Source organism: Sceloporus occidentalis, unplaced genomic scaffold (genome assembly GCF_023333645.1).
Source record: "Sceloporus occidentalis isolate IW3139 unplaced genomic scaffold, rSceOcc1.0.p SCAF_5, whole genome shotgun sequence".
In the NCBI taxonomy this organism is placed as follows: Eukaryota; Metazoa; Chordata; class Lepidosauria; order Squamata; family Phrynosomatidae; genus Sceloporus; species Sceloporus occidentalis.
The window spans coordinates 118,494,635-118,545,190 of NW_028316985.1; the positions used below are offsets into that span (position 1 = coordinate 118,494,635).

The following is a 50,556-nucleotide window of genomic DNA, read 5'->3' on the forward strand; positions in this document are numbered from 1 at the left end:
AGGATTCCTGAAGAGCAGGTTTGGAAATTGCTGAGCCATGAAAAACCACTGCATGACCTTGGGCAAGTCACACACTCTCGGCCTCAGGGGAAGTCAATAGCAAATCCTTTAGGAGCTAGTCTTGCCAAGAAAACACGTGATAAGTCAGAAACAAATTATTATTATTATACTTTATTTATATAGTGCTGTAGATTTACACAGCGCTGTACATACAAACAATAAAATTGATAAAAATTAAACCTGCCAATGGTGTACATTCTACAAAATACATATAAAACAATAGATAATAATACAAGATAGAATTAGATAACTCGAAGGCATACAGCAATGACAAATAGCTACAACTGGTGAATGAAAAAACGAAAGCAAACAGCTTCATTTGTATACCGCTTCATACTGAACTAGCAGTGTCTAAGTGGTTTACAACTGTAAGCTAAGACATTTTCTGGTCAACAGAAAATGATTCTGCTCAGGATCTTGACAATACAGGGCTGTATCTTCCTTGACACTGAGTCAATCCACCTGTAAAGCGGTCTTCTTTTTTTACTGCCTCCAACTTTACCAAGCATTCTGATTTACATATCCACCCAAAACTGACTTAATTGCCTAAAAATGGAATGGTACAGTCTTGTGCAAAGGAAAAATTAGCCCCTGACATTTTCTTTCCCCACCCCTGCTATACAGCATCCCTGCTAAGGCTTGTTCTTAATTAGATTGCTGCTGAAACTGGAATAGCAATAGCAAGTACATTTCTATACCAGTGCACTTAAGCACTCCAAAAGGATGCAAGCCTGAGTTGAGCTTGAGCCCTTGGCTGGCATTGAACTCGCAACTTTGCGGTTTGTGGGTGAGTGGCTGCAGTACAGGCATTTAACCACTGAGCCTCCAGGGTTCCTTATGTAGGTAAAGATGACCAAGACACTGAAGGGTTAAACCACTGCCTACAAAAAAGATTCCCCTAATTGGAAGAGGGGAGCCAGTGTGGTGTAATGGCTATGACTCTGGAGATCAGGGTTTCATTCCCAGGTTGGCTCAGCCACTGGGTAAGCTTGGGCAAGTCAGACTCTCTCAGCTTCACAGGGTGGCAATGGAAAACCTCTGAACAAATCTTGCCAAGAAAATCCCATCATAGGTTCACCTTAAGGTTGCCATAAGTCAGAAACAACTTGAAGGCACACAACAATTGGGTGGACAATGAAACTAGTTACAGACATCTTCATGAACTAATAATTCATTTGATATTAATGAACAGCTTTTAGACAATGGAGGAACTCTACAGCCTACACTTGCAAAAATTGCCTAGCTTCTGAAACCTGAATTTACCTAAATATTAACAAGGTTGTGTCCTCAAAGCATTGAACACCTTGACTGGTATGCTTAGGCAGAAAATCTGCTTTTATATCCTAACAGCACCACACATACAAAGGAACCCAATGCAATCCAGTTCTTAGTTGGAAAAGAAATGTATCCAGCAATCTTTAAGGAGGCTTACTCTTTAGATCTTCGCCAGCTGGGAATGGGGCAGGAAGAGCATTTTATTTTTGCATGCCTTTATGGATGAAGTCTTGCTGACTACAGTGATCTAAGTCTTGATTATGAAGATGGTGTCCTGTGAAATCTTGATGGGAAAGCAGCTTTAAAACCAATGCAGAAATAAAGCCCAAGTGTCAGGTGCATGCTTTGGTGCAAATGTTGCTGCCCTGCCATATTCTAGAGTTGCCGTTTGTTCAAGATTACTCCACAATTGCCTTTGGGAAAGTTGATGGATGAATTGCTTTTTTCAGTCCTTTGACTATGCACATGATCTATTCTTTTAGATGTGAAGTCAAAGGCTTTCATGGCCGGCATCCATAGTTTTTGTGGGTATTTTGGGCTATGTGGCCATGTTCTAGCAGAGTTTCTTCCTGACGTTTCGCCAGCATCTCTGGCTGGCATCTTCAGAAAATATTCTTTTAGACTCAGCAATTTCTTGATAGATGTGACCCATAATCTTCAGACTATATTTGTAATGTTCACCTTGTACTAGTAATCCTATGGACATAAGGAGCTCCACTGCATGGGATCTTTGGAAATCAAAAATGAATGCTTCTTTGGATATCAGTTTCATCTATCTCTGATCTTCCCCGAAACACTATATGATTCATTCGTCCATTGATATGAACTGAAGGAAACACGATCCATGATTTTCTCCCCAAAGTTTTAATAATTCTGAGTATTTATTTTAAGTCACTTTGGAAAGACATTTGTTCAGCAGTTGCATATGCCAGAACAGGACGTATGTATGTCAGTATGTGGTTTGGAAGGTCATTCCATTTATCTTGGGGCGACATCCTGCAATGTCTGTTACCAATGTCCTTTTCATTTCTTTTTTCCCTTTTTTGTTAGCTTATTCTGTTTCTTAGGGTCATGATCCAGAGGACCTTGTTAGTTTGCTGCCTTCTTTTCAGTACTCCAGCTACAAGTACATCACTTCCCAACTAATAGATAATCTTTCTCACACCACCTCAACTTTGTTGTGACTTAGGAAAAGACCTTTACTATCTCCATCCTGCATTGTTCCCCATTCTCCTAATCACTGATTTCTTAGCTCCAAACAGTGCCATCTCTTGCAATTTGACTCCAACCCTCTATAGGATCCCTCTTGAGCTAATGGCCTGGACCTTAATACCCTTTCAGTCTTGCAGATTTGCTTCCCTTGGGCTGTATACACATGCCCAAAGGTCCTTGTTCCCCTGGACTTGTGTCATCCTGTTTGGATGACGCAGGCCAAAACCCTGGGGGCAAGGGTTGGGCCAGATCCTGGCAGACCAGATGCAGTGGATCCAGCTCGATCCCAGGGTAAGCAGGGCTTAACTTAGGTCAAAATAGCCCACAACTTGCTGTGAAGTATCCTGGAAACTCTGTGGCAAACTGCAGCTGATTAGATGGCCCATGCATGCTCCTTAGCTTACACGCCTATTGCTGTTATAGAAAAGACCCCCATTGCCATAACTGGCATGGAAATGCACACCTACATCAGATGCACTGATAGGGATCTTTTCAGTAGCCTCAACACGAGAGTAAGGTAAGGAGCACGCTTCAGTACCAGGTCCATGGGACAGGGATCAGCAGTGTATAAACACCTGCCTATCACCACACCAACCTAGGGACTGATCCAGATTTACTAATTTTTGGAGGGGAACAGCAAAGGTGGTGTTAAATTACTATTTCAACAAATTGCACAACTTCATTTCAGTTGAGAGTGAATGAGTGCTTCATTGGGGTTTGATCCTGTTGTCCCTTGTCCTGGAGGTATCTTGCAGAGTCAGGGCTATGGGTGGGCAAAATGAGAATATTACCCCCAAATAAGAATTCTGTGTCCCATGAAATATTCCTTCAGTCTCCAAATTTATAGCATTGTAGTAACTTAAAATTTCAGTTGATCATTTAGAAATACAGTTTAGGCTTTCAAAGAAAAGGGACAGGGAAAGTTAGGGGCTGTACAAATAGCCTTTAATGGGCAGCAGGACACGGCTTCTTTCCTTGCCGGATTGGGGTCATGGCAACTGCACACTGTAGTCCCGATCTGGCCTTTCTGCAGCACAAAAAGGAGCCGCAAAAAGCAGCTCCTTTTTGCACCACAGAAAGGTTGCCATAGCTACCAGCACCATGACTTTTCTGCACTCCTTTGGTGTACATGCTTCCCCAAGGGAGTGCCGTGATGCCACCCACCATGCAGTGAAGGGGCACATCACCACGGTGGCATGGGGCAGAGTCTGTGTGCATGGCATGCAGTCGCCATGCCCCCACTCTGCCCCGATGTCGGCATTTATCGCTGGTCTGTTCAGGGCCTTACTACAGGAATATGAATACAGCAAATATAAGAGTTGTAGCAGTGACGGATTTTCAGTGTCCCATTATCTACAATGCTGAAAGCTTGTATTGTATTGCTGTGTGTTGTACAGTCTAATGTCAGCAGGGTGACCAGATGTCCTTCTTTTCCAACATATATCCTGTATTTCAATGTTCTTTCCAGGAGTAATCCCAAAACGTCCTTCATTTTTGAGCATTACTAAGAAGCACATTGAGTGGCACCACCTTTGCTGTTCCCCTTCAAAAAATTGTCAAATTGTCTGCCTGTCCTTACTGCAAATTGGATGATAGGATGGATCATTCTAAAATTATTTTTTCCCAGGAGCAGCAATAAGAAAAGACTTACCCCCAGAGCTCAGGATGGGTTTGTTTCCTAGATGTTTATCACACTAGTGAGTTTCCGCGAGCAAACGGGAGTTAAACTACATTAGAATTTAAAGAAGACTTGTAAATTCAGATAGTTTTTCACATCGAAATAATGCAGTGTTCAATAACGTGGAATTAATCTGCAGCTAAAGTGGAGGAAACCAGCAGCTTTTCAAATTCGGAACTCAATCAAATTTAAAAAGCTGCTGGTTTCTTCCACTTTAACTGCGGATTAACTTCACGTTATTTCCTTTAACTGCGATGTCGTGTGAAAAACTGCTATGTATGCTCTGCCTATTTTCCTGGAAGGAAGGCCAATACAAAGGTCGTGTTGTTATTAATGGGGACTTCCATCCTGAAGCAAAATTAAGGATGGGTGGGGTGGTAAATGTTGGCACCAGAGGAAGGAAAGGGAAAGTCATCTCTCCTTCGCTAATGCTGCCAGTCTCGATCTCATGCACATCAGCAACTGTTGGTTAGAACTCTCTATGTACAGTATTTTTTAAAACCTAATTAAGAATTCGATCGACCCCATTTTATGTAAGGTCTAGTCTGACTATTATGAGTAGTGATCCTGTCCTTCCCATTCGATTTCAAGCAAGGATAATATTGCAAAACATGCCTACGAAAGTACTATGAAATCCATAAGGCAGCCACAAGTCAACAGGCAACTTGAAGGCATATTCACAGAACACAAAATTGCCCTGAAGATTACTTTCAAGAAAAAAAGTAAGACTTCTGGATTCAACAGAAAGGCTTCCCTTGATTTCTGTGATCTAGTTTTCCCAGAGCAAGAAACTCGCTTTTGTGGACTATAAGCTACTAGTAGCTGGGAGATTCCTTTCATTTTACATCAAAATGGTAACTTTTGCAAGTTCTTGGATTTTCTGACTAGCTTTCCATTTATGGTTTTGCTTGGAAGAATCATGAGATTAATAGTACTAAAAAATTACATTATTTACTTAGATTTTTTTAAAGCAAGCAAATAGCTCTCTTTCCAAACCATAATTATAAAAGCATTATGAAGAATCAGGGCTTGTAGCTTAATGACTGCTTAAACCGTGGATGGATGCAGCTGGATGCTGCTCTGAAGGACCACATGATACAACTCATTATTGAGGGTAGAATCCCTTAATCCAGAAAGAATTTGTAACATGCCAGACTTAAAGAACTACTTGTGTTCCGCATTACACTCTGCCAAGAAAAACTCTTGGATGTTGTTGGACATTCCACTAATTCCCTTCCCCTCGCACCTCTCCCAATCCTTCCTACTATTCATTTTTGAAAGGATGTGTGTGGTCATTTTTTAAAATGCTTTTACATATGCTTTCTTCTCCAGGTGTTTTTATTCAAATGTTTGGATAAAAAGGAAGTACTGTACAAGACACTTTTCTCAAATTTCAGGTCAGTCTGAGGAAGACCAAATTTTGGAGAAATTACTTTTTGTCAACTACAGTTTACAGAGCATGTCCTCCCTTCCTACCTCTGCCAGTCTGCATGGCTGTGGTGACTGGGGGAGCAATTCTGGGATGGAAAAGTAACTTTTCTAAGCCCAGGTAAGAATCATAGGTCAATAATACACATGCTTGGTATGCAGACTGTTAAGTTTCTGTTCATATCTGCAGGTAGGCCGGAGCAAGAGTTCTATCTTGAATCCCGGAGAGCCACTTTATGAGAAACAAGAATGGGGAAACTCTATTTCTATAGGAGTAGCCTATAGTGCCTATAAGTCAAATTCACCATGGCATGGATAAATGACTGTTGGAATTATAGACAAAAACATCCTGGGGACCAATGCTTCTGCACCACTGGTGTAGATCAGTATCACTATTATTCAAAGTTATGCTCCCTGTTTCGTGAGCCAAGTGTCCTTTGAGTCTCTGGAATAGATTTGGAAATGGCATGGAAGTGCTGCAGGCAGGTGTGTGTGTGTAGATGGATGCAAAATATGCAGTTGGAAAATGGGAGGGACACAGGATACAAGAAATGTTTATAACAATGTTTATTAAGCAAGCTTGGTAAAAACAGGAGGAGCCCAGTTTTGCAGAGGTACCAATTTGGGCAGTACAAAGTTGATGAAGCAGCAGGAGTGGCCTTTTAAGTGTGACTTCAATGCACCAGCCATTGGCTCATCCTTTTATTTATTAAGATAAGGCAGATTTATAAATGAATTGCTCCTGTATAGTAGATTAGAGCTATTGATTCCTATTCAGAAACTATCATTGATATGGGCTGTAAGCAAGGAGCAAAGCATATTTTATGTTCACCTGGCTTTAATAAATATATTATCATTGAGGGGAATTTAGCTTTTTTAAAAAAACCTGGGAGATGAAATTGACAAAAACAAAAAAGCAACCCACCTCTTTCTCCATTCAGAATGATAGAAGACTGTGGTACTGATTTCTTAGTCTGTCAAAGAAATTAACATAGAATTGCACTAACATACTTCTTTGATGTGTTTTGTGCATTTTGGTTGGCCTGTAAAGGTATCACTCTTTTTGTGGATTTGGTTTTATAGAATTACACTGTTATTCTGGTGTTCCCCACTGAACAAGAAAAAAGCCCCCAGATTTCTCTGCCCCACCTTTTTTTAAAATCTCAAAAACCTTGTGAAAGTATACCACAGACCACAGGTGGTCCCCACTTAACAATTTAAGAATCATTTGTCAAGTATTTAGTTGTTCTTGGGGTTTTTTTTAAGTCTGTGAGTATATTTGGCCTCTTCAATTGAAAAGCCAGATTTGTGCATTTCCCCCCAGAGTTTGCCTGTCAAATCACCATGATAAATTACATCATAATATCTTTTTCATTAATTATTGTGACAAATTTTGATCTAGAGAAACCAACAAAAGGCAGCTAGTTTCAAAACTGTCACATCCATTATTTTTCATATGGTTTCTTAAATTGTTTATGAGCACTTGAGGATACAAATTTCATATACACAGATAACCTTTCTTTCCATAACCACTAGAACCATCCTGAATTTCTAAAACATGCAGAAGGGAAAGAATGTTGCCAAAAATGCAAATTTTCTACCCTGGAAATTCTTTTGGTTCTAATTTCAGAATACAAGAATTCTGTGGTTATTAGATTCAAGGGAAGGACATTGTGCACATGCTGAAAGTAATTTTTAATTCTTGTCTTCCAGAATATTTGGAAGAGTTCTCAGCCACACAGAGCAGTAGGGAGAGAAAAGGGGACATCTGAAGCAGTTAAAGTGGGGAGGGGGATATGTGGCATGTTTGGAGGGAGGAAAGAGTTGTTGCACATATATTTGAGCAGTTGAATGCAAATGTTTTGAGAAATATGTAGAGGCATATGGATAACAATGGGTCAAGGTGGTTGGAACACTGGAACAGTTCCAAAATCAGGTACTTCTTTGTCTTTCTGCATGTTCTTCAGCCTCGGGAAGACAAGGTTTGTGCTGTGGCAAATTAGGCTTGGCAACCCTGTTGGGCCTAGAAGACCTTTCTCTTCTTGCAGTATGAGGCACCCCCCCTAGTGACACCACTGGGCACCACCTTAAGCAAGGCTGAAGGAGAGGGTGGACTTGTTTGATCTGGCAGAACTTACCTTTGGCTGTTGGTTTTCTTCAGAAATGCAGAAAAGGGGAATATATGTCAGTGCTCTTTCTTGCAAGATTCTTCGTCCCCATGCCTTTCTGCATAGCTACAGCTATGTGCCATTCACACCCCTTATGTCTGGTGCTATGTGTGTCATCACATACCTCATTTTCTCATGCTGGCACTTTTATATTGTATCAAATTTTATCTCGATTGATACATGTATCATGGGCTATTCAGACCATTAAACAACTACTTCTTGTGATGATTTGCTGGCTGCAGACACCTCGCAGTTGTTCTCCTGGGGATAATTATGTCTTCCACAGGGCACTTTGTCCCTATGAATTTTGCTTGAAGGCTGCAGCTAGCTAAACTACATGAATGCTGTGACAAGTACATGGAAGAATGAAGGGTATTTTTTTTAAAAGGCAGGAACGCTCCAACTTCAAAGGCTGAGTATTGCCATACGTATTTATGGAGACTAATAGTTTTGTGAAACTAGTTGCTACCAGATAGTCTGCATATACTGACACTTTAAACCAAATCTTCAATGGACCTCACCAAGCAACTTCACTGGGATGTTAAAGAGCATAAAGGACAAGATGGAGCCTTGTGGGACCCCATGATCCAAGTATTAAGAGACTGTACAAAAGTCCCCTAATACCACTATCAGGAAATCACTGCAAACAGAATGAAATAATCTTTCTTTCAATCCAGAAGCAGTAACATAGTGATGCACTTCCTCTTTCCTTCCCACTTCATCCAAAATACATTGTGGGCAATTTGCATGAAAATGTTATAAATCATATACATCCTGAAGCAAAAAGATGAAAATATTCAGAAGGATAAGTGTAGTGGTTAGGGAGTTACACTGCCTAAAATCCAGTTTAAGGCTTTCTAAATTGTAGCTTGTGCTGTTAGGCAGCACTGTCGTCATACTATTGAATGAAATGCACACATATATACTTAAATTCAAATAAACATAATTACTTTTTCACAGGTAAAAAAATTGAAGCTAAATCCCTGTAACGGTAAAAGTATGATAAATTAACAAAGACTTTTTTCAAGTCAGAAAGGACAACAAAAAACAGAGAAAGAATGGACCAGCAATTGTATCCATGTCATGCTTGTTGGAAAGTTTCCTAGGGTGTTAGTTCTTGTTTGGGGAAAAACATGAAAGGTAAAACTATTACAAATTAGCTTTCTTTAGCAGAGTAGCAAATAAGAGTGCTCCGGTCTTACACTTCCCTGAAAACTGAAACCAATTCAAAAACAAACAAGGCAAGCAATTTCAGGCTACAAAGGCAGGGTGCATCTACACTGTAGAAATAATGAAGTTTGATAACCACTTTAACTGCCATGGCTCCATTATACAGAACCCTGGGAGTAATAGTTTTTTGAAACCCCAGAGAAGGCTAAGGGCCTTGTAAAACCACATATCCCAGGATTGCATAGGCTGGAGCTTGTTGTTCTTGTTATTAACCACCCTCGAGTCGATCTTGACTCATGGCAACCCTGTGGATGAGGCACCTCCAAGACCCCTGTCTTTCACTACTCTTCCCAGTTTCGGCAGATTTATACCCGTGACCTCCTCAATTGAGTTCATCCATCTAACATGTGGTCTTCCTCTCTTCCTAATTCCTTCCACTTTTCCCAGCATTATTGTTTTTTCTAATGAGTTGTGTCTTCTCACGATGTGACCAAAGTACGACAGCCTCAGTTTAGTCATCTTTGCTTCCAGGGAAATTTCAGGCTTGATCTGCTCTAGGACCCACCTATTTGTTCTTTTTGCTGCCCATGGTATCCTCAGTACTCTTCTCCAGCACCACGTCTTAAATGATTTTTTTTTTTTTTTGTCTTAATTGGTCAGCTCTCACATCCATACTGACTTTCATGCTTAGGCTGGAGCTACAGCACTTAAAGTGGCTCCAAACTGCATTATTTCTACAGTGTAAATGCATGCTTAGAAAAAGTTTACTAATGGATTTTACATTTGGATAGCCATGTGGAGAGCCTACATCCTAACTAGCCAATGAAAAGATTAGGTAAAAGGAAGAACTATAGTCTTTAACTCACTGTCTTTTGATGGAAATATGAAATATGGATGAACATGAGGAGAGGAAGATATCCAAAAGAGGAGGAAAAGGAGGACTGACCAGGGAGTTTTTATATGACTGATACAAACTAGGATACCCCTAAGTTCCCTCAGGGCAAGAGGCAACAGCAAAATAGAATACAGAGAAATAGATTGGTTCCCAATCAGAAATGGGGTCAAGCAAGCCTGCAGTCTATCACCTTATCTGTTCAACTTGTATGCAGAAAACATAGCAAGAGCAAGATTAAACTCAGAAGAAAGAAGAGTCAAGATTGGAGGAAAGAACAGCAATAAGATACTCATATGAGATATGACACCATACTACTAGCAGAAAAGACTAGGGCAATTGATAAGGAAAGTCTAAGAAGAAACTGCTAAGGCAGGCTTACTAATGAACATTAAGAAAACACATGATCATGGAGGACTTACATAAATTCAATGTAGGCAATGAAGGCATTGAAATAGTTAAAGGTTTTCCATAGCTTGGATCAATTGTTAATCAGAATGGAGGGTGCCACCAAGAAATCAGAAGAAAATGAGGAGTAGAAAGGGCAGCTATGAAAGAACTGGGCAAAGATCTTGAAGTGCAGATACACAACGAAACACTAAAGTAAGTTTTTTGGTGGGTTTTTTCCAGCCATGAGGCCATGTTCTAGAAGAGTTTATTCCTGATGTTTCACCTGCATCTGTGGCTGGTATCTTCAGAGAATGCTGGCATGGAAGAGAGTGGGGTATATATACTGTTGGTTGAGAGGAGATGATTTGCATGTTAATCTGTGTATTGTTCTGTTGTTGAATGGCAAGACTTACAGGGTGTCCATTTACTTAATGGTTCATTGTTTGCTGGAAAAAAACCTGACTCTGGGAGGTTTTCATTTGCATTTGCTGGGTCTTGATTTTGGTGTTTTTCAGGACTGGTAGCCAAACTTTATTTAAAGGGTTTCTTCTTTCCTGTTGGCATTGTCCAGGTGTTTATGGATTTCAGTGGCTTCCCAGTGCATTCTGACCTGATAGTTGTTAGCATGGTCCAGAATTTCAGTGTTGTCAAACAACATTACTAAAGTAAGGATTGTCCATACCATCCTATTTCCAATAATAATAATAATAATAACAATAATAATAAAAACTTTATTTATATACCGCCTTTCCAGGGTGATCAAAGCGGTTCACAACATGAAATATTCATTACAATACAGAGTAAAATACAGTACCAGTAAAATAGCATCTTAAAAACATCATATCTAATCCTGATCCAGCATCTAGAAGTAACTTTTATAAGGAGGTAGTTTTCTCAGGAACAGTCAGGAGGGTATGCTAAACGGAAGAGATGTGTTTTCAAAGATTTTTTGAAGACGTCCAGGGTGGAACTAAGGCGAATCTCTTCCAGAAGTTTATTCCAGTGGTTTGCAGCAACCGCTGTGAAAGATCTTTGGTGAGTTGATTTAAGTCTCACCTTAGGGTACTCCAATATATACTTCCCCGAAGTTCTGAGGGTGCGAGGTGGATTGTGTAGGGAGAGGCGTTCCCTCAAGTAACTCGGGCCCAAGCCATTTAGGGCTTTATAGGTAATGACCAACACTTTGTATTGAACCCGGAAGCTAATTGACATAATACATTATGTATATGTATGACAGCTGGCTGGTAAAGAAAGGCAGTAGAAAGAAAATCAACCCGTTTGAGATGTGGTGCTGGAGAAGAGTACTCAGGGTACAGTGGATGGCCAAGAAGACAAACAAATGGGGTCTAGAACAGATAAAGCCCAAACTCTCCCTGGAACCCAGGATGCCTAAATTGAAGCTGTCGTACTTTGGCCACATACTTTGGCATGAATCATTAGAAAAGATTATGCTTGGAAAGGGAGAAGACAGTAGAAAAAGAAGAAGACTTACCAGATGGATATACAACAATCGAGGAGGACATGATACTGAGTATGAAAGACCTGAGCACAACTGTTGAGGATAGGAAGTCTTGGAGGTGTCTCATTTACAGGGTCACCATAAATCAGGACCAATTTGTGGACAGCTAACAACAACAACAACCCTAGGAACTTCCCAGGGCCACATAGTTCAGTTACATGGATAACATGTATTTATGGCCATGCATTTCAAAGGATAAGAAGAGCAAATGAAGAGAAGAAGGGGGGATTTTTACATGCAGGAAATTCTGCCCTATCTAAATCCCAGTTACTCTAACAGAGAGAGAATGCTGGAATTTTCCAACATCATGAAAACACTTCTTGATGCTACAGACAAGGTAGAAAACTGAGCTAATAAAAAAATCACTTGGCACTTTAACTATGTCACATATAGAATAGCTTAGAAAATGTGCCCTAGTTTGAAGATGAACTTGTGAGTCTCTCAACTTCACCTTCTGTCTCCCCCACACACTTTCCCCTGACAGTCTCTAACCCCCACCCCACAACTTTATCTGCAGGAATAGTGTTATTTTTAGCAACAGGATGCCAGGCTTTCCAAAAAAAAGTTCCTTTGAGGTTTCAGCAGTTCTGTTTGCTTTGAACACAGACGGCTTCACTTTGGGAACACACCAACTGGCCTGAAGGTGCCTGCTTCTGTTCAGACTTTAGCTAAATCTGATGAACATCCCTAGTACTAATTGTTGGCTGGCTCAAGATTTCTTGCTACCATAGACAGAATGGGTTGTAAGTATCCCTGTATGACAAAGGTGTCTCACAGAGAATTTTGTGTGCCACCTTCCATCTCAGTGCAGGAGTCTTCTCTTGTGCAGATAACTTCAGGTTTCATATCTTTAAACACTGATGTAGCGTTCACCTTCCACATGTTATGTACCTTTCAAGCGGACTCAGATTTAGGGTTTTTCTTGACAAGATTTCTTCCGAGGAGTGCCTTCCTCCAAGGCTGAGAAAGTGTAACTTGTCCAAGGTGACCCACAAGGTTTCAAGGCTGGAATGTGTCCCAAGAAGGACAGCCAAAATGATCAAAGGTGTGGAAACCAAGGTTTGTGGGGCATGACTTAGGGAGATGGATATGTTTAGTTTGGAGAAGAGAAGTCCCATTCCAGACTGTTCCTTTGAGTAACAGTCAGAATGTGTCTATGGTCCCAGGATTGAGTAAATCTGAGTACCAGCAACTAGAAAGAGGTCTCTGGTGATGCAGTAACCCCACCAACACCTCTGTTGATCTATGTTAGTAAATCTTCAAAACACGGTAGTGGAACCTGACAGTTTTCCTGTGAGTGAATTGTGAATCTCTTCTGAATTTTAGGTTGAGCCTCTTTGGAAGATAGGGTTCAGCACCTTTGATTGCTGTTCTAAATAAGACCCAGAGCAGAGTCACTGCTCCAATGACATAGAAGACACTAGTAGTCAGTGATAAAATGATGATGGCTCAGTGATGGTGGTTAGTCAGGTTCCCTAAAAGATATCTTCTCCTTAAAAGAGAGTCCTGGTGGCGCAGTGGTTAAATTCTGGTACTTCAGCCACAAGGTTGTGAGTTTGATCCCAGGCAGGGCTCCAAGTCCACTGAGCCTTTCATAGGTCGGTAAAATGATTACCCAGCTGTTGGAGGCAATTGACTTACACATTGTAAACCACTTAGGTAGTGTTAGTTCACTGGTAAGCGGTATAGAAACATACTTGCTATTGCTAAGAAAACATTAGCTATTGTTCTCTCCTAGTTCACACTCACTTTTCCAGACAAGCAATGCAGTATCCAATGAACTCAGTACGGACCCTGTATCTTTCAGAGCCATGCAGTTGCTTCTGATCCTTGCACTGGTAACAATATTGGCAAAGAAACTCAGATTTGTTTTGCCGTCTAGAGTTTTCCAGAAGTCTTGCCCACATGCTCATTGCACCACTATGGTGATCTCCCAGCTTGTATGTAATCATGTGTTTGCCCATTCTTGAGGTTAAAATGTGTCTCTTGGGATGCATGCACACTGCTCCATTATAGCACTTTGATACCACTTCAACTGCAGTGGTTTCATCCTAGAGAATTAAAGGGTTCATAATTTTCTGAGGTGTCTTCTAGAGGAGGAGTCTGGCAAAACAACCTGTGAGTATTCCTTATCTAAGAAAGCCCTATGGAATTCATGGGGTCACCATAGAATGTCTTGAAGCTGCACTGGACAGCTTAAGTGCAGTAGTTCAGGGGATTCTATGTCCCCAGAATTCCAGAGGATGGAACATGCTCTCAGCCTCAGGGGAAGGCAATGGCAAACCTCCTCTGAGCAAATCTTGCCAAGAAAACCCCATGATAGGGTCTCATTTCTTCTTGTTGTGTGCCTTCAAGTCCTTCCCACTTATGGCCATCTATCATAGGGTTTTCGTGGCAACATTTGTTCAGAGGAGGTTTGCCATTGCCTTTCCCAGAGGCTGAGAACATGTGACTTGGGGAATCGAACCCTGGTCTCCAAAGTCATACTGTAGTCCAGGGTCATCCTGAGTCCCAAGCAACTTGAAGGTACACAACAACAACAACAACAACAACGAGGCGGCTAGTCCCACCCTTCACTGGTAATGCCCAATCCTCTGAATGTATCCAAAACTGAACATTTCATGGGGCTCATCAATGGATCAAAGCGAGGACTCTTAGCCAAAATTTTCAGGATGGACCAGCACCTGCCTTATTGATAAAGTAACTGGAGAGCCAGCATGCAGTAATGGTTTGAGTATTGGACTACAACTCTGGAGACCAGGGTTTGATTCCCAGCTCAGCCATGAAACCCACTGGGTGACCTTAGACAAGTCACACTGTCTCATCCTCGAGGGAAGGCTAAGGCAAACCTCCTCTGAACAAATCTTGCCAAGAAAGCCCCTTAATAGATTCATCTTATGGTCATTATAACTCAGAAATGACCTGAAGGCCCACAACAACAAAAACAATCTGGAAACCACTGGTAGTCTTTCTGTGTGTAAGTAAGGAACAGCATCCTCCCTCACTGTCACTCTAAACCCTGGCTGCATTGGAACTGAAGAGGTGAATGAATTCACCGCAGACCAAAGGAGCCAAAGTGGTACAGTGGTTTCAGCATTGGATGATTGACCCTGGGTTCGAGTCCCAGCATGGCCATGGGTGACCTTGAGCAAGTCACACTCTCTCGGCCTCAGAGGACGGCAAAGGCAAACCTCCTCTGAAGAAATCTTGCTAAGAAAACCCTATGGGGTAAGTCAGAAACTATTTGAAGGCACCCAACACCAACCAGCCTCCCAGATTCCTATTCACAATTGACCAAAACTCCCACCTTCTTGAAGCCAGGCTAGGATTTCTGCATGTGTGCCTGAACCATGCAAAGTGTAGGGAAGACAGCCTTTGTCCCAAAGGGGAATAAAAATAAAGATTTTTTTTCTTAAAGAGAGAAGAAGGGGGGTTCTCTTCCTTCTCCCTCCCCCTTCCCAAAAAAAATCTCATATACTTTGACAAGCTTAAACTAACTTCTTTTACTGAGAGCTTTTTTTCAGCCCAGGGGATGGAGGAAAGTTGTTACTTTTTCTAGGAAATCGAAATTTATGATTATTCAAATGTTCCGCAAAGGGAAAGGCTCAGGGAAGGGGGGAAAAAGACTTTGAAAAGAGAGGAAGAAAGCGAGAAAATTAATATTGCAGCTGTTCTTCTGATTAATGAGAGATAATTGCTCTTGAAAAGTCACCCCTGTGGCATTTTGTTGTCTCCTGGATCTTTGTTCTTTCCCCCCCCCACTATTATGGGGGACTCTCTCTCTCTCTCTCTCTCTCTCTCTCTCTTTCTGGAAGACTAAGCGGTTCTTTTCAATTTTGGGTATTCAGACAGGGTTGCCTGGTTACAGAGAGAGGGGGAGATCGGGCAGGAGAGGGGGGCAAGATTGGCTTAAGAGGTGCCACAGGCAGCCCCCATCACAATGCCACGCTCGGAGGAAAAAGGATGGCTACAAGTTAACGATGCGCTTTCAATAAAACATTCATGGCCTTGTTCACGCTTTTTCCAATGGCCTCATTAAGGGGAGCTGGGGCAAGGGAGGCCTCCCCCTTTGGGACACACACACACCAACACACACACACACACACACACACACACACACACACACGAGAGGACTTTGGGAAGAAAACTCCCAAGAGCTGCCAAAAGAAAGAGCTGGATTCCTGCCATGCCAAGTTCGGAAAAGTCTTGACAATTTTGCAGCTCAGCTCCCAGAATCCCCCAAACAGCCTGGCTTGGAAAAAGTCTTTATTCTATTCTATTTCATTTGTATGTCGCCTTTCTCCCAGTAGGGACCCAAGGCGGCTCGCCGACAAAAACGTTTCTCAAAGCGCAGTAAAACGCAAAACAATTTAAAAGCATATCGGAAACAAGCTTATGGCTTGAAGTTCATAATAACCATCCTGAAGTTGTATTGTATTGTAAATGTCTGTTGCTGTAAAGAAAGGTTGAATGAATGAATGAAAATGAAATCTCACCAAATATATATATATATACAAAAGTTAAAAAATCACTAAAATTCACCTGTATTTTTTTATTATTATTCTAGACGACGTCTTCCAGGTTTCACCGGCCAACCTACTTTGGGAAACTTCCTTTTTCAAGACCAGTAGTCCCCAAACTGTGTTCTTTAAGGGATTTTGGACTTCAGCTCACAGAATTCCAGAGCATTGGCCAAAATGGCTGAAGCTTCTGGGAGCTGAAGTCCAACATCTCTGAAAGGGCACCGTTTGAAGGCCACTGTTCAGACTGTTGTTATGTGCCGACCCTACTCTATGCTTTTCTGGGCAAGGTTTGCTCAGAGAGGGATTGGCTTTTCCTTCTTCTGAGGCTGAGAGAGTGTGACTGGCCCAAAGTCACTTAGTGGGTCTCCATGACTGAACAGGGATTCAAAGCCTGGTTTCACAGACTCAAAATCCAGCACTCAAACCACTACACCATTCTGTCCCTCACACCATGCTGGCTGATGCACGACGTCCAGAAATGCCTTTTTGGGCCACAAAAGAAGAACTCTGGGAGTTCCAGTCCAAAAGGAGTTCCCAGAACTCTCCAGCCAGCAAGTTTGGAAAAGCTCCACAACTCTCAGAATCCTGCAACCAGCATTTCTGAGGTTGTAATCCTGAACTTTACAGCTCTCTGTTCCATTGGCACCCAGACCTCTTCTGGCCAACGTTTTGCTTCGATTCATCTGAATGATTTAGCTGTGTTTTGAAATTTCGCGCTAATAAGAAACTGGGACTAAGGGCTGAAACAGACTGCAGAAATAATCCAGTTTGAAACCACTTTAACTGCCCTGGCTCAATGCTAGGGAATTTTGGAAACTGTAGTTTGTTGTGGCACCAACAGACAGAGAAGGCTAAAAGTCTTACAAAATGACAGTTCCCACAATTCCCTAGCATTGAACCAGGGCAGTTAAAGCAGTTTCCAGTTGGATTATTTCTGCAGTCTGTTTCAACCCTTAGTTACCAACTTCAGCCTCCTTCCAGTCATCAAGTGGATTAGAGCTCAGAACAGGTTTTAGGTCTCTCCTTTCCCCTGCCCCCCCCCCCCCCCGATGTTTATACCGGTTTGGAAAGTGTTCAAGTACAGTGTAAACCGATCTGAACTTGGATCAAGTAAGAAATTACCCTCCCAGCGCGCCACAGCCAAAATATGCCTCAGCTCCTGAGGATCGGAAGAGCAGAGCATTTTCCAAAGCTATTTTGGTACTGTAAAAAACGATCAAGTTGTTGTTGTTGTTTTCTCTGCTGACCTAGACGTGCCTACATCCATTATCCTTTGGTTATCCCCAAAGAGATAGACTCATTGAATCCACGGTTGAATGGAGAGTAAGCACTTTTGTCAATCCCATTGATTTCACGGGACTTTTCTGACTGCGGCTTCCAGTTGGAGTTATGCCTTTCAAAGCCAAGTCTTCAGGCCCTTTTAACTCTCAGAGCTCTCATTTCGGTGGGTGTTGCTCCAAGACTACAAGGGGACGTTGGTAGTCAGAGGTTCTTTGTCACTGTGTGCCTTTAAGTTGTTTCCGACTTATGTCGGCCCTATCATGGGGTTTTCTTGGGAGGTTTCTTCAGATATTTTTCATTGTCTCTGAGGCTGAGAGAGTGTAACTTGCCCAAAGTCACCCAGTGGGTTTCCATGGCCAAGCCATCATTCGAAGCCTCTCTAAAATTATGGCTTGGAAGCCAAGCAGAGGACAGTCTGACCTGAAGATTTTTCCCCATCACATTCAGACCCTCATGCAAGGAAACGACCCTAAGCTGGGATTCACGGATGAGTTTTGGACTCCTTTGAGCCATGGTGCTGGAGAAGAGTGCTGAAGATCTCATGGAAACAAATGGGTCCTTGAGCAGATCAAGCCTGAAATCACCTTGGCCAAACTGAGGCTGTCGTACTTTGGCCACACCATGAGAAGGAAGGACTCAGTGGAAAAGACAACAATAATAGGAAAGGTAGAAGGTAACAGAAATAGAGGAAGAATCATATCATAGAGTTGGAAGAGACCGCAGGGTCATCCAGTCCAACCCCATTCTGCCATGCAGGAACTCACAATCAAAGCATCCCGACAGATGGCCATCCAGCCTCTGCTTAAAGACCTCCAAGGAAGGAGACTCCGCTACACTCCAAGTTAGGGAGGTCATGGGCCTGAATTTGCAAGATCCAAGCAGAGCAAGTGGAGGACAGAGGGTCTTGGAGATGCCTCACCATGAGTTGGGTCCACAACTAATGCTTGGGAAGGAGTCCCCTTGAACACACAGTGGGCTTTAACCTCCGCGTAAACCTGAGGACCCAACTTGTTGGACTCTGGAGACCGTGGTTCGAATCCGAGCTCAGCCATGGAAGCCCACTGGGTGACCTTGGGCAAGTTACACTCTCTCACTGGGGCTGCTTCAGGCAGCAGATTTTCGGAGGTCGTGACATAACAGTGAGTGGTCAGTTAGAGCTTCCCTGATGGTGGCCATCTTTCCGCTGGGGATGGGAGAGGGAGGCACTGAATTTTTCCGCCTCGTTTTAGCTGTCTCTGCATTTTGACTTCACTAGAGGCGTCGTTTCCTTTTTGCCTCAGGCAGCAAAATATCTTGGGTCAGCCTTCCCCGATTCTTTTAAATTCCTATCGACCAACTTCCTGGCAAACCTCTCCGATGGGTGTATGTGTGCTGCTTATCCCTGTAAAAGCCTTTTTAAAAAATCTGGAGTTTGGGGGGGGGGGGTTGTCCTTTTTTGGATTACAACTCCCAATATCTTCCGTCAGCTGTGGAACAAAACCAAAGTACGTACTGTGATGCACAGATGTAGTTCCAACAGACAGGAAACATATACATCCTTCGCTATTGATTTAGAATCAATATTTCCCCTTTATTCACCCCAGTGTAATACAGTCGGTCCTCCTTATCCACGATTTTTTTAACGACGGATTCAAGCATTCACGGCTTGAACATGTTTTTGAAAAGGTATAAATTCGAAATAGCAAACGTTGATTTTCCATTTTATATATGGGACACCATTTTACTACTCTATTGTATTTAATGGGACTTGAGTATCCACTGATTTTGTTATCCACGGGGGTCCTGGAACCAAACTCCAGTGGGCCAGGTATAAATATAAGCTCTATATTGATTTCAGTGAGACTTGGGGTGCAACTACACTGTGCACATAATGCACTTGAACACCACTTTGAGTGTTGTAGCTCCATCCTATGGGATGGGCTTTACAGTTTTACCAGGCCTATAGCCTTCTCTGTCAAAGACTGCTGCTGCCTATAAATCCCATATATATATACTGTATTCCCCAATAGCGAAGGATGTGTATGTTTCCTGTGTGTTGGAACTACAGTAGTGCAAAACTTGGAAAAGCCCAGAAAAAATTACTTTGTTTTTAAAGAGAGGCTGGATCCTGCGTGGCAGAATGGGGTTGGACTGGATGGCCCTTGGGGGTCTCTTCCAACTCTCTCTCTATATATATATAATCGGAAATCTGGAGATCCCAGAAATTGCAAAGGGGGGAAGGCAGGCCATGCGGAAATTTCTAGTGCTCTTTTTGGAGAGGAAAAACAACAACCCAGCCTCTGGCTTCTGCCCACCCCCATAAAGAAAAGCGAGGGAAGGGGAGGCAATTTTGTCACAATCCCATTTGTTACACCGCCTTGAACTGAAAGCAGACAAAGCTATACTCTGTCACCCTGAGCAGAATGAAGGGAATCAAAGGATTTCTTTTTTTCCCTTCCCCTTTCCCCCCTTCTTTCTTTCTCTCCCCCCCCCCTTCCTCCTCCTCCTCCTCCTCCTCCTTAAAAGGACCTAATTTTCTCCTTGAATTATGAAAGTAATGGCAAGGTAACAGCCCGCGCTCTGTACCCAGCCGCTTAATGCCTCCTAAATCCTTCCACGTGGCTCGACTAGTCGGGGCAATTAGAGCTCATTATAGGCTCATAAGAGCGCTCATTTCGGGGATTACTTAATGGACAATGAAATTTTATCGGACGGAATTATGGAGAAAAAGATAAAATAAAATTGTAACCAGGTCGGGTGGGATCTGGGCGCACGCCCTGCATCATTCCGCCTGGCCTGGGCTGGCAGATCTAGCTTTCTTTCTTTCTTTCTTTCTTTCTTTCTTTCTTGCCTTGGCAAACCATGATTCGATTTATGTGTATTTACACGCCCCCCCTTTTTTCCCCTCTCCCTTGGTTTGTTAGAACAATTATGGGTTCAAATGCTGATGGGGCGGGGAGGGAAAAACCGCCTTGTCTTTGAGCTCCTTTCCAAAAAGGAGCCAAGATTTCGCAGCTGCTCGACCTCCCAGCCCCGATCCGGTTTCAGCTCCTTTGATTCGGATGGCATCCCCCCACTCCACCCCCCCCCCCCCAATATGGTCGATCGCTTTTGTGTTCAAGAAAGTGGTATGAGAGCCAGGATTCGAACCCAGGTCTCTAAGGCTGAAAGTACCTTGGTGCCACTTAGTCTAGTCACACTCTCTCAGCCTGAGAGGGTGGCAATGGCAAACTCCCTCTGAAGAAACTTGGCCAAACAAACAAACCTAGGACAGAGTAGCCATAAGTCGGAAAGGGACTTGAAGGCACACAACAATAACAGCAGCAACAAACCAAAGGTAGTAGGCCAGTTTGGTGCCCTAGTTTTAAGTGTTGGATTAAGGATCTGGGTTCGAATCTTCCCTTGGCCATGGAAATCCACTTAGCCACTTTTGTGTGTGGGGGTTTTTCGGGCTATGTGGCCATGTTCTAGAAGAGTTTATTCCTGACATTTCGGCAGCATCTGTGGCTGGCATCTTTCTCTGAAGATGCCAGCCACAGATGCTGGCAAAACATCAGGCAGAAACTCTTCTAGAACATGGCCACATAGTCCGAAAAAACCACAAAAAGCTATGAATGCCGGCCCTGAAAGCCTTCGACTCCACTTCGCCAAGTCACGCTCTCTCAGCCGAAAGAGGCAGGCAAGATAACAAGCCTCTTCTGAGCCAACCTTGCCAAGAAAAGACGCATAATAATAATAATAATAATAAGAAGAAGAAGAAGAAGAAGAAGAAGAAGAAGAAGCAGCCACGAGCAGTTCCCTTCATAAATCAGAAACGGTCTGAAGGCACACGACAACGACAAGAGACTTTCAGTACAATCGGGTCACTACCTGGATGGGAGACCGCCAACTAAAACCATGCTGTATTTCAGAGGAAGGAACTGGCATAACCACCTCTGCGTATTCCGTACCCAAGAAAAAGCCCTACTCAATGCAAGGGGTTTGCGATAAGTCGACAGGCGACTTGAAGTTAGATCACACAACCCGATGGGGCACACATGGATCACCTGGGTGACTTGCTTAAGGTGGGTTTCCTTGGGAAAGCCACACAGGTGATGCTTCTGTCCTAGTCCAACACTCAAACCAATAGGCCCTTTACTTATCAATAATGAAATCCCGTCTGAAGGGAAAATGTAAAACAGTATTAGCTTCTGCATCTCAAAATGTTTGAGGGCCCACAAAAGTTGTTGGCCATCCCTAGCACACTCCTAGCCCTATGTGTGGACCAGATCTTCAGAGCAGACAGGATGGGTTTTCCACCTCCGGTCTTTCCCAAAATCCCTCGGATCTTTTATTTCTTTATGCTGCCAAGGCTGGGACTGGAGGTATCCCTGGCCACTAGACCTCATTTCCCAATTTCTCCTGTATAATATAAATATAAGCTCTACCTTGATTTCAGAACGACTGGGGGTGCATCTACACTGCACAAATAATGCACTTGAACACCACTTTGAATGTTGTAGCTCCATCCTATGGAATGGGATTTGTAGTTTTACAAGGCCTCCAGCCTTCTCTGTCAAGGAGTGCTTGTGCCTACAAATCCCAGGATTCCGTAGGATGGAACCATGGCAGTTAAAGTGGTGTCCAACTGCATTATTTCTACAATGCAGATGCACCCTTGGGGACCTCTAACTGTGCGCCAACTTGTAGGGCGCCCTACATTCTCCAGCTTGGAGCCGAGGCCCTCCAGGATGCTTTTCAAGTTCCTGCTTCCAACATTTGTTGGAGAACTTCACTCTTCAGCTACTTCCGAAAGAATGGGCTTGAGACCCAGGGCTCCTCAATCCAGAGGCTCAGCAACACTCATGCAGTACTCCCGAAGGGGATGGGCTGTTAGTCTGTAAAACCAGTAGGTAAAGAAATCTTGTCGCACCTTTGAGACTAACTAAAAGAAAGAAGTTGGCAGCATGAGCTTTGGTAGACTTGAGCATGAGCCTTGGTAGACTTGAGAAGAATCTAAGGAAGCATGAGCATAAGCTTTGGTAGATATAAGATCTTTTTACCTATCAAGCGTGACCATGAGCTTTTGTAGACTTGAGCCTACATTCTCAGAGATATCTGAGGAAGCATTAGCAATGAGCTTTGGTAGACTTGAGTTGACAAGATCTCTTTACGTACCAAGCATGAGCATGAGCTTTGGTAGACTTGAGTCTACTTCATCAGATGCACCTGAGGAATCATGAGCATGATTTCTGGTAGATTTGAGTCTACAAGATCTTTTTACCTATCAAGCTTGAGCATGAACTTTTGTAGACGAGTGTACGTCCTCAGATGCATTTGAGGAAGAATGAGCATGACCTTCGGTAGATTTGAGTCTACTTAGTGATATTCCAGCACTACTTCGTCAGATGCATCTGAGGAAGTAGGCTCAAGTCGAGGAAAGCTCATGCTGCCAACTTCTTTCTTTCAGTTAGTCTCAAAGGTGCGACAAGATCCCTTTACATACCAAGTAAAGAAAGGTAGGATCGGCTTGCCTTTTTGGATCGGTCTCTGTCTCTCTTTCTATTTTCTTTTCCGGGGGCTTTTTTCAGACTACTGAGGAGGGCAGGGGAGGAGAGAGAGAGCCCTTTGGCTCCCGGCAGCAAAGGCAGGAGGCTGGCCCGCGGGCAGGCCGACCTCCTCCTCCTCCTCCTCCTCCGGTTGCCTAATTGTTGTCACAAGACCCGGGATTAGCACATTGCTGAAATAGCTGCCTGTTTACCCTCCAGAGACCCCGCCGTCCAGTAAACACTTTCTAATTGAATCCTAATCGCCGTCGAATAGCTCCATCGCCGCTCTCAGCTGCAATTCATAAAGCTTTAATTGCCACCCATAAATCCTCCCACCGGCTAGGAGCCCTCCGACGGCGGACCCGCTTCCCCGACCCCTGGAGCCCAGCCTCGGAAAACAGGCACCGTCTGCCAGGCTGCAGCCTGAGGCCAAGGGGACGGCGGGGGGCCTTTCACCGACCCCTGTCCTAGCAGTTCAACAACAAATAAACCTATGTATTACAGGCGTGGCAAGGATGCGACTTGCAAGCACAACAAACCTTGGGTTGGCCAGTCAAACCCAGAGCAACTCCCGAAGTATCGGACTACAGCTCCCATCATTCTCACCCCATCGATTGAATCCATCCACCTGTAATGCGGCCTTCCTCTTTTCCTACTAGTAGACCACAAGTTGAACATGAGTCAACAGTGTGATGAGGCAGCTAAAAAGGCCAATGCGATTTTAGGCTGCATCAATAGAAGTATAATGTCTAGATCAAGGGATGTAATAGTGCCACTCTATTCTGCTTTGGTCAGGCCCCACCTGGAATACTGTGTCCAGTTCGGGGCACCACAATTCAAAAAGGACATTGAGAAACTGGAGTGTGTCCAAAGGAGGGTGAGTAAAATTGTGAAGGGTCTGGAAACCTAGTCCTATGAGGAACGACTTAGGAAGCTGGGGATGTTTAGCCTGGAGAAGAGAAGGTTAAGAGGTGATATGATAGTCCTGTTTAAATATTTGAAGGGATGTCATATTGAGGAAGGAGCAAGCTTCTTCTCTGCTGCTACAAAGACAAGGACCCACAACAATGGATGCAAGCTACAGGAAAAGAGATTCCACCTCAACATTAGGAGGAACTTCCTGACAGTAAGGGCTGTTCGACAGTGGAACAAACCCCCTCAGAGTGTAGTGGAGTGTCCTTCCTTAGAGGTCTTTAAACAGAGGCTGGATGGCCATCTGTTGGGGATGCTTTGATTGAGAGTTCCTGCACGGCAGAATGGGGCTGGGCTGGATGGCCCTTGTGGTCTCTTCCAACTCTACGATTCTATGCTTCAATTCCCTTCTACTTTGCCAAGCATTACTAGTGAGCCATGTCTTCCCATGACAAGGCCAAAGTACAACAGTCTCAGACATCTTGGTTTCTAGGCAGAGCTCAGGCTTCATTTGCTCTGGGACCCATTTATTTGTCTTTGTAGCAGTCCCTGTTGGAATATGCCTTACTTGAGATTGTTTAAATCTCACCAGCAGAGCAAACACAGTGGAATATAGGTGAGCAGATAGATAGATAGATTTTATTACAATCAACTGATCAAACATCAGATCAAGGTTGTGGCTTCCTTGATTGAATCTGTCGATCTGGAAAGCGGTCTTCCTTTTTTCCTACTGCCATGTGCTTTGCTCAGCATTATTATCTTTTCTAGTGAGTCTTCTCATTGTTGTGGATTTCTTTTCCTTAGAGCAGTGATGTCCAAACTCTGGCCCTCCAGGTGTTTTGGACTTCAGCTCCGAGAATCCCAGACTATTGGCCAAGGTGACTGGGGCTTCTGGGAGATGAAGTCCAAAAACCTGGAGGACCAGAGTTTGGACATCGTTGCCTTAGAGAGACCTAGATTAATTCATGATTGAAAAAGAAACATAGTTTATTTAGCTGCAGCATTGTTCCCAGCAGAAATTCATATTCCAAATTCTGGACCAAGTTTTTTAATAGTATTCTGAACAAAGGAAACTACAAATCACATTTTCATTGGTTACATCAAATTAAACATTTACACCCCTGTATGTTCATTGGATGTCCTAACATACATGTCTATCCCACTGTGGGTTAGCCATCAACCTTTCATCTGTATGTTTTGTTTCACTCTCCCTAAACTGTCTCTTGCAGTACTTCCTTTATTTGGGTTATAATTGTAAGTTAGGAGAGATCCATTTCTAAATCGTTTACTGTCCAAAGCACAGAATTTGACATGACCTGAATAACAATCTTTGCTCTCAATATTTCAGTTCTATAATTTCCCAACTCCTGGGCATAGCAAAATTCCAATTTAAATCTACCCACCACATCATGAAATGACCAAAGTACAACAGTCGCAGTTGTCTTTTAGCAATTCACTGTATCTGTAGAACTCTTCTCCAGCACCATATTTCAAATGAGTTGATTTTCTTCCTATCTGGTTTCTTCACTGTTCACCTTTTACAAACATGCACTACGTTTAGCACTGAGTCTCTCTGCAGGAGACCCAGGTTTACCTCTCCACTGCACTTGCCCTACCTCACAGGGTCGTTGTGAACTCTTTGGTCGGCCTTGAACCCAAAAGTTTGAATCCTCTCTGCATAATCCAACATTTAAAGGAGCTGTCTCAGGTGATAAATTTAGGTTGAGGGTAGGGTTCAGCACCTCGGACAGCTCTTTTCCAGTCTAGTCGGGAGGCTGGTTGAAGGATAACCAGGTTACCCGCAAGGCAGGTAACCTATGCTGCAGGACTGCCATTCCTAGTAGTTACAGGCAGCATCGCCAGTGATGAAGGATGATGGGAGGTGCACTGAAAAGACCACAAGGGACTTAACCCCTGGCTTAAAGAGCCTTGCGGTTCTCAGCTAAATGATAAGGAGACCATCCCTTGTTTTTCTCTTCACTCCTTCCTCCCTGCTTCTGTGTGGTCCAGTGTTTCCCAAACTTTGCTCCTTCAAATGTTTTGGACTTGGTCAAGCACTTCAACTCCAAATAAAGCAAATATCCTTCTGTTTACGGCAACCGTGGCAAGGATGCGACTTTCAGTCACAACTTTCAGGAACCTTGGGATAGCCAGTCAAACTGTGGCTGGGGCTTCTTGGAACCGAGGTTCAAAACATCTGGAGGGCCAAAGGATGGCGGGAACTACAGGGCTGCATCCACACTGGAGAGATAACCCAGTTTGGCACTGCTTTAACTCTATCTGGCTCAAGGCTATGGCATTCTAGGAGTTGGAATTTGTTGTGGGGCTACCTGGATAGGAGCTAAAGCGATGACAAATCGGGTTGTTTCTCCAGTGTGGATGCGTCCCTGGTAGCCTATGAGGGAGCTTACTCCGGAGTAACTGTGCCGGGATGGCCGCCTTCTTGTGATTCCCTCTCGCTCGGTTTGAGCTTCATTCATGGTTCTCTGAACTCCAAGGCCCAAATCAGGTGGAAACTAGATGGAGAGAGTAAAGAGCCCCATCTTTCTGCCTGCCACGATCCTCGCCTCCATTAAATGCTTCCCTTAAGCCGCTGCTTAAACTCCCATAAAGCAGGTCATTGGGAAATCGGGTAATATGCCGCGAAGTGCCTCTCCTAATGCGATCTGAAATGCTCAGGCATGGCCGCCCTGCGCCTTTTGCGCCATTGAGCCGATTTCCCTTCGGCCTCTTCGCCTCGGCGGACTTGGGGGGAGATCAAAGCCCCCTTCCGACTTGCGTTTTCTCTTCGCATTAAGGTTTCGGAGGCTGCCTCCACACTGCAGAATTAATCCGGCTTGACACCGCTCGGACTGTCAGGGCTCCATGCAATGGGATCCTGGGGTCTGGAGTTGCGGAGCATTTTGAAATGGAGGACATTTGGAAATTCCTCCTGGACAGAAGGTTGAAATGGAGGACATGTCTAGGCCCAGGTTCACTTTAACAACCAATGCCCTGTATATATAAAAGTGACTGTCTTCTTTATATTTTCCACGACTTGTAAAAATCTAGAGTTCTATCATCCTCCATATTACCTCCTTCTTTATGTACAGTATGAAATGGTCTAGAGACTTATTCAATAAAGATGTATACTATCTACTTCCTTCTTTATGTGAGACTTGAGCTGCATCCAGACTGCTGAAATAATCCACTTTGAGACCGCTTTAACTGCCCTGGCTCAGTGCTAGGGCCTTTTAGGAATAGTAGTTTATTGTGGTGCCAGAGTTCTCTGACAGCGAAGGCTAAATATCTCGCAAAACTACATTACCCAGAATTTCCTAGCAATGAGACACAGCAGTTAAATAACAACAACAACAACATCAACAACAACAACAATAAATTTTATTTTTAAAGCTGTCTCCAACTGGATTATTTCTGCAGTGTGTTTTGGACCCTAGACACACTTCTCGAAGGCTTAAGTAAAAGTAAAGTTTGAGATAGTGCTAAGATGGTGCTAAGACGGACTTCTGTTTCAGTAAAACCTGGCTCCAGATAAATAGGCTTCAGCACAATCCAATTCCTTGCTGCTCACTGTGGGCAATAGAGTACCCTATAAGTGTGCCCAGGACTTTAGACCTGGACTATCAGACAAAAGTCGCATTTACTTCTGAATGCTTAGAATAGGAGAATACTTCTACTTTTCTATTGTTGTTGTATGCCTTCAACTCCCCTCCGACTTATGTCAACCCTCGCATACGGTTTTCGGGACAAGATTTGTTCAGAAGGGTTTAGCCATTGCTTTCATCTGAGGCTGAGAGAGTGTGACTTGACCAAGGTCACTTATAAGTTTCTGTGACTAAGCCAGGTTTCCAACCCTGGTCTCCCGGAGCCCTAGTCCAGTACTGAAACCACTAGGCTATACTAATTCCCAATCTATAAGATGATCCCAAGGGTTCATTTAAGAAATAAACTTCCCCTGAGTTTAAGGATGCCTATTGGGAGTGAGCAGGTGTGATTTACTTTGCCTTGTTTTGGATCTAAGGTCCCTGCTATTGTTTTCCAGGGAGATGGTTTTATAGTGCTTCAACTATAGGTTCCCAAATCAACAACATCGTGGAATACAAGCTAAAGGCAGGACCGCTTTTGAATCTGTTTTCAAAATGCCTTAAAAGAGAAATAAGCAATGACGAAAGCAGGTAGTCTTTGGACCTAAATCCATCTCTTATCCCAGAAATCCAATTGCGGGGAATAGAGTATTCTTTTTGGACTACAATTCCCACAATCCGCCAGAGGCCAAACTAGCTTGGGTATCTGAAGAGATGAAATCTAGAAACCAGCTTTTATAAGCATAGTTTCTACATAACGGGACATCTCTCCTCCTCCACCGTTGAAGAAAAAGGGTTTAGAGATGCGCCGACAGAGGCTTGGACACAGGTTGGCCTTATATTTATTGTTGTTGTGTGCTTGTAAATCTTCTATGGAAATCCTTAAGAGCCACTGTGGCGTAGTAGTTTAAACCTTGGATTCTGAACTCTTTTAGAACATGGCCACATAACCCGAAAAACTCACCAAAAAGCTATGAATGCTGGCCATGAAAGCCTTTGAACCCACTGAATATTAATATTTGCACTAAAATGTGCCATGCAAGGCCAGAAAGTTATTGTCGCTCTTTACAAGACGTTTTGACGACTTGATCTTTATTGTACTGAGGTCTTTTTGGTCCTTTTTTGGGTGTCAACAGCTTAACATTGTGCGCGCCTTCCTGGAAGTTTTAGCCCAAGAGAAGCAGCCGCTTGGTCGGACGCCGTGAGGAGAAGGCTAAAAGGGAAGGGAAACAGCCAGAACCCGAGGCAAGGAGGGAAAAAACTGGGCACCAGCCCTGGGAACCGAGGCACAAAGCTGGGTCCGAGGAGGAGCGAAGAAGGATGCGCAAAGGAGAGCAAAGTTGGCTCCAAGAAGATGCTGCGGCTGGAAGTGGCTCCTAGCCTGGGGCAGGTGCGGCTTTTTTGGGGAGGGAGAAATAGGAGGGAAAAAGGCTTCTGCTGCTACTGGTTGTCCCGGGGAAACGCATAAAAGACCCCCACGTCGTTCCTCCACTCTGTTTTGTTCCTTCCCTCCTGGGTGGGAGGTTGGGCGGGAGAAGGAGCATCATCCCCTGAAAGGGTTCCCCAATAAGAAGCCCGAGAGGAGCTTTAGACCTTGGCATCACGGGTTAGAAAAGAGTTACTATAAATCCCCACAGACCCGGAGTAGGAGGCCAGCTGGGGAGGGGGGCATTAAGGATCCAGGGGAGGTCGAGAGAGAGGGAAGGGGGGGAGAGAAAGGGGGGGCGTTGGTTTGGAAGACCAGCCCTCTGCGGAGCCCCCTTTGTTCGTCTCTCCGACATAAGAACCCCTTTCGGACTCGCCCGGGGGCTTTGGCAGGAGGATCTGGCCCCAGGAGGACCCTCCCGGGAGAAAGATCGCAGGGGAAGGAGGAGAAGAGGAAAAGGAAAGAGGAGGAGGAGGAAGAGAAGAAGAAGAGGAAGGAAGGAAGGAAGGGGAGGAGGAGGAGAGGAAGAGGAAGAAGGAACAGAAGAATAGGGTGGAGGAGAAGGAGAGTAAAGAGAAGGAAGAGAGGAAGACGAGGAGGGAGAAGAAGCAGAAGAACAGGAAGGAGGAGAAGGAAAAGAAGAGGAGGAAGAAGGAGGAAGAAAAGGAAGAAGAAGCAGAAGGAAGAGGAGAAGCAGAAGAAGAGTAAGGAGGAGAAGGAAGAGAAGAGGGGGAGGGGGAGGAGAAAAGGAAGGAAGGAAGGAAGGAAGGAAGGAAGGAAGGAAGGAAGGAAGGAGGCGGTTCAGCCATGTCGCGCTCCTTCTATGTGGATTCGCTCATCATCAAGGACTCGGGGCGGCCGGCGCCTTCCTCTTCCTCGCCCTCCTCGGCCTTGTCGGACCATCACTCCCATCATCCCCACCATCATCATCCTCATCCCCACCCCCATCATCCCCACCACCATCCTCTCCCCGGGCCCCAGGACTTCCTGATCCCTCTAGGGATGCCGGCGCCGCTGGTCATGTCCATGGCCACTGGGGCCGGAGGAGGAGGCGGCGGCGGGGGCCCCGGGGGCCCGGCTTGCCTGGCATCACGCAAGAGTGGCACCTTCTGCGTCTGCCCGCTCTGTGTCACCTCTCATCTGCACGCTGCGGCTGCCGCCGCAGCTTCCTCCTCCTCCTCCTCCTCCTCCTCGGTCCGGGCTGGAGGAGGAGGCAGCGCCATCCCACTCCTCAAGGGCCAGCAACCCCACTTCTCCCCCAGCCCTGCGCCCGGAGGAGGAGGAGGAGGAGGAGGAGATGGGCCCTTTTGCCCCCGGATGAGCCAGGCGCCCCAGCAGCCTTCCTCGCAGCAGCAGCAGCCCCAGCCCCAGCCGCCCAGCTCAGGGGTCTCCGCCGCCACCGCCGCCGTCCTGGGCCACCCACCTGTCTGCACCGCCGCCGCCTACAGCCTGAGCGACCCCCGGCGATTCCACTGCCTCGGCATCGGTAGGACTCCCGGACGCTCCCTTCGGGGTACCTTTTGGGGAGGCAGGTTGGGAGTAAGGGAGGGAAACGATCCAGCTAAGGATGCCTCCGCTCTGGAGGAAGAATCCGGCGTCACACCGCTTTCATTGCCAGGGCTCCAGGTAACGGAGTTCTGAGAAATGTAGGAAGTGTAGACATCTCTAACCCGGTTGGACACCACTTTCACTGCCAAGTCTTCAGTGCTAGGGAAATCCGCGAAGTGTAGGAAGCATAGACACCACTGATCTGTTTTGACCCCACTTTCACTGCCAGGTTCCAGGATAAGGAAATCCAGGAAGTGCGGCGAGTTTAAACACCACTAACCCAGTTTGACCCCACTTTCATTGCCAGGGCTCCAGGCGATGGGATTCTGGGAAGTGTAGGAAATGTCAACTCCACTCATTCGGTTTGAGACCACTCGGACTGTCAGGGCTCCAGGCGATAGAATTCTGCGAAGTGTAGTCGGTTGCGACACCAATGCTGGTTTCTGGTAGGTTATGGGAGTTGTAGTCCAAACAGACTATTCCCCTCCTTTGTAGAAACAAACCCAAACTCATAATTGTAGGAATGTACAGCCTGGCTCTGCTCTGGTGCCGGAGCAAACTACACTTCCCAGGATTCCATAGCTTGGAGCCCTGACAGTGAAAGCAGTGTCAAACCGAGGGCCATTTGTTAAAAAACCGTCTTATAAAAATGATTGTATGTACAGTACTGTGTAAATTTACAGTGCTATATAAATAAAGCTTAATATTATTATATTATTATGGCGGGGGGGCGGGGTTGTTGTTGAAGACTTGGAGACCTGAAACCCAAAGCTTTTCCTAACTTGTAGCCCTCCTGGCTGGAGGAGGATTGGCGTCGGGTTTCTAAAGGGAACTGTCCCAGGTTCCAGTCCTTGGTCGTGTTGGTTGGGGGATTCTGGGAGCCTCGAGGAGCTTCCGTTGAAAGTGAGCCTGATCTCCCAAGCCCTGGACTCTGAGGTGACCCACATGGGGCTGTGTCAGGTCCCTTGAACTGTCGCGATCCACTAGAGGTTCATAAATCTCTAGAGTAATGCTGCGACTTTCTCCTATGATCCGATCAGCTCTGGTCCTAACAACTCCACATACATTCTGCTTTGGGATTGCGATCTTGGAGAGTTAAGATGGGGACCTCAACTCTCTTCCACCCCCAAATCCAGGAGTGAGGGCCTCGATCGCCTGCTTTTACCGAGCCTCTTCTTTCATCATCCATAGATGGGAGCTGAGGGGCGGCAGAGAATGAGTTTGAAGGCTGGGGGTGAACCTCCCCCCCCCATTTGCCCTAATTTAGCGCAGCTTCGGACCAGGGTTAGAGGGACCAATGGTTGACTCAGTTTAAGGAAGATTTCTGTGTCTTTAGCAGGCGACACCATACGACTAGCTGAAAACACCACAGATTTGGAATAACTGCTGAGGAAGATCAAGGAGGAAAGTGCAAAGGCAGGCTTATTGCTGAACAACATAAATAATGACCACAAAAAAGTTTATACAGATTCAACCGAGGCAATGAGGAGATGGAAACAGTAAAAGAATTTTCGTACTTGGGGTCAAAATATTGATCAGAGTGGGGACTGCAGTCAAGAAATCATGCTTTGATGATGCTTCGATTGAGATTTCCTGCATGGCAGCATGGGGTTGGACTGGATGGCCCTTGTGGTCTCTTCCAACTCTACGATTCTATGATTCTATGATCACAAAATGGGGAGGGCAGCTATGAGAGAACTAGAAAATATCCTGAAATGTAAAGATGTACAACTGAGCACAAAAGTTAGGATCATACGACCCCTTGTATTCCCTATTGCCATGTATGGATGTGAGAGAGCTGGAGAGTTAAGAAAGCAGATAGGAAGAGAATTAGTATAATTGGCCACATCATGAGGAGGCAGGTCTCACTGGTAAAAAACAATAATGCTCGGAAAGGTAGAAGGAAGCAGAAAGCGAGGAAAGCCACATGCTAGATGGATGGACTCTATTAAGGAGGTCATGGGTAAGAATTTGCAGGACCTGAGCAGAGCACTGGAGCATAGGGAGTCTTGGAGCTGTCTCATGGGTTGAGGGTGGAGAACAACAACAAAACTATTTCTCCAACTAGTTTTACTATTTTTAGAGGGATTGAGAGGGGAGGGCTTCCATGCTGAGAAGTGTGGCTTACACCAACCTTTGGCATTTCTCTTTGGACAAAAATATACATTATTGGGCCAACAGCAGGGAATGCAAGTGTTGGCATCTCATAGAGATCTTCATCTATAAGAACTGAAATCTTCACCGTATCAGAACCTGTGGGCACCCATGTTTGCTGTGTTAGATGCTGAAATAAATTAGGATCACTTTTACCTAGCTGGAGAAAGAGAAGGTGTCCTTTACCCCCTTCTGCTTTTAGTAGAATATTGTAACTCAAGAAAATCCTCAGATGGTCAGTGGAATTGGAACAAAGGCAAACTTTGCATGATGAGGAATGAATGTATTGGATTTGCTACCTGGAGGTTTGGTCATGATCAGTAGTTCAGATGGTGTGGGAAGGGGGTTTAGATAATCCCAATGGAGGTGAGCCTGCAGCTGTCAACTAGTACTGATGGTCATGTGGAGCCTCCATGTTCAGGGAAAGCCTCTCTCTAAATATCAAGTGATGGGATGTGATAAGAAGAGAGAGTGATTGCCCTCATGCCTTGTGGGCTTCCTGCTCTCTGGCTGCTCTGATGCTGGACCGGGGTGACTAGGATGTCCTCTTTTTCCAGGACCTGTCCTCCATTTCAGCCTTCACTCCAGGAGGAATTCCAAAATGTCCTCCATTTTGAACATGACTAAGAAGCATGAGGTGTTTTGAGCTTTTATTTTGGAATGCTCTACATTTTTATTGACTGTCCTACATTCTGTGCTGCCTTGTCCTCCTTTGCAGTTATCATGTCACCCTGTGATGGACTCTGTCAGGGCCAGATGTAGATAGACTGAGGCCTTAAATGATCCCAAATTTAACAGGTCTCAAAGCAGGGCCATAAACGTGTATTATTCTAACAGGGCATTTCTTTTTGATTTGTGTTTTCACTCTTAATTTAGAAACCTCACACACTCTGAAGGTCTGAGCTCCAGCTTACTTAGCTTGCGCATAAATCCAGCACTGCGCATAGACCTTTGGCCTGAATTGGCAGGATTTTCCTAATGTTTCTGCCTTTCCTGTCTGTGCAAAGACCTCTTTGCCAAGTGACCATGCTGGGTGGGGGATTCTGGGAGCTGTAAACCAATGTAAGATGGCATCCTTTTAGCAACTTGTGCCTGTGTAAATTCCCTGGTTCATAGGGCTGTGTGGTGCTAGTATGATGTACTGATTTCAGGGCTGGACTAGGACTCTGGAAGACCAGGATTTGAATTCCCACAACAGAATTAGGGTTCTGGCTCCACTCACCAATGATCCACAGCAGTATCTCCAAGAGTAAAAAGTTTAGATCTCACCCAAGCACATGGAGAAAGAGAACCAGCCTTTCCTCCTTGAAAAAGGTTAAATATTTAAGCTTTGATTGAGAGTTCCTGCATGGCAGAATGGGGCTGGACTGGATGGCCCTTGTGGTCTCTTCCAACTCTATGATTCTATGATTCGATGATTCTAACTGAAAGAAAGAGGTTGGCAGCATGAGCTTTCATAAACTTAAAACGGCTTCCTCAGATTCATTTGATTCAATGATTCTATGACAAGAACAAAGAGAGAAGAGAGATTCTCCCAACAAGGGACAAATGGTCAGGTGTGTTCTTAGTAAGCTGTTAGTAAGCAATAAAACTACCCCAACCCCAGACATGCATATATATTCCTAGAAGGTCTCAGCATGCGAAGTTGCTATGGCTGCATCCAGACTGGAAAAATAACCCGGTTTGGCACTGCTTTAACTTTTTGTTTGGCTCAAGGCTATGACATTCTGGGCCCACAACAAACTCCAACCCCCAGAATGTCATAGCCTTGAGCCAAAAACGGTGCCAAACCGGGTTATTTCTCCAGTCTGGATGCAGTCTCAATATCCCGACAAAGTGTCTAAAGTTGCGTCTCCAGTCTTCATGGTGCATTTTTGGCCAGAGCAAACTTTTCCAAACTTGGCATGCCTGGCGAAAGTGGCATTTGTACCCGGCTTTTGTAACCCTTCTGTCCCCTTGCCCTGCAGGCGGTGCGGAGGGTCCGGTGCAGCTGCAGAACGGGAAGCGGATGCGGACGGCCTTCACCAGCACTCAGCTGCTGGAGCTGGAGCGGGAGTTCTCCTCCAACATGTACCTCTCCCGGCTCCGGAGGATCGAGATCGCCACGTACCTCAACCTCTCGGAGAAGCAGGTGAAGATCTGGTTCCAGAACCGGAGGGTGAAGCACAAGAAGGAAGGCAAAGGCACCCAGAGGAACAGCCACGGAGGCTGCAGCTGCACCGGAGCCAACGCGGGACGCTACTCCCGCTCCGAGGACGAGGACTCCCTCTCGCCGGCTTCGGGCAACGAAGACAAAGAGGGGTCCCCCTTGTGAAAAGCGGGGGGTCTCCTTGGACCTAGAGGGCTGGATCGCCTTTGCTGGACTGCAGACAAGCATCTTGCCAAACTCCCTGGTGCTAGGCACGGTTTGGACGCGAATTGGCGGCATCCACACCACGGAAATAACCCGGGATGATTAAATACCATGGCTCATTGCTATGGAATTCTGGGAAATGTAGTGTGTTGTTGCACCAGAGCTCAGCGCTGAGCCACTGCAGTTAAAGCGGCGTCAAACAGCATCCATTCTGCAGTGTAGTTGCAGCCTCTCATCCAGTGGTTCTCAACCTTTAGGCCTCCAGATGTTTTTGGATGTCAATTCCTAGAAGTCCCAGTCAATCTACTCGTTGTTCAGGGATTCTGAGAGTTGAAGTCCCAAAAAATCTAGAAGGTTGAGATCCAACGGCTCTAATCCCATCTTTCACTCTAAAGAAGGCTCCCAAAATTTTTTTTACAGGCCAAGTTGGTGGGGCAATCTTTGTGGAAGACACCATTCATTGCCCAGGCTTTCCTTTTTTGTACAGATCCTTGTATAAAAATTTTTGTGGGGTGGAGGAGGAAGGGCAACTCTCTCTTGAAAGTGGTTTGGGTTTTCTTGCTTGTGAATTTTTTTAAAAAAAAATCAGAATTGTATTTATATTTATTTAAATAAATGCTATCTGGCAAAAAGTGGACTGGCCTTTGCTTTTTTAAAGGAAAGAATGGATCTGTTGAAAAGTGAGCATGTGCCAAAGTTCTCACAAAATAAAAGGCTCGCCAGCCCAGCTCTATCTACTGGGAGGTATGTTATGTAGCCTTGAGGCTTGTAACCTCTGGGTTTCTCAAGACCTGTGAGTTATACTGTGGGCAGAGGAGTAGCAGCAAAGTGCCAGCAAGTTGCTTAAAATCTATACGTTCAAGAGTAAACATGGTTACAGCTTATCCCCAGGGCACAAGAAGACTTCTTCTGATGACAACTGTAGCACAGGGGAATAACCTGTAGTGCTGCACTCTGACTCCCATTAACTACCATGGACGATGGGCAAGAGTGATAGACATTATAGTGCAACATGTGGAGGTCCATGGGCCTCCATCCCTGCCTTAGGCAGATTGGATCAGGCATTTTGTAGGGTTATTCAGGACTTATAGAGGGCTGGGAAGGTTTTGGCTGGAGAAGAGGTGGCAGAAATAAGAAAAAGATACATTTCTTAATTCCTGTCTTTTGGAAAACCCTGCTCAAGAAAGCATTCTCTAAACCCCCTTTCCTCATTTGCTACTAGAGCAATGAGGCTTTTTAGACAGTAAGGGTTTGCAGCATATTTTCACACTCTACATAGCTTCTCTTGAACTTACTCCAGCTACTCAGTCATTCAGTTGTAATGCATGGTGATCCAGTTGTAATGCATGGTGACCCAGTTGTAATGCATGGTGATCAGTGTACCCGAGTAACCACACCATATGACCAGAGAACCTTCTAGAAATGTTACTGTTGAGTGCCTTCAATTCATTTCTGACTTGTGGTGACCCTAAGGCAAGGACCCTAAGACCCTATGATAGGATTTTCTTGCCAAGTTTCTTCAGAGGGCGTTTGCCTTTGCCATACTCTGAGGCTGAAAGAGTGTGACTTGTCCAGGGTCACCAGGGGGTTCCCATGGCCCAGCGGGGATTCAAACCCGGGTCTCCCAGTGTCCTAGTCCAATGCCCAAACTATTACACCACACTCCCTCTTCTCTCTCTCTCTGCCCTCTTTCTCTTCCTTCTCCCCCAACAAGATGGTGCCAGCTCTTCTGAATTTCCCCTTTACTTGAAACTCTTCTCTAGGTAGCCAGGGTCTAGGCAATGTACACATTTTGTATGTATAGTTCAATGTAATGTAGTAAAGTTAAGAAGGCTGGTAATGAATCTGAGGAAGTAGACTTAAGTCTACAAAAGGTCATGCTGCCAACATCTTCCTTTCAGTTAGTCTCAAAGGTGCTACAAGAGCTCTCTATGTAGCAAAGGTAAGTGACTTATGTACTACTTATCTGCTTAATTTTGTCAATGCTAGTCTCAGAGAGGCCAAGAGAGGCCATGCTTTCACTTGCGAACTCTGCCAAAGGAGTCTTAACTGAATCAGTCTTCATCTTTTCCAGAAGTGACCATCACGTGGGAAATCTACCCTTAATATACACTTTCTCACCTTCTTATGTTTTGTTGTTTGCTTGTGGTTAACCATCCTTGAGTGGATTTCGACCCAGGTGACCCTGTGGATGAGACATCTCCAAGACCCTCTGTCCTCCACTCCTTTGCTTAGTTCCTTCTGGTAAATTCATACCATGACTTCCCTGAATGAGTCTATCAATGTGGCCTTCAGTCTTTATCTCTTTCTGTTGCCTTACACTTTCCGAGCATTGTCAATGAGTCATGCCTTTTCATCACGTGTCTGAAGTACAACAGTCTAAAAGTACATGATGTTAAAAAAAACCTCTGGTCTTCCTAATGCTTCCAAGCAGCATGCCTGATGACAAGGGGCTATGGTTTTTGTAGGCCCAAACATCTGAAGGGCCAAAGGCTTCCCAACACTGCTCATTGGTGCTTCACTCCTGAAAAGCTTTGTTATCTCTTTAAGATACATGAAATTGCATTGTTGAAAGGATGATAATCATATCCATTGGCCCAGTTAGCACTGCAGGTCAGGACTCATAAATCTGGGAGGTTTATGTCCAAATAACCACTAATGGTGGTAGCAGCTGAGTCCAGGGATAGCATTGGCATCTAGCTCGGTCTTGGAGAGCCAGTGTGGCATAGTGGTTTGAGTACTGGACTACAGCTCTGCAGACCAGGGTTCTATTCCTGGCTGGACCATGAAACCCACTAGGTGACCTTGGGCAAATCACATGCTCTCAGCCTGAAGGCAATGCCAAGCCTCCTCCGAACAAATCTTGCCAGGAAAATGCCATGATAGGGGCACCCTTAGGGTTGCCATACGTTGGAAATGACTTGAAGGCACACAACAACAAACAAATGGTCTTCTTGAACGCACGTGACAAAAACATGGACATCTGAATACAGTATGTATAAATGACAAAATGCTTTGATATCTCTATTGTTCTCCAAGATGTTTTGTTTTCTTCATTTTCAAGTGGTCCAAATTGACCACAGATATTGCACTGACTGAAAGATGAGAAATTAGACAGAGTTGACATTATTAAGAGTTGAACATTATGCTTCTGATGGTTGATGTTTCATATAAAGTATTGTATACTGATTGTTAAAGAGGAGGATCTTGACCATTCATAGAACTCAAAGAAGAATGTTTGAACCACTTTCTTTTCCTCTTTGTACTTACATACGTCTACCCTCTATTCTTTATCATTTCCTCTGACCAATAATATTTTATACTGGCAATGGGCAAAATGTGGCCTTCCAGATATTGCTAAACTGCAACTTAAAGCATTCTTCACTGTTGGCTTTGCTGGTTGGGGCTGACGGTAGTTGTGGGAGGGATGTGTGCATTGCCACCTTATCTCCTTAGCTCTGTCTTCTGTCTTTCTTTCTTTCTAGTTATTTCTTTAAGAACTGGTAGGTATTTTGGTGGCCAGCTACTTTTGCAATTACTTCTAGGGCTATGATTTACTATTTTAGTCAACAACAAGGAGTGAGTGAGACCGAGGGAGAAGAGGAGGAGACACAATGAAAACATGAGTTGAACAAGAGATGTAGGTTAGTTGGAATTTGTTTTTGTTTTTTAAATTAAAATGTTAGTCTGCCTTTTCTTCCTTCTTCCATGCTGCCCATATGCTGACACTGCTGTGAAAAGAAAGATAAAGTCAGTGTGGGAAAAGAGGGTTTCTCCTTACCCTCCATACATACCTGAAGCTAACTGTGGCATGGAATTTAGACAGTTTTGGAGAGAAAGGGAGATGGAGAAAGAAAAGGGTGAATTTCTCCTTTTATGCACCTATGCAAAGCATTTGTGTTTAGTACACACTGCAGCTGCACGCTGAGATAGGCTATGCCCTTATGGGTGAGTGTGGTGGGTGAGTCCAGGCGGAGTACAGTATTTTCCTGTATTTTTCAGTGCCACAGTAGGAACAGTCATGTGTTCATAATGAGTAGTCCAGCATACTTTTGGATTGCATTTACAGCAGCAAGTAATGTTGGGTGATCAGAGTAATCTGTAATATTCCTTTTATTTTCACTCCTCCTCCTTCTTTGTCCAAGCCTCCTTTTCTTACAATATGTTCTGCATAAAAGTTGAACAGGTAGGGTGATAAGATGCAGCCTTGTCTGACCCCTTTGCCAATTGGGAACCATTCCTCTTCTCTGTGCTCTGTTGTGACAGTAGCCTGAGTACAGATTCCTCATTAGGACTATCAGATGTAGTGTCACTTCCATGTCTTTAACTGTTTTAATGCTTAAAAATTATATGTTTTATTCTTGTATCTTATTGTTATTGTTGGGTTGTAATCCCACCTCGATCCATCAGGGAGAGGTGGGAAAATATAAATTATTATTATTATTATTATTATTATTATTATTATTATTATTGACATTCCATAGCCTACCTAATCAAAGGCTTTGATATAATCTGTAAAGCATATGCTGATTTTCTTTGCAATGTGGTCCCTAGTGCCTCTTCCTTTCCTGAACCCTGCTTGGACCTCTCAAACTTCTCTCTTCATATACGGTTGGAGTCTATGTTGCAGAATTTTGAGCATAATTTTGCTTGTGTGGGAAATTAGTGCTATTGTTGCTGCTGTCTTTTTTGTCTTTTTTTTTTTAACAATGACGCTGTATATTGATCATTTCCAATCTGTTGGCCATCACTTTGTTGTCCATATCTGTTGACACTATAGTTGACCCTGTCAACGTGAATTTCAGCAGTTTGATTTGAATATCAACTGTTCCTGGTGATTTGTTTTTGGGGTTTTTTTTTTTGTCATTTCTCTTATTGCATCTTCCACCTTACTTTTTAGTACCACAATTCACTAGGGCATCATGGTAGAGACTTCAAAATTTGATGGGATGATAGTGGCCAATGTAAAGTCGAAGTTCCAAATGGTGTGCATGGGGGCTTCCTGTAGGCAAAAGGAGACACTAGAATCATAGAATCGTAAAGTTGGAAGAGACCACAAGGGCCATCCAGTCCAACCCCCTGCCATGCAGGAACTCTCAATCAAATCATCCCCGACAGATGGCCATCCAACCTCTGCTGAAAGACCTCCAAATCCCTCCTTGCTAACACCTTTGACTTCCAGCTAGCTGGAGAAAAGCTGACCACCAACAATAGTTGTTGCTACTTGAATGAAATCAATTCTCTGGCTTTCTTTCTTTTCTCTCTGCTATTCATTCATTCATTCACTCATTCATTAATTAATTCATTCATCAGTCCTCTATATTTATGCCAGCCATTTATCTTAGTTTCCCAATGAGAACACCTCCTTATCCACATCAGGTAGATGTTTAAGAAAACCACTGGGCATTTGAAAGACATCCCCTCCCCCAAGGTCACTTCATAGAAACCTCCACAGTGGCAGTCAAGTCAATCAGTTGTGGTACACACACAAATAGTTTTGTGGTACCACAAGATCACTTCATGGCTTAATCTATAAGTCTGTTGATCTTTCAAAGTACCAGAAGACTTGCCTGGCTCTTCTGCTCATTCACTTAACAGTCACTACCCCTGAAATATCCCAAAACTGCTTGAACTGCCAGCTCATATTTGGCATCATTGCAAACTTCAGAAAGAAATGGATTAGACAGATTTTTTTTGTCATATAGTAAAACAGACCCATTAAACCATCTTTTGAATGGTGAGTCAACACTTATGTAAATCCCACTGATTCAATGGGTCTTCTCAAACAGAGCCTGCCAATAGGATCCAGGCCACACTGTTTAAATGAGACTATAAAGATGGAGAATGTATTATCATATCAAGGTTGGCTATGGCTATCAGCCTGGGAATGAAAAAGGCTCCCTCCAAAGAAGGTAAAGGTTTCTGCATACCCCAGGGGCTCTGCAAGTAGGCAAAATGCAACAGGTTTAAAAGGCACAAAGCATAAAATGTAAGACATAGTCCAACAAAAAGGAGATTCCAGAACTTAACACAATGTTGAGGGCAGCTGAGCTACAGAACACTAAGCGTCGCTGCTGAAAAAAAGGGGGAGACAGTCTTCTCATGTTTCATAGAGCTTGGGGTACCTTGAGGGCCAAGGGGGACATATGGTCCCTGCTGTAGGGGACTTCTCAGAAGATGGAAGGAAATAGACTCTCCTTTCTTTCCAATTCTCTGGAAACTGTCCCCACCACATATCACACCAAGGAACTGGGTTTGGGGCTATCCTACAGCCAATGGAGCCCATGCTTTCTGGCACAGCAAGAGAAAGGTCCAGAGGATGAGAAAGGAGAAAAGCAGTCTTCTTCCCATCCTGTGTCCACTGTGCATAACCTAGAGCTAGAATATACTGGACCACTTCTCTTAGCGGTTGCTCACAGCCTGTTTTATCCCAAGTTGGCACTTGGATGAGTATTATGGCCTTGATGGGAAGGGCAGAGATGGCAATTCATAAGACTGGCATTAGGATTTGGCCCATTGGCTCCAGGAGACATGTTGCTGTATCTTGCCAGAATAATCCACTGAGGGCACCTGCAGCATCTCATGCTCCTATTTTTGCACACCTTCAATCAGCTGGGCCCCACATTTTGTCCTGTTCAAATTAGGAATTTCACTACCTGCGAAACAAAGATTACATTTAATTTCAAATGTGTTCAAGGGGAGCACGGCTCTTCAGGACCTGAATTCTCTGGGGATGAAGAGACACTGCCAGGGAGAGAGTTGTGTCAAGAACAACATCACCTGGGCTCCTATGAAATTACCAGGCCTTCCTGGCACTGATTTAAAATAATATCAGCCACCATTGCCCATTTCAAACTGCAGCCTGGCAGCTGCAAAGACCAATAGGTCATTTAGGCATTATTACATCCTCTCCACCTGCCTAGGCCACAGAGTTCTTGTCCCTAAGGAAAAAATATAAGACATGATGTAGAAAAGATTTGAAATGTTCAGGGCAAGGGGCCTTCCTAGCCACTCTTTCCACAGTAAGCATAATTATACACACTTCCACGAGGTCCCCTTTGCTCACCTTTTTTCCAAGTCAAAAAGACAGTCTAACCTTTCCTCACAAGGGAGCTGTCCCAGCCCCAGATCACCAAGGTGGCTATTTGCCGCTCTTTTTATTTATAGCTTCTCCGGCTCCTCAGACAAAAAGGTCTGAAGAGCAGCTAACATACAATCAATTCTTTTTTAAAAAAACAGTATTTTAAACAAGTAGTTCCCATTTGTGATAGAGGTTGCCAATTCAAGTCGATATGCTCTGGGAGAAACACTGACAGATAATGACTCAAACAGTTGCCTCTGCTCTGAACTTTCGCCCGGCTTGCTGCACTACATTTGCTGGAAATAAATCTTATCTTGTTTTTTAAGTGCTAGAAAACAGAAGAGGGCTTTCTGAGGCACAGTGCTGAAGGTCCTGGAGTGGGAGAGAAGGTGGGAAAAAAATAGAGGTCTAACTTACTATTGCTACTACTCCTAGCAAGACTCCTGAGGTTAATAGTCATGGACGGGAGGACTAAAAACATGAGGCTTAGTGGACCCCTTTGGGATATTAGATATGGCCCAGAGTAGTCTTGATACACTTAGAATCACAGAATCCTAGAATCCTAGAGTTGGAAGAGACCACAAGGGCCATCCTGTCTTATCTATATATTACAATTTTATTTACTTTACTAATTTACTATATCAAAAGATCTCTGGGTAGATCTATTCCATCAGCTTTAATAAAATAAAAATGGAAGACAGGATTTGTTTACAAACAAAGTATGTGCTTTGATGAGCCATGATTTTTTGAAAACTCTAATTATAATATACACCAGTCAGTGATAAATTAACACTTTTCAGTGCTTAGCTTCAATATGAGTAATTCACTCTTTGACATCAGTAGGTCTTGAAGGCATATAACTCTGATCATTGTAGTTTACTCAAAGGCAGTCCACAATCAGCTCATGTTATTAACTGTGCATTGAAATAGTTTAGTAATAAAAACAGGATGATCCAAGCTGAGTTTAGTTATAAACTGTGAACTCCTTGATCATAGTAAACTTCTATAAGCTAAGCATTTGTAAGTAGTTTTAAGCTTGATTTAGGAGTAAATATTAGCAAAAACGGGTTGCAACAACAACTCCATTAAAACTCAAAAGACACTCCACTGACTTTTACCAATTGTAGCCAGTTTCTTAATCTGAAGAAAGAAGGATCAAAGCAGGAACCAAATTTGATTTAGGTGGATGAAATTTAAGCATGCACTTAAGTTTCTTGAAAATCAATGAGAGGATAGTGTTTTCTTAAACACAGATTACTTGGAAATAAGTTCCACTCAGTTTATCAGTAAAGCTAATAAGTTATCACTGAGCTTCTCAGGAGGGTATTTTCATTCTTATAAAACCACTCTAGCAAATTGTTAAGCACTTCTACTGCTGCTCCCCTAAATGTAGGAATGCAGCAGTAGAAGTGCTTTACAAGTTGCTAGAGTGAGTTTATGAGAATGAAAACAGCCCCTTGTGAAAACAATTAAATAAAATTCTTTTTGAAGAGTCACTTAAAGCAAAGAGTGGGACAAGAGTGAAACTCCCAGACAACAAGGCCACTAGTCATGCCAGTTGGCGTTTGGGGATTCTGGGAGTTGTGGTTTGGGGTTTCTATGCTATGGTTGGAAGGTATTTTTCACTTTAGTCCTTCGTGATTGTAAGGATGCCTTCCATCAGATTTCAAAGCCTCCGAGAAGGCACTGCCCCATCCCACACTGACACAGGCATGGCTTCCCCTTTGTGGGAAGTGACTAGTTTTAGATTAATGACACAGCAAGGCTCTCAATCTGCTGTGGGGCCGAAGCTGGCAGTGCCCAAGCCTGAGCCTGGAGAGTTGGCCAGGCCTTGCTTTTCATTGTCTGCGTTTTCTCTGCAGAGGAGACAAAGAGGGTGAAAAGGAGGAGGCGGTATTTCAAACAGGGCAATAAAGGCAGCCTGTCACTTTAGGACAAGAACCAGAGGGCTTTGATGACTTTGTATTGAGGCATCCCTGTTCCCAGTAAGTGACTCCCGACTCCCTTGAGGCAGGAGCTGAAAGGCAACTGAAGGGGATGACACTCCAGGCCAAGCTCCTTTCGCTAGGCCACTCCAAGGCGAAAATCCGCTTAAAGGATGGAGGACTTGACCTGGGCCTTGGTTTTGTGTTCCTTTTCTCAAAGTCAAACAACATGTAGGGATCTGGCCTTGTCTAAAAAAGTAGGACCCAAGATCTTAAGCAAGTGGCCAACTTATGGGTTTTTCTTGGCAAGTTTCTTCAGTGTGGGTTTGCCATTGCCTTCTTCTGAGGCTGAGAGAGTGTGATTTGCCCAAGGTCACTCAGTTGGTTTACATGGCCAGGATTCGAACCCTGGTCTCCAGAGTCATAGTCCTGCACTCAAACCACTAGGCCACACTGGACAAGAAAGTCCTCGAAAAGTAGCAAGGGTTCAAAACACATTGCAGAACTAATCCAGTTTGAGACTGCTTTAATTGCCTTGGCTCAATACTAGGAATTGTGCTGGTCATCGACCATAATCTCTTTTCATTTCAATGCTAGGAAATTTTAGGAGCTCTACTCTTGTGGGACATTTAGCCTTCTCTGTCAGGGAGCTCTCGTGCAACAACTAACTACAGTTCCCAGAATCCCCTAGCACTGAGCCAGGGCAGATAAAGCAACCTCTAACTGGATTTTATTTCTGCAGTGTGTTTAGGACCCAAAGCCACAAAACAGTGATATCTTTATGGGAGCAACCAAAATGCACAAAATACCTCATGGACGTTTTCTGAAGCTCCACTGGTGTTCTTTGAGGGAACAAAGCCAACAACACTTTGAAAAATTGCAAGCTTGTTATGACTAACATCTTCATTTTATCACTTTCCCTCCACTCCTATATAATTCTTAACATCTTTGCTTGATGAAGAAGCCACAGGAGCTTCAAAAGCTTGCAGCATGGACTTTGTGCTTTTAGGCTGACTGATTAAAGGTATCACAGTGTTAAACCGGGTTATTTCTCCAGTGTGGATGCCGGCTGCTACCTGAGCCTGGCATGAGAAGAGGTGGCCCATGCCAATGAGCTCTTAGGAGCCAAGAAATCTCCCAAAAGCTGTTTTTCATTCTCTCTTGCCCCCCTCCCCAACCCTCACCTCTTTGTACCTCCTTTCCCCCCCTTTATAGAAAAGGGAAGGTATTCTGCATGACAAAACACAATTAAGCTTGCTATTCAGGACTTTTTTTTCTTTTGCAGCTGGTAGCCCATTGGGAAAGTGGGAGGAAACGCGAATAGATTAATTGTGTGCAAAAAAAAGGAGGAGGAGGGTCTGCGAAGCCTTTGGAGCCCTGCCACCTGAACAATGTTGCTGCTTCCCACGTTAAAAGGCACGCTTGTCACGGGGATCGAGGCGTGGGTCGTGGCCTGAGAAGGTCATCCAACAGCAGGCCCTGCAAGAAAGGAAGGAAAGAGGAGGTCCAGCTGGGGTAGAGGTGGCTTATATTTCTAGCTGGGTTGGGGAGTTAGAATAACTTGGAAACGTGTGCAAACTCCATCTTCCAAAAAGGAAACCCTGCCTTGGAATGGCCATATCATGAGAAGACATGAGTCACTAGAGAAGACATGAGTCACTAGAAAAGACTATGATGGCTGGAAAGGTAGAATGCAATAAGGAATGAAGAAGACTACATTTCAGATGAATGGATTCTATGAAGCCACAGCCTTGAGTCTGCAAGCCTTGAGTAGGGCTGGTGATGATAGGATGACTAGGTCTCTCATTCATGAGAATGCCAAGAGTCAAAGTTCATTTGAAGGCGGTTAACAATGACAATTCTGTTTTTGACACCAGAATTCAAGAGGATATCGACAAGCTAGAACATGTCTAGAGGAGGGTGGCAAAAATGGTGAAAGGTTTGGAAACCAAGCCTTACAAGGAATGACTGATGGGTACGTTTAGCTTGGAGAAGAGAAGACTCAGATGACATGCTGACTAGTTTTGAATTTCTTCAGAGATGTCAGGTAGAAGATGGAGCAAGCATTTTTCTCTGGTGCTGCAGAGACTATAAAATGAACCTATGAATCTAAATTACAAGAAAACACCTGAAAGGATTTCTTTGCTGTAAGAGGTATTCAAAAGTGGAATAGATTGTCTCAGAGAGTGAGGGACTCTCCATCTTGGAGGTCTTTAAACAGACGTTGAATGGGCATCTTTCAAGAGTCCTTGAGCTATGTATGCCTACATGTCAGAGGATGCACTAGATGGCCCTTGTAGGTCATTCCTACACTAAGATTCTATGATTCTATGTCTTCATTCACACAAGGTAGATAAAGGCATCATTAGTGTGCCATACTATGCCTGCTCCTCTTTGATGTTAAAGCTAACCTGGTGCTACTGTTTGTAACATTAAAGAAATGGGATGAATGTCTGCAAACAGTCCAAGCCTAAAAAGCTTCTTATTCCAGGGAAATTCCTGTTTAAATAATTGGAATAAAATGAGCCAAGCAGTTTCAGATGTTCTTGGAAGAAACAGATTATCTAGACCAATTTCAATCTGGTTTCAGACAAGGATGGAGTATTGAAACAGCCTCAGTTGCCCTGACCAACTACCCATTCAAGGTGAAAGACAGAGGAAGTGCTATCTTGCTTATTTTCCTGGATCTTTCAGCAGCTTTTGATGACACAGACCATTGTATCTTACTAGAGCAGACCTGTGAGGTAAGAGTGATAGTGCCTCTGTTCCTATATGCAAGGCTAATTATAGAAGTCAGCATTGACAGAATGCTGTCAATCTCCATGGTTATCACACTATGGGATGTCACAGGGTCTCATCTTTCTGCTGTCCTAGATGGAAATTGCATTTTACCTAACAGGAGATGCTTAATTTGGCAGTATTCCTAGATCCATCCCTTTCACTGGAGGTCCATGTGGATTCTACAGCTTCACTCTGTGTGGCCCACCTTCAGTTGGTCCATTAGTTATAACCTCTCCTGGAGGAGAATAACCAGGCTGCACTGGTAATATCCCCAATTAGATCACTGCAGTGTTCTCCACATGGGGCTAGCCTTGAAGATGAGCTGGAAGCTTCAGCTAACATAACATGCTAATGGGAACATAATATAAAACATGTAACACACTCAAGCACACACATATCTTTCCAAGGACTGAGGTCTGCTGCCCTTCTCTGTGTCCCAGCAGTAGGAGCAATACATTATGCAAAGACCTGGGAAACTGCTGTCTGTTCAAGTACATAATTTTAAATTCCTTTAACTGCTTTTAATTGTTTCATATGTTTTAGTGTTTGCTTTTACCGTTTCAAATTTTAAACTGTTTGAATACATTTTGTTGTTTAAAACGGTGATCTTATAATATAGAGTGGGATAAATATTTTAAAGGAGAGACACACACAGAGAGAGATTCACCTGCTGATTTTCACACTGGATTTCAGAGGATTAAAATAAAGACAGCAAAATCTTGCTTGCAAGAGTATCCAAGTCGTTTATTTACCAGCATGGTTCAGACTGTGAAGAAAAGGCATGTGCACATGCATGTAAGTAAACACAATGGGTCTTAAAACTCTGGGTAAGGGTCATCATTGGGGAAGGGGGTTAAGCACATGCTTTGATTCTGAAATTTCCCACATTCAGTCCCTGGTATCTCTGTATGGGGTTGGAAAAGGCTCATTTCTGAAATCTACCAATACAGGTAATGCCAAACTAGATGGGACAATGGTCTAACTCAGTATAAGTTAGCCTAGTTTCCTGTTAATTCAAGTGAACTCTTGCACAAGAGAGGGGGGAAAGGGCTAAAAATATGCAGATAGTGGAGAGTAGCTCAGAAAGTGCCAGTCTATGATGGCCAAGATGCAACCATCAACATTTAGAACCAAACCTCTGGACTTATGAACAATGGATAGAAGTTGCAGCCTCTTGCTGCTAATAGGTAGGGGGGAAATCTTTAGAGAATAATGCATTCACTGATGCACCATAAATCCTAGATGAACAGCTGAAGCCTGGTTGAGTGGAGCACATAAAACACCCACAATGATACACCTGTGACTGAACCAGATGTTCACTAATTTTGATTTACAGGTTTAAACCAGAGTTTGAAAGATGCATGTTTTTCAGCTGCAGCTCCCAGATTCCCCCAGGCAACATGGCCATTGGGATTCTGGGACTATAATCTATAAGTGACTTTTCCAGTTTCTAGTTTAAAGTACAATATTGAGAGCAAGTATGGCATAGTGGTATGAGTGTTGTACCACCTTTCTGGAGACCAGGATTTGATTCTCCATTCGGACACAAAACTCATTGGGCAAGTGACATTCTTTCAGCCTCAAGGGAAGACTATGGCAAACTTCCTCTGAACAAATCCTGCCAAGAAAACCTCGGGATAGATTCACCTTAGGATCACCATAAGTTGGAAATGACTTGAACGCACACAACGACAACAAATGATTTTTGAGGGGAGATCACAATTTTCCTCTTAAGTATAAAAACAGTTATCTTTGTTTGGATCCTGTTCATCCAGCACTCCTTTTGTTGCTGTTGATTTTAATCTTTCAAATTAGTGTGATGTCTTCATTTAAGGATTTTATCATAGAAGGCTTGAAAAGTGGAATTGGTCTGTACCACATCACATGATGCTGTGTTTGTCCAGTAGCTGGTCTGTAGTCCATCCCTTGCTGGGGTGATCTTTCTCACTGATGGGCAAAACCCATCAATGCCACCCAGTCAGAGTGCCTTTCCACTGTTGATGCATGTCCAATAAGTTCCTCCTGAAGCAGATCTGATATGTGGGCAGTCACCTGGTGAAAGTGGGCACAATTCTGCTCTTCTCCCCTTCTTTCCTCACTATCTTTTTATTCCCAAGAAGGCTGTTTTTCTCTCCCCCCATATCTTTTATTTCTTTGGTTTTTTTTTTTACTTAATGGATTGTCATATTACACAATTGTGCTAAAAATAAAAATAAATAGAGACGGAAAGGAATGCTGGGAAGGGCACAGGGCAGGAAGGCAAGCCTACGGAGGCCAGCATGTGAAAGACAGAGGCCAGGACAGAAGCAGCACTATGGCAATATGGAAGAGCTACGCAATTATGATTGTCCCCAACTCGATATAATTGCATTTCCTAGATTAGTGTGATTTTAGCACCTTAAATGCCTGGTGTGATAAAATCCTCAATCACATGAGTCATCTGAGTCCGTCAGGGATCATGCACAGAGCACAAATACATGATAATATATAGCCAACCACATACTGACATCACTGAGGTCAAATGAAACAAATTCTCAAAAGTGCAAATGCTCTCTTTCAAGATAATCCCTGGATAAAATGTTAAAGATGTGCAGAGCGGTTTTTTGAAGTTCCAAAAAAGTTGAAGAAAATCTTCCCCCTGTGCTCCAGCTCAAATAGAAGCAATGTGGAATAAATGTACCTTACCTGAATGGGCATCAAGTACAAGGTAGCTTCCTTTCTGGAATGGAGCCATCTAGTGGAGATGATTACATGTCATACAATGAATGCATAGTTTTATGAAGGAAACTGTAAGAAGTAGTGATGTTAACCCAGTTTGAGGGGCAGAAATAAGAATATTTGCTTATTTCATGGAGTCATTGGGAGATATTGTGAATGGAAAGGTTTTAGAGACACAGAAAGAGGGAGGGAGAGAGAGACAGAAACAGAAAAAGAACAGAACAGAAATCAAAGAACAAGACTTTCCCTCGCAAATGTGCATTTTGACCCCTTGACAATTTCACTATTCCGAGCTGCCAGGATTTCATGAAAGGGAGTACAGGAGGAGTGATCAACCAATCAAAGATTGTATGTGGATTTAAATACTTCATTCTTAGTGCAACTAGAGCAGAAAATGGCACAACATGAATCCATTCTAGGGGCACTGATTGTAATGAGAATGGGAATGGCACAAAGGTAACCTATTACAGTTTCAATAAAGTAATCTTGTGTGGTCTTCTCTGGATGGTCTAACACCCTTGTGCTCTTTATTTCATGCAACCTTTGGGTTTCTTTTGCAGAATGACCGCATGCTACACAGCCATGGAACTACACTTTTGCAAAGCCTTATTCATCATTAAAGGCTATCAGCTCCCACTTTAATGAAATCGATGTTGACGAGTAAACTTCTTTCAACCATATTATTTCAGTATCATGAAAGTGATATCAGAGTTAATAAGGAGGCACTCATCAGGGCAGACCCATTTCTAGGCCACGTACACTTTTTGTCTGGAGAGAGGAGAGAAAAAAATGGCTCATTTTTGAAGAAGAGGGTTACAAAAGCCCTATATGAAACGAAACTCATTAAACCTTAAGGTACCACAAAACCTGGCTGCTTTTGATATGACCATGTGCAAATGCCATCTGATCACAGAAAGAAATCTCAATGTAGTTGTAAATTGGTATTAATAAAAATTTGAGTCCATGCAATG

At 43.9% G+C, this 50,556-nt stretch overlaps 1 protein-coding gene across 1 annotated transcript; it reads left to right on the forward strand.

Annotated features, from left to right (window-relative positions):
* The first annotated feature begins 29,832 nt into the window (after positions 1-29,832).
* Positions 29,833-35,041, forward strand: LOC149312731 (GS homeobox 2-like). The gene is made up of 2 exons (XM_089526971.1): positions 29,833-30,511; positions 34,695-35,041. The coding sequence occupies exons 1-2, from the start codon at positions 29,833-29,835 to the stop codon at positions 35,039-35,041; spliced, it is 1,026 nt and encodes a 341-aa protein (XP_089383097.1).
* Positions 35,042-50,556: the final 15,515 nt, after the last annotated feature.

Coding starts and splice junctions, on each gene's coding strand:
- LOC149312731 (XM_089526971.1), top strand. CDS start 29,833: ATGTCGCGCTCCTTCTATGTGGATTCGCTCATCATCAAGGACTCGGGG. Junction 30,512..34,694: donor ATTCCACTGCCTCGGCATCG/GTAGGACTCCCG, acceptor CTTGCCCTGCAG/GCGGTGCGGAGGGTCCGGTG.